Raw genomic sequence first — 72,089 nt, 5'->3', positions numbered from 1 at the left:
AGCAATCAGCAATCAAGAAATGTTAATCTATAACTGTAAATACTGAACATGATGAAAAAAATAAAGTATAGCCTAACGAAAATAATCTATCTATCAATCAATCAATCAATCTATCTATCTATCTATCTATCTATCTATCTATCTATCTATCTATCTATCTATCTATCTATCTATCTATCTATCTATCTATCTATCTATCTATCTATCTATCTATCTATCTATGCCCACCACCACCCCCTTCACTATAGGAAGGACTCTATCTATCTATCTATCTATCTATCTATCTATCTATCTATCTATCTATCTATCTATCTATCTATCTATCTATCTATCTATCTATCTATCTATCTATCTATCTATCTATCTATCTATCTATCTATCTATCTATCTATCTATCTATCTATCTACGTATGCCCACCACCATTCCCTTCACTAGGAAGGACTCTATCTATCTATCCATCTATCTATCTATCTACAACTGTAAACATGATGACAAACAATTAAGTATAACAAAAATAATCTTTCCATCTATCTATAAATATATTATAACATAATCTGCCATTGTTAATGCTAAACAAATAACAGAAAAACATAATAATCAGCAATCAATCAATCTGACAATATAAGAAATGATAATATGCAACAGTTATACTAAACATATAAATAAAGTAGAACATAAATAAGCTTTCTGTCTGTTTAACAATATATCTATCTATTTGTAAATATATTATAACAAATAACAACCTGCAAATGTGAATGCTAATTAAAATGACAAAATTCAAAAAGCAAAGCAATCAGCAATCAAGAAATGTTAATCTATACTAAACATGATGACAAAAAATAAAGTATAGCCTAACGAAAAAAAATCTATCTATCTATCTATCTATCTATCTATCTATCTATCTATCTATCTATCTATCTATCTATCTATCTATCTATCTATCTATCTATCTATCTATCTATCTATCTATCTATCTATCTATCTATCTATCTATCTATCTATGCCCACCACCACCCCCTTCACTAGGAAGGACTCTATCTATCTATCTACAACTGTAAACATGATGACAAACAATTAAGTATAACAAAAATAATCTTTCTATCTATCTATAAATATATTATAACATAATCTGCCATTGTGAATGCTAAACAAATAACAGAAAAACATAATAATCAGCAATCAATCAATCTGACAATATAAGAAATGATAATATGCAACAGTTATACTAAACATATAAATAAATTAGAACATAAATATGCTGTCTGTCTGTTTATCAATATATCTATCTATTTGTAAATATATTATAACAAATAACAACCTGCAACTGTGAATGCTAATTAAAATGACAAAATTCAAAAAAGCATAGCAATCAGCAATCAAGAAATGTTAATCTATAACTGTAAATACTGAACATGATGACAAAAAATAAAGTATAGCCTAACGAAAATAATCTCTTTCTATCTATCTATCTATCTATCTATCTATCTATCTATCTATCTATCTATCTATCTATCTATCTATCTATCTATCTATCTATCTATCTATCTATCTATCTATCTATCTATCTACCTACCTACCTACCTACCTACCTACCTACCTACCTACCTACCTACCTACCTACAACTGTAAATACTAAACATGATGACAAACAATTAAGTATAACAAAAATAATCTGTCTATCTATCTATAAATATATTATAACATAATCTGCCATTGTTAATGCTAAACAAATAACAGAAAAACATAATAATCAGCAATCAATCAATCTGACAATATAAGAAATGATAATCTGCAACAGTTATACTAAACATATAAATAAAGTAGAACATAAATAAGCTGTCTGTCTGTTTAACAATATATCTATCTATTTGTAAATATATTATAACAAATAACAACCTGCAACTGTGAATGCTAATTAAAATGACAAAATTCAAAAAAGCATAGCAATCAGCAATCAAGAAATGATAATCTATAACTGTAAATACTGAACATGATGACAAAAAATAAAGAATAGCCTAACGAAAATAACCTATCTATCTATCTATCTATCTATCTATCTATCTATCTATCTATCTATCTATCTATCTATCTATCTATCTATCTATCTATCTATCTATCTATCTATCTATCTATCTATCTATCTATCTATCTATGCCCACCACCACCCCCTTCACTAGGAAGGACTCTATCTATCTATCTATCTATCTATCTATCTATCTATCTATCTATCTATCTATCTATCTATCTATCTATCTATCTATCTATCTATCTATCTATCTATCTATCTATCTATCTATCTATCTATCTAGGCTATCTATCTATCTATCTATCTATCTATCTATCTATCTATCTATCTATCTATCTATCTATCTATCTATGCCCACCACCACCCCTTCACTAGGATGGACTCTATCTATCTATCTATCTACAACTGTAAATACTAAACATGATGACAAACAATTAAGTATAACAAAAATAATCTGTCTATCTATCTATAAATATATTATAACATAATCTGCCATTGTTAATGCTAAACAAATAACAGAAAAACATAATAATCAGCAATCAATCAATCTGACAATATAAGAAATGATAATCTGCAACAGTTATACTAAACATATAAATAAAGTAGAACATAAATAAGCTGTCTGTCTGTTTAACAATATATCTATCTATTTGTAAATATATTATAACAAATAACAACCTGCAACTGTGAATGCTAATTAAAATGACAAAATTCAAAAAGCATAGCAATCAGCAATCAAGAAATGTTAATCTATAACTGTAAATACTGAACATGATGAAAAAAATAAAGTATAGCCTAACGAAAATAATCTATCTATCAATCTATCTATCTATCTATAAATCTATCTATCTATCTATCTATCTATCTATCTATCTATCTATCTATCTATCTATCTATCTATCTATCTATCTATCTATCTATCTATCTATCTATCTATCTATCTATCTATCTATGCCCACCACCACCCCCTTCACTATAGGAAGGACTCTATCTATCTATCTATCTATCTATCTATCTATCTATCTATCTATCTATCTATCTATCTATCTATCTATCTATCTATCTATCTATCTATCTATCTATCTATCTATCTATCTATCTATCTATCTATCTATCTATCTATCTATCTATCTATCTATCTATCTATCTATCTATCTACGTATGCCCACCACCATTCCCTTCACTAGGAAGGACTCTATCTATCTATCCATCTATCTATCTATCTACAACTGTAAACATGATGACAAACAATTAAGTATAACAAAAATAATCTTTCTATCTATCTATAAATATATTATAACATAATCTGCCATTGTTAACGCTAAACAAATAACAGAAAAACATAATAATCAGCAATCAATCAATCTGACAATATAAGAAATGATAATATGCAACAGTTATACTAAACATATAAATAAAGTAGAACATAAATAAGCTTTCTGTCTGTTTAACAATATATCTATCTATTTGTAAATATATTATAACAAATAACAACCTGCAAATGTGAATGCTAATTAAAATGACAAAATTCAAAAAAGCATAGCAATCAGCAATCAAGAAATGTTAATCTATACTAAACATGATGACAAAAAATAAAGTATAGCCTAACGAAAAAAAATCTATCTATCTATCTATCTATCTATCTATCTATCTATCTATCTATCTATCTATCTATCTATCTATCTATCTATCTATCTATCTATCTATCTATCTATCTATCTATCTATCTATCTATCTATCTATCTATCTATCTATCTATCTATCTATCTATCTATCTATCTATCTATCTATCTATGCCCACCACCACCCCCTTCACTAGGAAGGACTCTATCTATCTATCTACAACTGTAAACATGATGACAAACAATTAAGTATAACAAAAATAATCTTTCTATCTATCTATAAATATATTATAACATAATCTGCCATTGTGAATGCTAAACAAATAACAGAAAAACATAATAATCAGCAATCAATCAATCTGACAATATAAGAAATGATAATATGCAACAGTTATACTAAACATATAAATAAAGTAGAACATAAATATGCTGTCTGTCTGTTTATCAATATATCTATCTATTTGTAAATATATTATAACAAATAACAACCTGCAACTGTGAATGCTAATTAAAATGACAAAATTCAAAAAAGCATAGCAATCAGCAATCAAGAAATGTTAATCTATAACTGTAAATACTGAACATGATGACAAAAAATAAAGTATAGCCTAACGAAAATAATCTATCTCTCTATCTCTCTATCTATCTATCTATCTATCTATCTATCTATCTATCTATCTATCTATCTATCTATCTATCTATCTATCTATCTATCTATCTATCTATCTATCTATCTATCTATCTATCTATCTATCTATCTATCTATCTATCTATCTATGCCCACCACCACCCCCTTCACTAGGAAGGACTCTATCTATCTATCTACAACTGTAAACATGATGACAAACAATTAAGTATAACAAAAATAATCTTTCTATCTATCTATAAATATATTATAACATAATCTGCCATTGTGAATGCTAAACAAATAACAGAAAAACATAATAATCAGCAATCAATCAATCTGACAATATAAGAAATGATAATCTGTAACAGTTATACTAAACATATAAATAAAGTAGAACATAAATAAGCTTTCTGTCTGTTTATCAATATATCTATCTATTTGTAAATATATTATAACAAATAACAACCTGCAACTGTGAATGCTAATTAAAATGACAAAATTCAAAAAAGCATAGCAATCAGCAATCAAGAAATGTTAATCTATAACTGTTACTGAACATGATGACAAAAAATAAAGTATAGCCTAACGAAAATAATCTATCTATCTATCTATCTATCTATCTATCTATCTATCTATCTATCTATCTATCTATCTATCTATCTATCTATCTATCTATCTATCTATCTATCTATCTATCTATCTATACCCACCACCACCCCCTTCACTATAGGAAGGACTCTATCTATCTATCTATCTATCTATCTATCTATCTATCTATCTATCTATCTATCTATCTATCTATCTATCTATCTATCTATTTATCTATCTATCTATCTATCTATCTATCTATCTATCTATCTATCTATCTATCTATATATCTATCTATCTATCTATCTATCTATCTATCTATCTATCTATCTATCTATCTATCTATCTATCTATCTATCTATCTATCTATCTACGTATGCCCACCACCACCCCTTCACTAGGAAGGACTCTATCTATCTATCCATCTATCTATCTACAACTGTAAACATGATGACAAACAATTAAGTATAACAAAAATAATCTTTCTATCTATCTATAAATATATTATAACATAATCTGCCATTGTGAATTCTAAACAAATAACAGAAAAACATAATAATCAGCAATCAATCAATCTGACAATATAAGAAATGATAATCTGTAACAGTTATACTAAACATATAAATAAAGTAGAACATAAATATGCTGTCTGTCTGTTTATCAATATATCTATCTATTTGTAAATATATTATAACAAATAACAACCTGCAACTGTGAATGCTAATTAAAATGACAAAATTCAAAAAAGCATAGCAATCAGCAATCAAGAAATGTTAATCTATAACTGTAAATACTGAACATGATGACAAAAAATAAAGTATAGCCTAACGAAAATAATCTATCTATCTATCTATCTATCTATCTATCTATCTATCTATCTATCTATCTATCTATCTATCTATCTATCTATCTATCTATCTATCTATCTATCTATCTATCTATCTATCCATCCATCCATCCATCCATCCATCCATCCATCCATCCATCCATCCATCCATCCATCCATCCATCCATCCATCCATCCATCCATCCATCCATCCATCCATCCATCCATCCATCCATCCATCCATCCATCCATCCATCCATCTATCTATCTATCTATCTATCTATCTATCTATCTATCTATCTATCTATCTATGCCCACCACCACCCCTTCACTAGGATGGACTCTATCTATCTATCTATCTACAACTGTAAATACTAAACATGATGACAAACAATTAAGTATAACAAAAATAATCTGTCTATCTATCTATAAATATATTATAACATAATCTGCCATTGTGAATGCTAAACAAATAACAGAAAAACATAATAATCAGCAATCAATCAATCTGACAATATAAGAAATGATAATCTGCAACAGTTATACTAAACATATAAATAAAGTAGAACATAAATAAGCTGTCTGTCTGTTTAACAATATATCTATCTATTTGTAAATATATTATAACAAATAACAACCTGCAACTGTGAATGCTAATTAAAATGACAAAATTCAAAAAGCATAGCAATCAGCAATCAAGAAATGTTAATCTATAACTGTAAATACTGAACATGATGAAAAAAATAAAGTATAGCCTAACGAAAATAATCTATCTATCAATCAATCAATCAATCTATCTATCTATCTATCTATCTATCTATCTATCTATCTATCTATCTATCTATCTATCTATCTATCTATCTATCTATCTATCTATCTATCTATCTATCTATCTATCTATCTATCTATCTATCTATCTATCTATCTATCTATCTATGCCCACCACCACCCCCTTCACTATAGGAAGGACTCTATCTATCTATCTATCTATCTATCTATCTATCTATCTATCTATCTATCTATCTATCTATCTATCTATCTATCTATCTATCTATCTATCTATCTATCTATCTATCTATCTATCTATCTATCTATCTATCTATCTATCTATCTATCTATCTATCTATCTATCTACGTATGCCCACCACCATTCCCTTCACTAGGAAGGACTCTATCTATCTATCCATCTATCTATCTATCTACAACTGTAAACATGATGACAAACAATTAAGTATAACAAAAATAATCTTTCCATCTATCTATAAATATATTATAACATAATCTGCCATTGTTAATGCTAAACAAATAACAGAAAAACATAATAATCAGCAATCAATCAATCTGACAATATAAGAAATGATAATATGCAACAGTTATACTAAACATATAAATAAAGTAGAACATAAATAAGCTTTCTGTCTGTTTAACAATATATCTATCTATTTGTAAATATATTATAACAAATAACAACCTGCAAATGTGAATGCTAATTAAAATGACAAAATTCAAAAAGCAAAGCAATCAGCAATCAAGAAATGTTAATCTATACTAAACATGATGACAAAAAATAAAGTATAGCCTAACGAAAAAAATCTATCTATCTATCTATCTATCTATCTATCTATCTATCTATCTATCTATCTATCTATCTATCTATCTATCTATCTATCTATCTATCTATCTATCTATCTATCTATCTATCTATCTATCTATCTATGCCCACCACCACCCCCTTCACTAGGAAGGACTCTATCTATCTATCTACAACTGTAAACATGATGACAAACAATTAAGTATAACAAAAATAATCTTTCTATCTATCTATAAATATATTATAACATAATCTGCCATTGTGAATGCTAAACAAATAACAGAAAAACATAATAATCAGCAATCAATCAATCTGACAATATAAGAAATGATAATATGCAACAGTTATACTAAACATATAAATAAATTAGAACATAAATATGCTGTCTGTCTGTTTATCAATATATCTATCCATTTGTAAATATATTATAACAAATAACAACCTGCAACTGTGAATGCTAATTAAAATGACAAAATTCAAAAAAGCATAGCAATCAGCAATCAAGAAATGTTAATCTATAACTGTAAATACTGAACATGATGACAAAAAATAAAGTATAGCCTAACGAAAATAATCTCTTTCTATCTATCTATCTATCTATCTATCTATCTATCTATCTATCTATCTATCTATCTATCTATCTATCTATCTATCTATCTATCTATCTATCTATCTATCTATCTATCTATCTATCTATCTATCTATCTATCTATCTATCTACGTATGCCCACCACCATTCCCTTCACTAGGAAGGACTCTATCTATCTATCCATCTATCTATCTATCTACAACTGTAAACATGATGACAAACAATTAAGTATAACAAAAATAATCTTTCTATCTATCTATAAATATATTATAACATAATCTGCCATTGTTAACGCTAAACAAATAACAGAAAAACATAATAATCAGCAATCAATCAATCTGACAATATAAGAAATGATAATATGCAACAGTTATACTAAACATATAAATAAAGTAGAACATAAATAAGCTTTCTGTCTGTTTAACAATATATCTATCTATTTGTAAATATATTATAACAAATAACAACCTGCAAATGTGAATGCTAATTAAAATGACAAAATTCAAAAAAGCATAGCAATCAGCAATCAAGAAATGTTAATCTATACTAAACATGATGACAAAAAATAAAGTATAGCCTAACGAAAAAAAATCTATCTATCTATCTATCTATCTATCTATCTATCTATCTATCTATCTATCTATCTATCTATCTATCTATCTATCTATCTATCTATCTATCTATCTATCTATCTATCTATCTATCTATCTATCTATCTATCTATCTATCTATCTATGCCCACCACCACCCCCTTCACTAGGAAGGACTCTATCTATCTATCTACAACTGTAAACATGATGACAAACAATTAAGTATAACAAAAATAATCTTTCTATCTATCTATAAATATATTATAACATAATCTGCCATTGTGAATGCTAAACAAATAACAGAAAAACATAATAATCAGCAATCAATCAATCTGACAATATAAGAAATGATAATATGCAACAGTTATACTAAACATATAAATAAAGTAGAACATAAATATGCTGTCTGTCTGTTTATCAATATATCTATCTATTTGTAAATATATTATAACAAATAACAACCTGCAACTGTGAATGCTAATTAAAATGACAAAATTCAAAAAAGCATAGCAATCAGCAATCAAGAAATGTTAATCTATAACTGTAAATACTGAACATGATGACAAAAAATAAAGTATAGCCTAACGAAAATAATCTCTTTCTATCTATCTATCTATCTATCTATCTATCTATCTATCTATCTATCTATCTATCTATCTATCTATCTATCTATCTATCTATCTATCTATCTATCTATCTATCTATCTATCTATCTATCTATCTATCTATGCCCACCACCACCCCCTTCACTAGGAAGGACTCTATCTATCTATCTATCTATCTATCTATCTATCTATCTATCTATCTATCTATCTATCTATCTATCTATGTATCTATCTATCTATCTATCTATCTATCTATCTATCTATCTATCTATCTATCTATCTATCTATCTATCTATCTATCTATCTATCTATCTACAACTGTAAATAGTAAACATGATGACAAACAATTAAGTATAACAAAATTAATCTATCTATCTATAAATATATTATAACATAATCTGCCATTGTGAATGCTAAACAAATAACAGAAAAACATAATAATCAGCAATCAATCAATTTGACAATATAAGAAATGATAATCTGTAACAGTTATACTAAACATATAAATAAAGTAGAACATAAATATGCTGTCTGTCTGTTTAACAATATATCTATCTATTTGTAAATATATTATAACAACCTGCAACTGTGAATGCTAATTAAAATGACAAAATTCAAAAAAGCTTAGCAATCAGCAATCAAGAAATGTTAATCTATAACTGTAAATACTGAACATGATGACAAAAAATAAAGTATAGCCTAACGAAAATAATCTATCTCTCTATCTATCTATCTATCTATCTATCTATCTATCTATCTATCTATCTATCTATCTATCTATCTATCTATCTATCTATCTATCTACAACTGTAAATAGTAAACATGATGACAAACAATTAAGTATAACAAAAATAATCTATCTATCTATAAATATATTATAACACAATCTGCCATTGTGAATGCTAAACAAATAACAGAAAAACATAATAATCAGCAATCAATCAATCTGACAATATAAGAAATGATAATCTGCAACAGTTATACTAAACATATAAATAAAGTAGAACATAAATATGCTGTCTGTCTGTTTAACAATATATCTATCTATTTGTAAATATATTATAACAAATAACAACCTGCAACTGTGAATGCTAATTAAAATGACAAAATTCAAAAAAGCTTAGCAATCAGCAATCAAGAAATGTTAATCTATAACTGTAAATACTGAACATGATGACAAAAAATAAAGAATAGCCAAACGAAAATAATCTATCTATCTATCTATCTATCTATCTATCTATCTATCTATCTATCTATCTATCTATCTATCTATCTATCTGTCTGTCTGTCTGTCTGTCTGTCTGTCTGTCTGTCTGTCTGTCTATCTATCTATCTATCTATCTATCTATCTATCTATCTATCTATCTATCTATCTATCTATACCCACCACCACCCCCTTCACTATAGGAAGGACTCTATCTATCTATCTATCTATCTATCTATCTATCTATCTATCTATCTATCTATCTATCTATCTATCTATCTATCTATCTATCTATCTATCTACAACTGTAAACATGATGACAAACAATTAAGTATAACAAAAATAATCTATCTATCTATAAATATATTATAACATAATCTGCCATTGTGAATGCTAAACAAATAACAGAAAAACATAATAATCAGCAATCAATCAATCTGACAATATAAGAAATGATAATCTGTAACAGTTATACTAAACATATAAATAAAGTAGAACATAAATATGCTGTCTGTCTGTTTAACAATATATCTATCTATTTGTAAATATATTATAACAACCTGCAACTGTGAATGCTAATTAAAATGACAAAATTCAAAAAAGCATAGCAATCAGCAATCAAGAAATGTTAATCTATAACTGTAAATACTGAACATGATGACAAAAAATAAAGTATAGCCTAACGAAAATAATCTATCTCTCTATCTCTCTATCTCTCTATCTATCTATCTATCTATCTATCTATCTATCTATCTATCTATCTATCTATCTATCTATCTATCTATCTATCTATCTATGCCCACCACCACCCCCTTCACTAGGAAGGACTCTATCTATCTATCTACAACTGTAAACATGATGACAAACAATTAAGTATAACAAAAATAATCTTTCTATCTATCTATAAATATATTATAACATAATCTGCCATTGTGAATGCTAAACAAATAACAGAAAAACATAATAATCAGCAATCAATCAATCTGACAATATAAGAAATGATAATCTGTAACAGTTATACTAAACATATAAATAAAGTAGAACATAAATAAGCTTTCTGTCTGTTTATCAATATATCTATCTATTTGTAAATATATTATAACAAATAACAACCTGCAACTGTGAATGCTAATTAAAATGACAAAATTCAAAAAAGCATAGCAATCAGCAATCAAGAAATGTTAATCTATAACTGTTACTGAACATGATGACAAAAAATAAAGTATAGCCTAACGAAAATAATCTATCTATCTATCTATCTATCTATCTATCTATCTATCTATCTATCTATCTATCTATCTATCTATCTATCTATCTATCTATCTATCTATCTATCTATCTATCTATCTATCTATCTATCTATCTATCTATCTATCTATACCCACCACCACCCCCTTCACTATAGGAAGGACTCTATCTATCTATCTATCTATCTATCTATCTATCTATCTATCTATCTATCTATCTATCTATCTATCTATCTATCTATCTATCTATCTATCTATCTATCTATCTATCTATCTATCTATTTATCTATCTATCTATCTATCTATCTATCTATCTATCTATCTATCTATCTATCTATCTATATATCTATCTATCTATCTATCTATCTATCTATCTATCTATCTATCTATCTATCTATCTATCTATCTATCTATCTATCTATCTATCTATCTATCTATCTATCTATCTATCTATCTATCTATCTACGTATGCCCACCACCACCCCTTCACTAGGAAGGACTCTATCTATCTATCCATCTATCTATCTACAACTGTAAACATGATGACAAACAATTAAGTATAACAAAAATAATCTTTCTATCTATCTATAAATATATTATAACATAATCTGCCATTGTGAATTCTAAACAAATAACAGAAAAACATAATAATCAGCAATCAATCAATCTGACAATATAAGAAATGATAATCTGTAACAGTTATACTAAACATATAAATAAAGTAGAACATAAATATGCTGTCTGTCTGTTTATCAATATATCTATCTATTTGTAAATATATTATAACAAATAACAACCTGCAACTGTGAATGCTAATTAAAATGACAAAATTCAAAAAAGCATAGCAATCAGCAATCAAGAAATGATAATCTATAACTGTAAATACTGAACATGATGACAAAAAATAATGTATAGCCTAACGAAAATAATCTATCTATCTATCTATCTATCTATCTATCTATCTATCTATCTATCTATCTATCTATCTATCTATCCATCCATCCATCCATCCATCCATCCATCCATCCATCCATCCATCCATCCATCCATCCATCCATCCATCCATCCATCCATCCATCCATCCATCCATCCATCCATCCATCCATCCATCCATCCATCCATCCATCCATCCATCCATCCATCCATCCATCCATCCATCCATCCATCCATCTATCTATCTATCTATCTATCTATCTATCTATCTATCTATCTATCTATCTATCTATGCCCACCACCACCCCTTCACTAGGATGGACTCTATCTATCTATCTATCTACAACTGTAAATACTAAACATGATGACAAACAATTAAGTATAACAAAAATAATCTGTCTATCTATCTATAAATATATTATAACATAATCTGCCATTGTGAATGCTAAACAAATAACAGAAAAACATAATAATCAGCAATCAATCAATCTGACAATATAAGAAATGATAATCTGCAACAGTTATACTAAACATATAAATAAAGTAGAACATAAATAAGCTGTCTGTCTGTTTAACAATATATCTATTTGTAAATATATTATAACAAATAACAACCTGCAACTGTGAATGCTAATTAAAATGACAAAATTCAAAAAGCATAGCAATCAGCAATCAAGAAATGTTAATCTATAACTGTAAATACTGAACATGATGAAAAAAATAAAGTATAGCCTAACGAAAATAATCTATCTATCAATCAATCAATCAATCTATCTATCTATCTATCTATCTATCTATCTATCTATCTATCTATCTATCTATCTATCTATCTATCTATCTATCTATCTATCTATCTATCTATCTATCTATCTATCTATCTATCTATCTATCTATCTATCTATGCCCACCACCACCCCCTTCACTATAGGAAGGACTCTATCTATCTATCTATCTATCTATCTATCTATCTATCTATCTATCTATCTATCTATCTATCTATCTATCTATCTATCTATCTATCTATCTATCTATCTATCTATCTATCTATCTATCTATCTATCTATCTATCTATCTATCTATCTATCTATCTACGTATGCCCACCACCATTCCCTTCACTAGGAAGGACTCTATCTATCTATCCATCTATCTATCTATCTACAACTGTAAACATGATGACAAACAATTAAGTATAACAAAAATAATCTTTCCATCTATCTATAAATATATTATAACATAATCTGCCATTGTTAATGCTAAACAAATAACAGAAAAACATAATAATCAGCAATCAATCAATCTGACAATATAAGAAATGATAATATGCAACAGTTATACTAAACATATAAATAAAGTAGAACATAAATAAGCTTTCTGTCTGTTTAACAATATATCTATCTATTTGTAAATATATTATAACAAATAACAACCTGCAAATGTGAATGCTAATTAAAATGACAAAATTCAAAAAGCAAAGCAATCAGCAATCAAGAAATGTTAATCTATACTAAACATGATGACAAAAAATAAAGTATAGCCTAACGAAAAAAAATCTATCTATCTATCTATCTATCTATCTATCTATCTATCTATCTATCTATCTATCTATCTATCTATCTATCTATCTATCTATCTATCTATCTATCTATCTATCTATCTATCTATCTATCTATCTATCTATCTATCTATGCCCACCACCACCCCCTTCACTAGGAAGGACTCTATCTATCTATCTACAACTGTAAACATGATGACAAACAATTAAGTATAACAAAAATAATCTTTCTATCTATCTATAAATATATTATAACATAATCTGCCATTGTGAATGCTAAACAAATAACAGAAAAACATAATAATCAGCAATCAATCAATCTGACAATATAAGAAATGATAATATGCAACAGTTATACTAAACATATAAATAAAGTAGAACATAAATATGCTGTCTGTCTGTTTATCAATATATCTATCTATTTGTAAATATATTATAACAAATAACAACCTGCAACTGTGAATGCTAATTAAAATGACAAAATTCAAAAAAGCATAGCAATCAGCAATCAAGAAATGTTAATCTATACTAAACATGATGACAAAAAATAAAGTATAGCCTAACGAAAATAATCTCTTTCTATCTATCTATCTATCTATCTATCTATCTATCTATCTATCTATCTATCTATCTATCTATCTATCTATCTATCTATCTATCTATCTATCTATCTATCTATCTATCTATCTATCTACCTACCTACCTACCTACCTACCTACCTACCTACCTACCTACCTACCTACCTACCTACCTACAACTGTAAATACTAAACATGATGACAAACAATTAAGTATAACAAAAATAATCTATCTATCTATCTATCTATCTATCTATCTATCTATCTATCTATCTATCTATCTATCTATCTATCTATCTATCTATCTATCTATCTATCTATCTATCTATCTATCTATGCCCACCACCACCCCCTTCACTAGGAAGGACTCTATCTATCTATCTACAACTGTAAACATGATGACAAACAATTAAGTATAACAAAAATAATCTGTCTATCTATCTATAAATATATTATAACATAATCTGCCATTGTTAATGCTAAACAAATAACAGAAAAACATAATAATCAGCAATCAATCAATCTGACAATATAAGAAATGATAATCTGCAACAGTTATACTAAACATATAAATAAAGTAGAACATAAATAAGCTGTCTGTCTGTTTAACAATATATCTATCTATTTGTAAATATATTATAACAAATAACAACCTGCAACTGTGAATGCTAATTAAAATGACAAAATTCAAAAAAGCATAGCAATCAGCAATCAAGAAATGTTAATCTATAACTGTAAATACTGAACATGATGACAAAAAATAAAGAATAGCCTAACGAAAATAACCTATCTATCTATCTATCTATCTATCTATCTATCTATCTATCTATCTATCTATCTATCTATCTATCTATCTATCTATCTATCTATCTATCTATCTATCTATCTATCTATCTATCTAGGCTATCTATCTATCTATCTATCTATCTATCTATCTATCTATCTATCTATCTATCTATCTATCTATCTATCTATCTATCTATCTATCTATCTATCTATCTATCTATCTATCTATCTATCTATGCCCACCACCACCCCCTTCACTAGGAAGGACTCTATCTATCTATCTATCTATCTATCTATCTATCTATCTATCTATCTATCTATCTATCTATCTATCTATCTATCTATCTATCTATCTATGTATCTATCTATCTATCTATCTATCTATCTATCTATCTATCTACAACTGTAAATAGTAAACATGATGACAAACAATTAAGTATAACAAAAATAATCTATCTATCTATAAATATATTATAACATAATCTGCCATTGTGAATGCTAAACAAATAACAGAAAAACATAATAATCAGCAATCAATCAATTTGACAATATAAGAAATGATAATCTGTAACAGTTATACTAAACATATAAATAAAGTAGAACATAAATATGCTGTCTGTCTGTTTAACAATATATCTATCTATTTGTAAATATATTATAACAACCTGCAACTGTGAATGCTAATTAAAATGACAAAATTCAAAAAAGCTTAGCAATCAGCAATCAAGAAATGTTAATCTATAACTGTAAATACTGAACATGATGACAAAAAATAAAGTATAGCCTAACGAAAATAATCTATCTCTCTATCTATCTATCTATCTATCTATCTATCTATCTATCTATCTATCTATCTATCTATCTATCTATCTATCTATCTATCTATCTATCTATCTATCTATCTATCTATCTACAACTGTAAATAGTAAACATGATGACAAACAATTAAGTATAACAAAAATAATCTATCTATCTATAAATATTCTATAACACAATCTGCCATTGTGAATGCTAAACAAATAACAGAAAAACATAATAATCAGCAATCAATCAATCTGACAATATAAGAAATGATAATCTGTAACAGTTATACTAAACATATAAATAAAGTAGAACATAAATATGCTGTCTGTCTGTTTAACAATATATCTATCTATTTGTAAATATATTATAACAAATAACAACCTGCAACTGTGAATGCTAATTAAAATGACAAAATTCAAAAAAGCATAGCAATCAGCAATCAAGAAATGTTAATCTATAACTGTAAATACTGAACATGATGACAAAAAATAAAGTATAGCCTAACGAAAATAATCTATCTCTCTATCTCTCTATCTCTCTATCTATCTATCTATCTATCTATCTATCTATCTATCTATCTATCTATCTATCTATCTATCTATCTATCTATCTATGCCCACCACCACCCCCTTCACTAGGAAGGACTCTATCTATCTATCTACAACTGTAAACATGATGACAAACAATTAAGTATAACAAAAATAATCTTTCTATCTATCTATAAATATATTATAACATAATCTGCCATTGTGAATGCTAAACAAATAACAGAAAAACATAATAATCAGCAATCAATCAATCTGACAATATAAGAAATGATAATCTGTAACAGTTATACTAAACATATAAATAAAGTAGAACATAAATAAGCTTTCTGTCTGTTTATCAATATATCTATCTATTTGTAAATATATTATAACAAATAACAACCTGCAACTGTGAATGCTAATTAAAATGACAAAATTCAAAAAAGCATAGCAATCAGCAATCAAGAAATGTTAATCTATAACTGTAAATACTGAACATGATGAAAAAAATAAAGTATAGCCTAACGAAAATAATCTATCTATCTATCTATCTATCTATCTATCTATCTATCTATCTATCTATCTATCTATCTATCTATCTATCTATCTATCTATCTATCTATCTATCTATCTATACCCACCACCACCCCCTTCACTATAGGAAGGACTCTATCTATCTATCTATCTATCTATCTATCTATCTATCTATCTATCTATCTATCTATCTATCTATCTATCTATCTATCTATCTATCTATTTATCTATCTATCTATCTATCTATCTATCTATCTATCTATCTATCTATCTATCTATCTATCTATCTATCTATCTATCTATCTATATATCTATCTATCTATCTATCTATCTATCTATCTATCTATCTATCTATCTATCTATCTATCTATCTATCTACGTATGCCCACCACCACCCCTTCACTAGGAAGGACTCTATCTATCTATCCATCTATCTATCTACAACTGTAAACATGATGACAAACAATTAAGTATAACAAAAATAATCTTTCTATCTATCTATAAATATATTATAACATAATCTGCCATTGTGAATTCTAAACAAATAACAGAAAAACATAATAATCAGCAATCAATCAATCTGACAATATAAGAAATGATAATCTGTAACAGTTATACTAAACATATAAATAAAGTAGAACATAAATATGCTGTCTGTCTGTTTATCAATATATCTATCTATTTGTAAATATATTATAACAAATAACAACCTGCAACTGTGAATGCTAATTAAAATGACAAAATTCAAAAAAGCATAGCAATCAGCAATCAAGAAATGATAATCTATAACTGTAAATACTGAACATGATGACAAAAAATAAAGTATAGCCTAACGAAAATAATCTATCTATCTATCTATCTATCTATCTATCTATCTATCTATCTATCTATCTATCTATCTATCTATCTATCTATCTATCTATCTATCCATCCATCCATCCATCCATCCATCCATCCATCCATCCATCCATCCATCCATCCATCCATCCATCCATCCATCCATCCATCCATCCATCCATCCATCCATCCATCCATCCATCCATCCATCCATCCATCCATCCATCCATCCATCCATCCATCCATCCATCCATCTATCTATCTATCTATCTATCTATCTATCTATCTATCTATCTATGCCCACCACCACCCCTTCACTAGGATGGACTCTATCTATCTATCTATCTACAACTGTAAATACTAAACATGATGACAAACAATTAAGTATAACAAAAATAATCTGTCTATCTATCTATAAATATATTATAACATAATCTGCCATTGTGAATGCTAAACAAATAACAGAAAAACATAATAATCAGCAATCAATCAATCTGACAATATAAGAAATGATAATCTGCAACAGTTATACTAAACATATAAATAAAGTAGAACATAAATAAGCTGTCTGTCTGTTTAACAATATATCTATCTATTTGTAAATATATTATAACAAATAACAACCTGCAACTGTGAATGCTAATTAAAATGACAAAATTCAAAAAGCATAGCAATCAGCAATCAAGAAATGTTAATCTATAACTGTAAATACTGAACATGATGAAAAAAATAAAGTATAGCCTAACGAAAATAATCTATCTATCAATCAATCAATCTATCTATCTATCTATCTATCTATCTATCTATCTATCTATCTATCTATCTATCTATCTATCTATCTATCTATCTATCTATCTATCTATCTATCTATCTATCTATCTATGCCCACCACCACCCCCTTCACTATAGGAAGGACTCTATCTATCTATCTATCTATCTATCTATCTATCTATCTATCTATCTATCTATCTATCTATCTATCTATCTATCTATCTATCTATCTATCTATCTATCTATCTATCTATCTATCTATCTATCTATCTATCTATCTACGTATGCCCACCACCATTCCCTTCACTAGGAAGGACTCTATCTATCTATCCATCTATCTATCTATCTACAACTGTAAACATGATGACAAACAATTAAGTATAACAAAAATAATCTTTCCATCTATCTATAAATATATTATAACATAATCTGCCATTGTTAATGCTAAACAAATAACAGAAAAACATAATAATCAGCAATCAATCAATCTGACAATATAAGAAATGATAATATGCAACAGTTATACTAAACATATAAATAAAGTAGAACATAAATAAGCTTTCTGTCTGTTTAACAATATATCTATCTATTTGTAAATATATTATAACAAATAACAACCTGCAAATGTGAATGCTAATTAAAATGACAAAATTCAAAAAGCAAAGCAATCAGCAATCAAGAAATGTTAATCTATAACTGTAAATACTGAACATGATGACAAAAAATAAAGTATAGCCTAACGAAAAAAAATCTATCTATCTATCTATCTATCTATCTATCTATCTATCTATCTATCTATCTATCTATCTATCTATCTATCTATCTATCTATCTATCTATCTATGCCCACCACCACCCCCTTCACTAGGAAGGACTCTATCTATCTATCTACAACTGTAAACATGATGACAAACAATTAAGTATAACAAAAATAATCTTTCTATCTATCTATAAATATATTATAACATAATCTGCCATTGTGAATGCTAAACAAATAACAGAAAAACATAATAATCAGCAATCAATCAATCTGACAATATAAGAAATGATAATATGCAACAGTTATACTAAACATATAAATAAAGTAGAACATAAATATGCTGTCTGTCTGTTTATCAATATATCTATCTATTTGTAAATATATTATAACAAATAACAACCTGCAACTGTGAATGCTAATTAAAATGACAAAATTCAAAAAAGCATAGCAATCAGCAATCAAGAAATGTTAATCTATAACTGTAAATACTGAACATGATGACAAAAAATAAAGTATAGCCTAACGAAAATAATCTCTTTCTATCTATCTATCTATCTATCTATCTATCTATCTATCTATCTATCTATCTATCTATCTATCTATCTATCTATCTATCTATCTATCTATCTATCTATCTATCTATCTATCTATCTATCTACCTACCTACCTACCTACCTACCTACCTACCTACCTACCTACCTACCTACCTACCTACCTACCTACAACTGTAAATACTAAACATGATGACAAACAATTAAGTATAACAAAAATAATCTGTCTATCTATCTATAAATATATTATAACATAATCTGCCATTGTTAATGCTAAACAAATAACAGAAAAACATAATAATCAGCAATCAATCAATCTGACAATATAAGAAATGATAATCTGCAACAGTTATACTAAACATATAAATAAAGTAGAACATAAATAAGCTGTCTGTCTGTTTAACAATATATCTATCTATTTGTAAATATATTATAACAAATAACAACCTGCAACTGTGAATGCTAATTAAAATGACAAAATTCAAAAAAGCATAGCAATCAGCAATCAAGAAATGTTAATCTATAACTGTAAATACTGAACATGATGACAAAAAATAAAGAATAGCCTAACGAAAATAACCTATCTATCTATCTATCTATCTATCTATCTATCTATCTATCTATCTATCTATCTATCTATCTATCTATCTATCTATCTATCTATCTATCTATCTATCTATCTATCTATCTATCTATCTATGCCCACCACCACCCCCTTCACTAGGAAGGACTCTATCTATCTATCTATCTATCTATCTATCTATCTATCTATCTATCTATCTATCTATCTATCTATCTATCTATCTATCTATCTATCTATCTATCTATCTATCTATCTATCTATCTAGGCTATCTATCTATCTATCTATCTATCTATCTATCTATCTATCTATCTATCTATCTATCTATCTATCTATCTATCTATCTATCTATCTATCTATCTATCTATCTATCTATGCCCACCACCACCCCCTTCACTAGGAAGGACTCTATCTATCTATCTATCTATCTATCTATCTATCTATCTATCTATCTATCTATCTATCTATCTATCTATCTATCTATCTATCTATCTATCTATGTATCTATCTATCTATCTATCTATCTATCTATCTATCTACAACTGTAAATAGTAAACATGATGACAAACAATTAAGTATAACAAAAATAATCTATCTATCTATAAATATATTATAACATAATCTGCCATTGTGAATGCTAAACAAATAACAGAAAAACATAATAATCAGCAATCAATCAATTTGACAATATAAGAAATGATAATCTGTAACAGTTATACTAAACATATAAATAAAGTAGAACATAAATATGCTGTCTGTCTGTTTAACAATATATCTATCTATTTGTAAATATATTATAACAACCTGCAACTGTGAATGCTAATTAAAATGACAAAATTCAAAAAAGCTTAGCAATCAGCAATCAAGAAATGTTAATCTATAACTGTAAATACTGAACATGATGACAAAAAATAAAGTATAGCCTAACGAAAATAATCTATCTCTCTATCTATCTATCTATCTATCTATCTATCTATCTATCTATCTATCTATCTATCTATCTATCTATCTATCTATCTATCTATCTACAACTGTAAATAGTAAACATGATGACAAACAATTAAGTATAACAAAAATAATCTATCTATCTATAAATATATTATAACACAATCTGCCATTGTGAATGCTAAACAAATAACAGAAAAACATAATAATCAGCAATCAATCAATCTGACAATATAAGAAATGATAATCTGTAACAGTTATACTAAACATATAAATAAAGTAGAACATAAATATGCTGTCTGTCTGTTTAACAATATATCTATCTATTTGTAAATATATTATAACAAATAACAACCTGCAACTGTGAATGCTAATTAAAATGACAAAATTCAAAAAAGCATAGCAATCAGCAATCAAGAAATGTTAATCTATAACTGTAAATACTGAACATGATGACAAAAAATAAAGTATAGCCTAACGAAAATAATCTATCTATCTATCTATCTATCTATCTATCTATCTATCTATCTATCTATCTATCTATCTATCTATCTATCTATCTATCTATCTATCTATCTATCTATCTATCTATCTATCTATCTATCTATCTATCTATCTATGCCCACCACCACCCCTTCACTAGGATGGACTCTATCTATCTATCTATCTACAACTGTAAATACTAAACATGATGACAAACAATTAAGTATAACAAAAATAATCTGTCTATCTATCTATAAATATATTATAACATAATCTGCCATTGTGAATGCTAAACAAATAACAGAAAAACATAATAATCAGCAATCAATCAATCTGACAATATAAGAAATGATAATCTGCAACAGTTATACTAAACATATAAATAAAGTAGAACATAAATAAGCTGTCTGTCTGTTTAACAATATATCTATCTATTTGTAAATATATTATAACAAATAACAACCTGCAACTGTGAATGCTAATTAAAATGACAAAATTCAAAAAGCATAGCAATCAGCAATCAAGAAATGTTAATCTATAACTGTAAATACTGAACATGATGAAAAAAATAAAGTATAGCCTAACGAAAATAATCTATCTATCAATCAATCAATCTATCTATCTATCTATCTATCTATCTATCTATCTATCTATCTATCTATCTATCTATCTATCTATCTATCTATCTATCTATCTATCTATCTATCTATCTATCTATCTATCTATCTATCTATCTATCTATCTATGCCCACCACCACCCCCTTCACTATAGGAAGGACTCTATCTATCTATCTATCTATCTATCTATCTATCTATCTATCTATCTATCTATCTATCTATCTATCTATCTATCTATCTATCTATCTATCTATCTATCTATCTATCTATCTATCTATCTATCTATCTACGTATGCCCACCACCATTCCCTTCACTAGGAAGGACTCTATCTATCTATCCATCTATCTATCTATCTACAACTGTAAACATGATGACAAACAATTAAGTATAACAAAAATAATCTTTCTATCTATCTATAAATATATTATAACATAATCTGCCATTGTTAATGCTAAACAAATAACAGAAAAACATAATAATCAGCAATCAATCAATCTGACAATATAAGAAATGATAATATGCAACAGTTATACTAAACATATAAATAAAGTAGAACATAAATAAGCTTTCTGTCTGTTTAACAATATATCTATCTATTTGTAAATATATTATAACAAATAACAACCTGCAAATGTGAATGCTAATTAAAATGACAAAATTCAAAAAGCAAAGCAATCAGCAATCAAGAAATGTTAATCTATACTAAACATGATGACAAAAAATAAAGTATAGCCTAACGAAAAAAAATCTATCTATCTATCTATCTATCTATCTATCTATCTATCTATCTATCTATCTATCTATCTATCTATCTATCTATCTATCTATCTATCTACAACTGTAAATAGTAAACATGATGACAAACAATTAAGTATAACAAAAATAATCTATCTATCTATAAATATATTATAACATAATCTGCCATTGTGAATGCTAAACAAATAACAGAAAAACATAATAATCAGCAATCAATCAATTTGACAATATAAGAAATGATAATCTGTAACAGTTATACTAAACATATAAATAAAGTAGAACATAAATATGCTGTCTGTCTGTTTAACAATATATCTATCTATTTGTAAATATATTATAACAACCTGCAACTGTGAATGCTAATTAAAATGACAAAATTCAAAAAAGCTTAGCAATCAGCAATCAAGAAATGTTAATCTATAACTGTAAATACTGAACATGATGACAAAAAATAAAGTATAGCCTAACGAAAATAATCTATCTCTCTATCTATCTATCTATCTATCTATCTATCTATCTATCTATCTATCTATCTATCTATCTATCTATCTATCTATCTATCTATCTATCTATCTATCTATCTATCTATCTATCTATCTATCTATCTATCTATCTATCTATCTATCTATCTATCTATCTATCTATCTATGCCCACCACCACCCCTTCACTAGGATGGACTCTATCTATCTATCTATCTACAACTGTAAATACTAAACATGATGACAAACAATTAAGTATAACAAAAATAATCTGTCTATCTATCTATAAATATATTATAACATAATCTGCCATTGTGAATGCTAAACAAATAACAGAAAAACATAATAATCAGCAATCAATCAATCTGACAATATAAGAAATGATAATCTGCAACAGTTATACTAAACATATAAATAAAGTAGAACATAAATAAGCTGTCTGTCTGTTTAACAATATATCTATCTATTTGTAAATATATTATAACAAATAACAACCTGCAACTGTGAATGCTAATTAAAATGACAAAATTCAAAAAGCATAGCAATCAGCAATCAAGAAATGTTAATCTATAACTGTAAATACTGAACATGATGAAAAAAATAAAGTATAGCCTAACGAAAATAATCTATCTATCAATCAATCAATCTATCTATCTATCTATCTATCTATCTATCTATCTATCTATCTATCTATCTATCTATCTATCTATCTATCTATCTATCTATCTATCTATCTATCTATCTATCTATCTATCTATGCCCACCACCACCCCCTTCACTATAGGAAGGACTCTATCTATCTATCTATCTATCTATCTATCTATCTATCTATCTATCTATCTATCTATCTATCTATCTATCTATCTATCTATCTATCTACGTATGCCCACCACCATTCCCTTCACTAGGAAGGACTCTATCTATCTATCCATCTATCTATCTATCTACAACTGTAAACATGATGACAAACAATTAAGTATAACAAAAATAATCTTTCTATCTATCTATAAATATATTATAACATAATCTGCCATTGTTAATGCTAAACAAATAACAGAAAAACATAATAATCAGCAATCAATCAATCTGACAATATAAGAAATGATAATATGCAACAGTTATACTAAACATATAAATAAAGTAGAACATAAATAAGCTTTCTGTCTGTTTAACAATATATCTATCTATTTGTAAATATATTATAACAAATAACAACCTGCAAATGTGAATGCTAATTAAAATGACAAAATTCAAAAAGCAAAGCAATCAGCAATCAAGAAATGTTAATCTATACTAAACATGATGACAAAAAATAAAGTATAGCCTAACGAAAAAAAATCTATCTATCTATCTATCTATCTATCTATCTATCTATCTATCTATCTATCTATCTATCTATCTATCTATCTATCTATCTATCTATCTATCTATCTATCTATCTATCTATCTATCTATCTATCTATCTATCTATGCCCACCACCACCCCCTTCACTAGGAAGGACTCTATCTATCTATCTACAACTGTAAACATGATGACAAACAATTAAGTATAACAAAAATAATCTTTCTATCTATCTATAAATATATTATAACATAATCTGCCATTGTGAATGCTAAACAAATAACAGAAAAACATAATAATCAGCAATCAATCAATCTGACAATATAAGAAATGATAATATGCAACAGTTATACTAAACATATAAATAAAGTAGAACATAAATATGCTGTCTGTCTGTTTATCAATATATCTATCTATTTGTAAATATATTATAACAAATAACAACCTGCAACTGTGAATGCTAATTAAAATGACAAAATTCAAAAAAGCATAGCAATCAGCAATCAAGAAATGTTAATCTATAACTGTAAATACTGAACATGATGACAAAAAATAAAGTATAGCCTAACGAAAATAATCTCTTTCTATCTATCTATCTATCTATCTATCTATCTATCTATCTATCTATCTATCTATCTATCTATCTATCTATCTATCTATCTATCTATCTATCTATCTATCTATCTACCTACCTACCTACCTACCTACCTACCTACCTACCTACCTACCTACCTACCTACAACTGTAAATACTAAACATGATGACAAACAATTAAGTATAACAAAAATAATCTGTCTATCTATCTATAAATATATTATAACATAATCTGCCATTGTTAATGCTAAACAAATAACAGAAAAACATAATAATCAGCAATCAATCAATCTGACAATATAAGAAATGATAATCTGCAACAGTTATACTAAACATATAAATAAAGTAGATTATAAATAAGCTGTCTGTCTGTTTAACAATATATCTATCTATTTGTAAATATATTATAACAAATAACAACCTGCAACTGTGAATGCTAATTAAAATGACAAAATTCAAAAAAGCATAGCAATCAGCAATCAAGAAATGTTAATCTATAACTGTAAATACTGAACATGATGACAAAAAATAAAGAATAGCCTAACGAAAATAACCTATCTATCTATCTATCTATCTATCTATCTATCTATCTATCTATCTATCTATCTATCTATCTATCTATCTATCTATCTATCTATCTATCTATCTACAACTGTAAATAGTAAACATGATGACAAACAATTAAGTATAACAAAAATAATCTATCTATCTATAAATATATTATAACATAATCTGCCATTGTGAATGCTAAACAAATAACAGAAAAACATAATAATCAGCAATCAATCAATTTGACAATATAAGAAATGATAATCTGTAACAGTTATACTAAACATATAAATAAAGTAGAACATAAATATGCTGTCTGTCTGTTTAACAATATATCTATATTTGTAAATATATTATAACAACCTGCAACTGTGAATGCTAATTAAAATGACAAAATTCAAAAAAGCTTAGCAATCAGCAATCAAGAAATGTTAATCTATAACTGTAAATACTGAACATGATGACAAAAAATAAAGTATAGCCTAACGAAAATAATCTATCTCTCTATCTATCTATCTATCTATCTATCTATCTATCTATCTATCTATCTATCTATCTATCTATCTATCTATCTATCTATCTATCTATCTATCTATCTATCTATCTATCTATCTATCTATCTATCTATCTATCTATCTACAACTGTAAATAGTAAACATGATGACAAACAATTAAGTATAACAAAAATAATCTATCTATCTATAAATATATTATAACATAATCTGCCATTGTGAATGCTAAACAAATAACAGAAAAACATAATAATCAGCAATCAATCAATCTGACAATATAAGAAATGATAATCTGCAACAGTTATACTAAACATATAAATAAAGTAGAACATAAATAAGCTGTCTGTCTGTTTAACAATTATCTATCTATTTGTAAATATATTATAAGAAATAACAACCTGCAACTGTGAATGTTAATTAAAATGACAAAATTCAAAAAAGCTTAGCAATCAGCAATCAAGAAATGTTAATCTATAACTGTAAATACTGAACATGATGACAAAAAATAAAGAATAGCCTAACGAAAATAACCTATCTATCTATCTATCTATCTATCTATCTATCTATCTATCTATCTATCTATCTATCTATCTATCTATCTATCTATCTATCTATCTATCTATCTATCTATCTATTATCTATCTATCTATCTATCTATCTATCTATCTATCTATCTATCTATCTATCTATCTATCTATCTATCTATCTATCTATCTATCTATCTATGCCCACCACCACCCCCTTCACTAGGAAGGACTCTATCTATCTATCCATCTATCTATCTACAACTGTAAACATGATGACAAACAATTAAGTATAACAAAAATAATCTGTCTATCTATCTATAAATATATTATAACATAATCTGCCATTGTGAATGCTAAACAAATAACAGAAAAACATAATAATCAGCAATCAATCAATCTGACAATATAAGAAATGATAATCTGCAACAGTTATACTAAACATATAAATAAAGTAGAACATAAATAAGCTTTCTGTCTGTTTATCAATATATCTATCTATTTGTAAATATATTATAACAAATAACAACCTGCAACTGTGAATGCTAATTAAAATGACAAAATTGAAAAAAGCATAGCAATCAGCAATCAAGAAATGTTAATCTATAACTGTAAATACTAAACATGATGAAAAAAATAAAGTATAGCCTAACGAAAATAATCTATCTATCTATCTATCTATCTATCTATCTATCTATCTATCTATCTATCTATCTATCTATCTATCTATCTATCTATCTATCTATCTATCTATCTATCTATCTATCTATCTATCTATCTACGTATGCCCACCACCACCCCCTTCACTAGGAAGGACTCTATCTATCTATCCATCTATCTATCTATCTACAACTGTAAACATGATGACAAACAATTAAGTATAACAAAAATAATCTATCTATAAATATATTATAACATAATCTGCCATTGTGAATGCTAAACAAATAGTGTACAACCGATGGTCACTAACCTAAGCCCTATACCATCATGCGCTGATCGTAAAAATAAGTTATAATCATGTGTGTTGTAGCGCATTATAACAAAAACGGCCAGAAATCTTTGAGTGGAGATTTCGGAAACAGAATGTGTTTTTAGTGTCAAATAAAAACCATCTCATCCGGGGAAATGCACTCTTGGACATGGATTATCGCGATAATAACTACCTAAATAACTACCAGTTAGTGTTACTTTTATGAAAGGTGTGGAACTTATGACCTGTAGTCATAATCGCCAGCCACGAGGGGGCTCACTTTGACTGATTTGTCACGTTCGCTTGCAAAAAGGCCAGCAGAGCTGCTTTCTGCTCGGCTAAAATGTCAAATGTCAATTATTATTTTAGGTAGTTATTATCGCGATAATCCATATCCAAGAGTCCATTTCCACAGATGAGATGGATTTTATTCGTTATTTGACACTATAAAAACTGACCTCCTCGAGCTTTTATTTTGGCACTTCCGATTACCATCATTTTCAATTTGCATATTAGCTAAATATTTAGTTTAACCCGAAACATTTAGATTCAACATTTAGATTTAGATTTAACATTTATATTTAACATTTAGATTTAGATTTAACATTTATATTTAACATTTAGATTTAGCATTTACATTTAACATTTAGGCTATATTTAACATTTAGATTTAGATTTAACATTTAGATTTAACATTTACATTTAATATTTAGATTTAGATTTAACATTTACATTTATATTTAACATTTATATTTGGATTTAATATTTAGATTTAGATTTAACATTTAGATTTAGATTTAACATTTAAATGTAACATTTAATATTTAGATTTAACTATTTAAAATATCTCTAAGTTGACAAATATAGATGTAAATGTGCTAAAAAGTGACGTCAAAAATTCATACCAGTTTTTTAAACATAGTTTGGAGCTAAATGTGACAAAATGTTGCTGTTATTTTCAGAGTGAGCCGCTTTACAAACGGCGCCCCATACGCATAGTGTGCGTAGTGTCAGTTAGATTTCGATAAGTGAGGAGAGGAGATAACCGCTCTGCCGACTCTTTGTATTCTTTCTTTTATTTTATTTTTCTATTGTGACCAGATGTTTGTTTGTGGTTTTTTTCTCTCGCTCGATCCCCATGTATGAGGACGAGTGTAACGTTTGAGTGGTTTTATTAAACGCGGGGAAATACGACAACTCTCGTCTCTCGTGCATCTGTTCATCCGACAACTAGTGCTATGTTTTAGTGGGCAACATCTCAACTTTGCGTTACATATGTCCTGTTTCCACGTCCTGTCCAGGCTGTTTTTAAGTGATGAAAATGTCCTGGTTTTCAAAAAAACTGCTAGGAAAGATCAGTTCTACAGCAAAATATACTGTAGATGGGCAAACAAGGTGGATGAGGGAGAAAAACAGGATAAAGAGGATGAAAACTAAAGATATAAATAGATTTTGTTAGTTTGTTTTTGTAAGTTTGTGAGAGCTATTTTTTGTTACATTTGGAGGCATTTCTTTTAGTTATTTATTATTTATATATTTATTTTTCTAATACAGAAGACATTATTTCTATCATTATTTCATTCGTTTTTTTTAATCTGTCATAATAAAACATTGAGACATGAATATGATCACCCTAGTATTGAGAATGAGGAGTTGACGTCATTTTACAGTGCCCCTCCCCTTTCCGCCATGTTGGTAGGTTTCCCACGACAAAACAGTATTACGTGTGTTTTTAGCTCGGTAGTAGAGGAGTTTCTCGCAATACCGCACTGTTTTACCATGCCTGAAAGTAGGGATGGGGCCGATCCGATCCAGTATCGGTATCGGGACCGATACCAGCGTAATTCACGTATTGGATTTTTCCGATCCAACCTGCGGAGAAATCCGATATTTATGATCCATGTCTGCGCTTTAACGTTGGCTGCTGAAATGACTCCAAAAGGGATTCCCCGGGGTTGCTAGTCTGCTAGCTGGCTGCAAACTGTGGAATGGATATCCTGAACGGAGGTGCAGCTCAATCATAGACTGTAAAAAATAGGGCTCAATGAGACACACAGATGCCCGCTCAAGAAATCCATTCCGCAGTTTGCAGCCAGCTAGCAGGATAGCATGTTCGCTGTGTGGAAATCCTATGGTGGAAATACTTCACACTGGAAACACCGCAGCAGAGCAAGACAGCAAAATGCAATGTTTGCAAAGCCGTATAAATTAAACTATTTGTCTGTGATGCATGTTTGCAATTCGCAGTCCAGAAGAGAAAGAGAGAGGTCTCTCACGCGGTGCCACAGCACGCACAACACGACAGCCCTGCTTAATGAGTGACGACAGAGAAAACATAGCCTGGTTACACTTTAGATCTGTGATATTAGTCTGATTTCCAAAGATTAAAGAATATATTGAGGTAAAAAAAAAAAACATTAATCAATAGCCGCATTCTGTGTAGCCAACTTCCTTCCCATCGCGGCGGTGCACTGTCATTTCTCCGTAAAACTCAAACTTTAAGACAGAATCAGCACGATCGGTAATTGTTGTAAAATGCCGTCTCTGCTGTTGCTAAATTGCGGGACGCTTTTAATAATAAAAAGAGCTATTAAAAGCACAAAATTTGCGCAAGAGGGCGGCGCGCGCTCCGAAACAGACAAGCAAATTATACTTTGGGCTTCATATGCGCGTCTAAACGATCAAATGTAGCCTGCACAAAAATGTCAAAACGACCGGCTTGGAGATTATCACTTAACTACGTTCATTTTAGACATAAACGGTTTATGGAAATAGTTGGGAGAAAATATGGTGCATCAGTAGACTATGAAATCCGCACTAGTTCTTAAAGGGGCAGCAGTATAAATGTGACGATTGCGACATTACTGAGAATAAAACAACCAAAGGCAAAGAGAAAATCACTCACAGCTCTTGAATGAATAACTTCAGCTTTAATAAGCATAAATCTATCTATGATAAACTTTGCAGTGCTATTTTACTTTTGATTACTTTATTATAATTCTTTTTAGACGATATACCTGAATAATGTTAGTAGACCTTCGTCACCTTCCTGAAATTAAAGCACTGTGTAGGCCTGTATAATGCGTATATCTTTGTTTAATTGTCTATCTATTGTTTAATATATCTATTATATATATATATATATATACAGTATATATATTGACATAGGCTACATACGTACGTATCATGCTTGTAGAGAGGTGTTTATTTCAGCATCATATAAAATCAACAATAATGATAAATAATGTTAAAGCAAACACAGGTCTGGTATCGGAAAAGTATCGCTATCGGCCGATATCCAAAGTCAGGTATCGGGATCGGATCGGAAGTGAAAAAATGTGGATCGGTGCATCCCTACCTGAAAGTAACCGCTGCGTTAAAAACCGATAAAAACCCTGGTAACCGATAGCGTCACCTACCATCATGGCCGAATGGCTCAGACCCCGCCCAAATAGGCACGTGACTCCTCATTCTCAATAGTATTATTATTTCTGTTTTACATTAAGCGCCATCTAATGTCAGGGAATGAATTAGCATGTTCACTCAGCTCATCGTCAGCGAAAAACGCTTGGGTGTGAACACAAAAAACGCGTGTGTACGGGCCTTTAAGCACTGACCAGCACTAATTTGAGTCCAAGCTCAAACACTATGAAACGCTCCATTAACGTACGGAGCTCTGAAACACTTCCAGCGGGACATTAAACAGGAAGTGTCTGTCCGAGCTGCCAACAGGTTTTGCGTGGGAACGCAAATATTTTTGCGAGGGAACGCAAAGTTTCTCGGGGGAACGCAACAGTTTTGCGAGGGAACGCAAAACTTTTGAAAAAAAAAATTCTCCCATCCTAAATTTTTTTCCACCACCACGTCCCTTTAGGGTCTCCTTAGTATAACCCCTGGTTTGGGATAGTTATGATGGTGCTCGGCGGCGTATTTATGCGGGTGTGTGAACGATGTTATTTTTGAAAACAGAGAGGGGGAAAATATTCGTTTGCTAAATACCCGGCTTTGTGTAAACGTGGCCTCACTATGTGTCCTGAAAATGTCCTGTAATGAAAGCATGGGAACGGGTTTTGAAAGAATGACTAGCCTAAATGTGTTACAAGTGTGATCATATTACACTTTTGAGCAAAGAGTTTTTGAGCAAAGAGTTTTGACAATTAAAATAGTACCAAAGCCAATAATAATAATAAAAAAACTATTAAAACGAGAGAAATGATCAAGACTAAAATATATTAAAAAAAACATACTGCAATTATATAAAACTTATATATAATTATGCAAAACAACATAATTTACCAATAAAGCTATTATCTACAGTATACTTATCTTAGTTGAAACGATAAGTTACAGTCATTCTGATAGGTGGGGTTTTTTCACGATAAAACCATAGACTGTAAAAGCCAGGATAATACACGGCAATGACTACACAGCACCCCTAGCAACCACTCTTAGCAACGCAAACATAGATTCTCATTAATATTGTTCATTTAATTGGGGGGGGGGGGGGGGGGGATTAGCTCTGACACGCTAGTCATTTGCGTATTGCTTCTCCGTGCTCAAAAAAGTCTTCACTACTGACAGACTGTCTCATAAAGACAGTCTTTGCCGCCATCTAATGGCGAAATAATGTAAATATAGTTTTGCCTACCTTTGATGCGGCGCGACGCAGAAGTCACTCACTCCTCTTCTCTTCTCTTTAAAAAAAAAACAAGAAACTTACCACTCTGTCGTGTGAAATCCCTGCTTGAAAAGTCTGTAGTTGCTTGAAATCCGTTCAGCACAGTCTTGTTCGTTAACATTAGCCGTTTCCACCGTCGGGCCGAACGGAGCTGGAACGCTACGGTTTCCGTGTGTCTGTCAGACTCCCGGGCGGCAGATCTTTGGAATGTATACAAACACGCCAGTCGTTCCCTTGGTAACGTGACGTAAATAGTGACGCGTTATGGAGTCAGCTATCAATCAATCAATCAATCAAAACTTTATTACAGACTCAAAGTCCAGTTTTAAAAAAGAAAGAGAAAAACAAATAAACAAGAATGACTAGCCTAAATGTGTTACAAGTGTGATCATATTACACTTTTGAGCAAAGAGTTTTTGAGCAAAGAGTTTTGACAATTAAAATAGTACCAAAGCCAATAATAATAATAAAAAAACTATTAAAACGAGAGAAATGATCAAGACTAAAATATATTAAAAAAAAACATACTGCAATTATATAAATGCAAAACAACATAATTTACCAATAAAGCTATTATCTACAGTATACTTATCTTAGTTGAAACGATAAGTTACAGTCATTCTGATAGGTGGGGTTTTTCACGATAAAACCATAGACTGTAAAAGCCAGGATAATACACGGCAATGACTACACAGCACCCCTAGCAACCACTCTTAGCAACGCAAACATAGATTCTCATTAATATTGTTCATTTAATAGGGATTAGCTCTGACACGCTAGTCATTTGCGTATTGCTTCTCCGTGCTCAAAAAAGTCTTCACTACTGACAGACTGTCTCATAAAGACAGTCTTTGCCGCCATCTAATGGCGAAATAATGTAAATATAGTTTTGCCTACCTTTGATGCGGCGCGACGCAGAAGTCACTCACTCCTCTTCTCTTCTCTTAAAAAAAAAACAAGAAACTTACCACTCTGTCGTGTGAAATCCCTGCTTGAAAAGTCTGTAGTTGCTTGAAATCCGTTCAGCACAGTCTTGTTCGTTAACATTAGCCGTTTCCACCGTCGGGCCGAACGGAGCTGGAACGCTACGGTTTCCGTGTGTCTGTCAGACTCGCGGGCGGCAGATCTTTGGAATGTATACAAACACGCCAGTCGTTCCCTTGGTAACGTGACGTAAATAGTGACGCGTTATGGAGTCAGCTATCAATCAATCAATCAAAACTTTATTACAGACTCAAAGTCCAGTTTTAAAAAAGAAAGAGAAAAACAAATAAACAAGAATGACTAGCCTAAATGTGTTACAAGTGTGATCATATTACACTTTTGAGCAAAGAGTTTTTGAGCAAAGAGTTTTGACAATTAAAATAGTACCAAAGCCAATAATAATAATAAAAAAACTATTAAAACGAGAGAAATGATCAAGACTAAAATATATTAAAAAAAACATACTGCAATTATATAAATGCAAAACAACATAATTTACCAATAAAGCTATTATCTACAGTATACTTATCTTAGTTGAAACGATAAGTTACAGTCATTCTGATAGGTGGGGGTTTTTCACGATAAAACCATAGACTGTAAAAGCCAGGATAATACACGGCAATGACTACACAGCACCCCTAGCAACCACTCTTAGCAACGCAAACATAGATTCTCATTAATATTGTTCATTTAATTGGGGGGGGGGGGGGGGGGGGGAATTAGCTCTGACACGCTAGTCATTTGCGTATTGCTTCTCCGTGCTCAAAAAAGTCTTCACTACTGACAGACTGTCTCATAAAGACAGTCTTTGCCGCCATCTAATGGCGAAATAATGTAAATATAGTTTTGCCTACCTTTGATGCGGCGCGACGCAGAAGTCACTCACTCCTCTTCTCTTCTCTTTAAAAAAAAACAAGAAACTTACCACTCTGTCGTGTGAAATCCCTGCTTGAAAAGTCTGTAGTTGCTTGAAATCCGTTCAGCACAGTCTTGTTCGTTAACATTAGCCGTTTCCACCGTCGGGCCGAACGGAGCTGGAACGCTACGGTTTCCGTGTGTCTGTCAGACTCGCGGGCGGCAGATCTTTGGAATGTATACAAACACGCCAGTCGTTCCCTTGGTAACGTGACGTAAATAGTGACGCGTTATGGAGTCAGCTATTATCGCTTTTAATTTTATTACTAATTTGTTTGTTTACTTCGCTACAGTTACACTGGTAGACAGACAGGCAACAGACAAGTGACATTTGAGTAGAGATCGCGGTTATGAAGGAGCGTAACATTTCCCGAACACGCGCTAAGCGCTGCCAATCAACGCACACTGGGCCAACTGGGCCAATCACAGCACTTTTCCTATTTCGAAAGGAGGGGCTTCATCGGAAACGACGCATTCACACCCCCCCCCCCCCCCCCCCCTAACAAAACTAAAAACAAACTAACAAACTTAATAAAAACAAACCACTTTTTATTATGAACAGTATTTTATTTTCATTATAATATCAAAATATTTCAAAGTTTATCAATATTTCTAGAAACACTGTAACATGGACATGAATGTTCTATGTGAATGCCGGTTTGTAACTGTTCTTAGCTTATGGATCCCTGGTAGCACAACGCATATACACACCTGCAACTCAACACAGATTTTAATATACAGTGGCCAAGCCCACACTGAAGATAAATACAGTTGTCACTCCAGTTGTTTTAATAGTGCACCCCAAAATGTTTGTTTGTCTTTCAAGCTGTTAAATGACTTCAGAATACAGCATACATTGCATACTTTGTTGCTTTTGGTACTTTTTAGATTTTATAATGTATAAATAGGCTAACCATTAACTTTCATTATATTAATCAACAGAACTTCTTATTTTGTGTTCCAGGGATGAAAGAAAATATTGGTTGGAGGAGCGACATCAGGGTGAGTAAATGATGACATCATTCTCTTTCTGGGTGAACTAATCTTTTAATCCTATTCTGTATACACAGAGTGTGGTTATTAGTGACAACTAATGATGTATTAAAAATTACCAGATGCTAATATTATTTTGTGGAAAATAGAAAAGACCAAACAGGCTAAAATATTTCTTGGTTACAGCTGTGAGACATAAACTATTGCTTTATTTTTGTGTAGTAGGGTTAACACCTGCATTCTGTACACAAATGCAATGATTCATTCCCGAAAAAAAAAACTTGGCAGTTTGCACATGGCTGGTGTGCATTCATTGAATGATATAAAAGTGATGATTGGGTCTAAATCCCTGAAAACCTCTTCACAGTGAATATAGCATGCTTTACATTAGCTTTAGCTGTGCTAGAATAGTGCTTAAATGGGATTTATGTAAAACACTACAGTGTATTTGCAATGTACAATGTAATTGGCTTTGCAAGTCTTATGAATCCATTACAACATCACATTTCTTTATCATGTCATGAGCATGCTAACCGCCAAGCTACGTGCTAAATTGTCATATGGATGAGACACTACAGATATTTCCACCAAAGACAAAAAGACAATTCCACAAACAAGTTGGCTCATTTTGAAGCTGAAGTATCATGTTAAGAAGTTTACATTTAGTTATTATTCTGGTTAAGTACATGTTAACAACACCATAAAATGAAAGTTCCACTTGCTGAGTAACAAATCGGTATGGACTGCAAAGCCCTTTGGCCCATATTCCTAATCCTCTCTCTCTTCTCACCAGTTCAGGTTGAAGATTTGGATGAGATTTGATGTGTGTGTGTGTGTGTGTGTGTCTGTACAAGTGTGGTATACGTGAAAGAGAGAATGGCAAGTCACAGTATAAGACAATGTTTAAGAGTCATCAAGCCATGTCAAATGGCTCTAGAATAATAGCAGAATATCCCGACAGCAGAAGCCGGATTGGTTGCACTAGGTCCACCAATAATGAGTTCATGATTCTGTGCAAAAAGGGGCTCCATTTGTCAATAAACCAAAGTAGAACATCTTGTTAGCAACCAAGTGAACCTTCGCCAAGCTATCAACAATTGATCTACATCCAGAGCTACCAAAGATGCTCTTTCAGTCATCAATGAGAGTCAAAGATGAGTTGTTGATGGCAGGGGTTGCCTGGCACTGAAAGTGATCGGATGCAAGGTGCTTAAGAGGTGGAGTGTTTCTCCACTTCGGCTTGTCACACTCATACAGGAGTGTGATGTTTGAGATCACTGGCTGAAGGTGGGATATGTTGACTGAGGTTTGTGAAGGTGGTGGAATGGCTAGGTCTGGTTGACGTCTCCCCTGGAGTCTCTGAGCCTCTATACTTCAGAGGAAGAGTCTGGCATCGGCCCTTAACTTTCGAGCCTGGATCATGAGGGGGAAGCACTTTCATTGAGCTTCCCGATAGCTCAGGTTTGGAGGGAGGCAGTGGTAGTCCTGTTGACTGGCTGCACACGAGCTCTGGTTTCGAAGGAGGACGTGGTAAGAGTATTGAAAGGCCGCTAGCAAGCTCTGGTCTGGATGGAGGGCGAGGAAGTGCTATCGATGGGCTGGATGTGAGCTCTAAATCCTGTGAATCAGAGACAGATGTTTGGCTTCCAGGGGGCTTGGTTGTAGACAGTGCTCTAGGGACATTCCAGGAGAGTTCTTTAGGAGATGGAGGAACTTTCTGGTCGAGGTGTGTGAATGTGGAGGAGTGGCTAGGTCTGGTTGACCACTTTTCAGCTTCAGGACCTCCAGGACTTGGTGGAAGTGTTTGGCAACGGGACTTAGCCTTGCAACTTGGGTCTCGAGGTGGAGGCCCATTCGAATCAAACTCCCAGTACCGTGATAGTGAGCTGGTTTTGATTGATTGAACGGACTGGTTTAAAGATGCTGATGGTGTGGTGGCCGATTCATTATGACAGGCGATCTTAGACAGGGACTCTGAAGTTGAATTGAGTCTTTCACAGGTTGAATGTTGAAGTTTATCAAGAGGTAGATCACTGGTGGATGCTATGGGTTCCTCATCTGATTTTTCCTCAAGCTCTTCCTCCTTTTCGTTGGTCACCCGAAATTCTTTCAGCTCTTCATCTGACTGGCTTAGCATTACCCCACTGCAGACAGGCAGCTCCTCCTGTGATCCTTCCTCTAAACTTTTAATGACCACATCAATGTTGGTAGTCGTCTGTGGGTGTGACTGAGTGCATTGCTTGTCTGTCTCCTCGGAGAGCATAATATCCAACAGGAGTGTTTTCTCTCTCTTCAGCTGCTCCTTCAGAGAACGAGGCACGTCTGGGACCAACCATGCCACCAGCATACTGAGGAACATGGCTAAGTTCTACAACACAACAACAAACAGAATCAAACATCCACTCCTCTGTTATAGGAATATTTTTTGTTAAATACAATTCAAGCTTTTAATAAGTCATTTTTGATTTGTTTCTCAGTTTGCAAGAACCTAGACTTTACAAGTCCAACAAACCTCCACTCTAAGCCTTAAAGTCAATCATAAAATCAAAATTGACAAGTCTTATTTTTATGTAATATTGCAGTGTTTATTACAAATGATTTATCTGTCTAGGTGTGTGAGGATGGGACAACCTGTCACTCACACAAAATCACAGCATTAGAGAAGAGTCGTTTTCCTCGTATATATGTCACAATAGGAAAGAAAATACCATTGCAACTCAGTTTCATGCCAACTTCAATCTTTAGTTTTTCTTTTTGTCAAAATAATAAAGATCAAACAAAAAAGATTCACAATGACTGAATTTAAATTTAATCCCTTTCGTTCGGGAACTCCAACGTCTCGGAGGAGTTTATGACGAATCGGGATCACGTTAGGGAGACTAATTGCCTTTGAGTGAACTAAAATGAGCTAATGAACATTGGCATGCAGGACTTGAATTCCGCACCCCACCTGCCAGAGCACATATGCTTTTTACTTCGGAGCCAATCGGTTGTGTCCTTTGAGTGCATGAGCTTTAAGATTGAGATTATCTTCACGCTTAACGAGTCTGATGTTTCCTCGAGACCTCTCTATGTTGGTGTGATGGCGCTTCAGCGACCTCCGGGTGAAGATCGCATCCTTTTCAGGATCAGGATGACGTTTCACCCATGTGTTTCTTGATGCGGTCAACTTCTGCCATCCAGTTGAGGGTCATGATCGCTGCCTCTCGTGCTTGGGCCTCGTGCACACCAAGGCAGTGTTCGTGAACAAGTCATGTTCTCACTGTGGGAACATCACTGTCGCAGTGCTGAGGCTTAGACTGCCAACCCTCAAACGAGGGAGAGTCCCTTTGGAGATTCCCCGATTTAGTTATTCTTCTGGTTCACTCCATAAAAAGGATACTTCGGCTAAAAGGATACTTCACCCTAATTCCTTTAAGGGTGCCAGGAAACGGAATGTCTTGGAGACGTCTCGTCCCGTCGCCATGCTTGTTGAACCTTTGCGGAGGACTGCACACCGTCCGGCTCCTCAGCGAAAAGCATATGTGTGTGCGCTCGCTTCCGCTTTTTACCCGCACTGGCAGGCAAATTAACACAGCCTATATAGGGTATGTTGGGTTTTAAAAATAAATATGCAGAGCTCAGCTTAAGCATTATTTTTATAAATACTATTTACTATTTGCAGCCTGAGCCCCTTCATTCTAAACAGAAAGCTAAATCTGTTTACCTTCATCATGCAAAGATTATATGGACATATGAACAAAAGCTTTAGGGATATTACATCACGGCACTTTCTGCTATTGTTGCATGAATATCATGTAAAAGATATTGAGATGACATGGCCATGACATTCGTTGAAAAATGTTGCACAGACTAAAATTTTTTTTTAGGCACAGAGAGATTATGTTGTATTTAACCCACAATGTTCCTTGAACAACAAGAAAAGCAGTAACAAAAACTGACCTGGAAAAAAATAACAAAAGCCAGGCGTGCAGCAAGCACAGACCAGTACTGCTTAGAAAGCTGGTAAGACTCGGGAGACCAGGGTGGATCTCGATAGTCTTTGTACCTATGAAGATGAGGATTTGTTATAGGAGAGAGAGAATGATATCAGGCATGCAGGTGAGTACAGTTCACATGAGTATGTGTATGCATGTGTGTTGTGTGTACCTGCAAATACGGAGTTGTCTGTCAAAATCAGTGTCATGTGGAGCAGTACCAGTTTTAAAGTTGCTTGTGTTGAAATAAGCCAGTGTGTGGTTGGTAAAACCATGCATTGTGCCTGTCTCACTGTACAAATACTGATACACCATTCGAGGAATGAACTCCGATGTAAAGGAGATCACAAATGCCTTGAGGGAATAAAGAAAAAAAGTTAAAATATCTGCATGCAATGAGATATATCATTCTAACAAACATATATAGTTGCTGTAAGTCACAATCTCTGTCTTAGCTATATGTGTCTTATATAAGTCACAATCTCTGTCTTAACACTCACATTAGTAATGACAGCAAACTTGCTGATTCCACTCAAGATGTTGTACCATATGCCTGTGAAAAGAAAAATAAATATGCAACAGTGTGAACTAGAATGAATAACAGTCATGTTAAGTGAAACCATGAGTAAGTCTGTCCATATTTGCTGCTATATTTCATACCAATCTCTTTAGCACTGACTGCATCCGGTCGGCGTATTTCAGTGACAAATTTTGCCGCATCTAGTCGGATTTCAATGACGTTATTAAGCAGAGCGAAGACTGGTGCCAGCGGGAAGGAGGCCACAAAGAGTGTGACAAATCCATACTGAATAACTGCAGACAAACAAACACATACATCAGGGATCCATGTCCTTAATCAAACCGGATTCATTACAGACATCTTTAAACAACATCACTAAATCTCTTTTAATAAACTGATATTATGTATTACGATATTGAGTATAGAGCAGGTGTTGGCATACATTTTGATATTTTTTTGTATTTATTGTTAATCACTGCCAGTATGGCTTCCCATAAAGCTGTGACTACAGTGAATAATTATTGCAAGTATTACTAACTTAATTTGCCTTGCAGGTGGGTAGGATTTCAAAATACACAACTAAATAAAATAACACATGTAATATTTGCTCTCTCTCTCTGCTACAAAAGGTTACTGACCACTGTCAGATTCTCTGTTACAGCCTGGAGTCATTTATTTCTTGATGCATTTATATTTGAATGTTTTTTCTTTTCTTTTTTTACCAAAGTGACTTAGACGTTTTGACAGAAACAAGTAAAGCAAAGGAATTGTATTGTTGCCAGATATACCGGCACTACAAAGGTATTGCGATACTCTGCTAAACAGTACGATTTCATTTTACTAGTACCAGTACTTAAGACTGTGTTTTAGTAAGAGCTGCATTTCCTGAGTTGTGTCGACAGCAGGGCTATGCTTCCTCTCCCTGCAGGCATTCTGACTATGCCAAACTTTTTTGCTTGATGTTAAAGAGAGGTATTAGGTGCAATAAGCCAAAAAAATAAATAAATAAATACTCATGCGTATTCATGCGCTACCACACCCCTGTAGAGTGAAATCATAATTTTTGTATTGTGACAACACTAATCAAGTGGCAGTCTTCACTGCCTACAATGCTTTTAGAGTGATCAAAGAAAGTGTAATACATTCTGTATAATACTAGCTATTTCATATGCAAAGGTGTTAGCCAATCACTGCAGTGGGCGTTTACACTGAAGTCTTACAGCAGACACGCCCCTTCAAACGGAGCATTCAAACCAAATCGGGGTTGGAAAAATGCCTTTTATTCCTAAATTATGACAATTAAAAATCATACTAACATTATGAGTCCAGCCAGGAAATATTATGTGAAGTTTACAACATAATTTCGGGAGGAGTGAACCCATCTAATCTTTTAATTATCTGCCGGAGCATATAAGCAGCCGCTCACCTTGCTCTGGCATAAGCTATTTTGGCATCCCTCCACCTTCCCAACTCCACCAGCATAATTTAGGCATCTTGCTACCATACTCATCATCCAAGCATTAGTCCCACTGGGGGGTATAGCTGCAACTTTGAGCCCCCCTCCACTGCGGACAGCAAGCCAAATAAGCTTAACTCTAAACTCTATCTGAGGACAAATTCAACCCCCTCTGCTGCACTGTCATCATCCACTCTGACCACCTGCCTGGAGGAAATAAAGGCATGGAAGAAGCTAAATTTCCTGCAGTTAAAGGGATTCTTCAGGATTTAACATTAAGCTTTGTATAAGTAGAAAACCTGAAGTATTTTCGAATTACCATGCTTTCCACCCTCATATTCCCCTGAGACGAGATTTATGTCTTTTTGTCTGGAAAAAATCCTCCGATGATGGTCATTTTGTGTCATGGGAGAATTTTTTTGACTACAGCCAGTAGTAGGGGCTATCTCGTATGTTTTCAACCCGCCCATAGAGAGTGGGATCTCACTCACAGAATGAACACATAGTGTCAGCCATCTTTTTTTGGAAGCCAAGCTAGCAGGCTCTTGTTCTGTGGAGAAAGCTGAGTAGTAGGGGTTACCATCCTCTTCTTCAGCTTTTGCTTTCTGCAGTTGCCATTCATTGTTTGTCACTGAATTCATTCTGATTGGTGAATCTGAATGTAGTGTTTACATGAACGCTAAGCAAGTGATCGGTTGATGTGCGTTTTATCATTGCTAAGAAAAATTCCCGCTTCTCCGTGAGAGATACGAGACCGCCACAGTAAACATAATGAATGGCGACAGTAGAACGCAAAAGCCGAATCCTGGACAATTTGGGAGGTCTCGAAACTCATTTTCGGACAGACTCATCACAGAGACTCACTAGTAGCCTAGACTTGTTGTTTAACTACTGCGCTTTGTTACCGGTAGGCGTGGCCTTCTAGGGCAGCGAAGCAAGTGCATTCTGGGAGTTGTTGTCTTTCATCCACATAAGCCAAAAATACATTTTCTGTCTTTTCTCAGTCTAGAAAGCTCCAAATTCAAAAAATAATTTCACATTTCTTCTACATAAATGACCCATTTTAAATACACATTCATCTTTCCAGAGGTGAAGTATCCCTTTAAACAGTTCAAAGACAGAAACTATTCAAGGAGTACCCCTCATCAGATCCGGACATCAGACATCACTAGCATAATTTTCTCTTGCCAGGATATTCCACTTTCAACATCAGTCAACAACCTGCATGTTAAAATGGATTCTCTTATGAACTTTGATGCTCACATCAAACGTCTGTGTAAGACCTCCTTCTTCCACCACCTTAAGAATATTGCCAAACTCCATCCTATGCTTAATCTTCCTAATGCGGAAAAGCTTGTCCACACCTTTGTTTCTCATCTTTGTTATTTCCTCTCACATCTCTTCCTCCAGACTGGACTACTGCAATGCGCTCTTCATCAGGACCCCTGACAAAAGCACTTAACACCTCTCACCATGAGCGAAACACCCATGCAATGAGCAGTTTGAACACTAACCTAAGAGGAAACAGACTTTGACAGAACACCTGTTCCGGATTCTTCCTCTGCAATTCACTGTCGCTTATGCCGGTTACATCGCACAATTTTAGCCCTGATTTTCACTCACCAACAATTATGCAATTGCAATTTCTGCAAATCAGCACACAGACAACTTGAATCACAAGTTTTTTGTGGGATATCATTTTAACTAGGGCTGCCTAATGATTAATTGCATTTGCGATATCACAATATGATAAAACAAGATTTTTGTTAACTACAAAGGCTGCGATGACACTCTAGTCACGTGACACGCGAGAGCTTTGGTGAAAATCATCAACTTAACAGGCTATGCATATAGGCCTGGCCTACAGGAATGAACAATTTATTTTTAATCTATTTAATATTGTGTTGGAATATACTATACTATCCACAAGTTTCCGAGGGGCGCTCCTGTAAAACTTGTGGGTGAAACTTCCGGTGAGGCGGCGGAAGTAGAATTCCAATGGTATTTTGTGTGTTAGTTAGCGAAGAGGCTAGCTGTTTTTCGGATAATTATTTTACAATTTAAAGACGCAAATCTTTATGAGAGATGTCGTTACGGAGTTCAGGGACAACATGTGCTGTTCGCGGTTGTATGTATAACCGGACTAAACTAATTCAGTGGCTTAAACGTGATTGTTTTGAACAGAAGCCGAAAACGAAATCAGAGTGATCCTGCCAGAGCCCGTCTCTGATCCTGCCAACGACTGTAGTTTCCATCACCTCCCAAAAGATGACGAATCTTCCTGTGTACATTTGTTTAAATTCTTAATATTCTATAAACTCTATCAGCATGTGTTTGGCTGTTCGCTACTGATGAAGTTCAGGTTCTCATGATTTATTTTTATGAAATTTTTTTTTTCAAAACATCCCCCCCTCTGTTTTTTTCACAAATCTCACCCTGCATATACCTGCACATGTCTATTGTGAACAAGTCTTTAGTTTAAACTTGTCTATTTTTAAACAAATTAAAATGTAATTAAATAAGAGCCATGATTACTTTAGCAAGATCTTGCTTTTAAAATGTAGACTAAGCTTCTTAGTTGTTCTGGCTACTAAAAGCTGTGTGACAATTCAGAGTGCAAACCCTGATGTTAATTCTGGTTGGACAGTAGCACCCAGAGTTGAGGTCTATCATAATGATATGACTAACAATTATACTTGGTTATTTTACCTCAAAACTAAAACTGTCAGAGCCAACTAAATGACATTCACATTTTACTTGAATAATGTGATAGAGTGTGTCATTATATTTTGAAGAACTATTGGAAATAAAGTTCACTGGTGATGAATCATTCACAGGAATGAGTAATAAAAAAAACTATAATTTTAATAAACTTTAAAGGGTTAGTTCACCCCAAAATTTAAATTAAGTCATTAATTACTCACCCCCATGCTACCAACCACATAAGACCTTCGTTCGTCTTCGGAACACAAATGATGATATTTTTGATTAAATTTGAGAGGTGGATCACTGCTACATAGGCTGCCTAAGGGATCGAAACTTGACGGCCCAGAAAGTCAATGAAGAAAATGTTTAAATATTCCATGTGACTACAGTGGCTCAACTATAAGTTTATCAAGCAACGAGAATAATTTTTGTGCGAAAAAACAAACAAAAATAACTACTTTATTCGACTATTCCTTTTCTTCCTTGTAGGCCTGAGATGAAAGTTCAAGAGATGCACGACACATGCGCGAGAATTGCGATCTCCTTCAACTACTTCTTATTCAGTTCTCACGCATGTGTCGTGGAAATCTCTTGAACTTTCATCTCAGGCCTACAAGGAAGGCCTGAGATGACACCAAACAATGCACCAAACGTAGCAGTCATTTGAGCAAATATTTCAGTTCGAGCATGTGATACTCACCCATCTCCATGTACTCTGGGCTTAAACCCTCATATGGCTCCAGATCATAGTCCAAATCCCAGCGCTGTGGTTCTCGTTTGGAGTCTTTGTCCTCCTCATCGGCCGATCCATTTTTCTCCTCCTTATATGTGCGATACATCTTCTTCAGCTTCCTGTAATGTCAAGCCGAACGTTAGCGCAGCTGTGTCGTTTTAAAACCAATACTTCCTCCATTACTCACTGTGCACTGCTTTGGTAATGTTAAACAGTGCTGAGAATCAAATTTTAATGAACAAAAGAGTTAGGGGCTTCCTTTAATAGACTGGGGGTACTTTAAGGAATCAAAGAAAATTAGCAGAGAGACCACAGGGAAGACTTTGCGTGTGAATACAGTATGTGTGTAAAACACTTACGGAATGGCAATTTCAAACACATTATTCTGAATAAGCTGCTTCCCCAGCATAATGATTCCCAGCTGAATACACACTTCAATAAGACAGCCACCTGGAGAACACTAGACATAAAACACATGTACATGCAAATAGTTAGTTGCATTGTGCTAGAACACTGAAGACAAATATGTTTTTGTTTTAATAATTACCTCTTCCATGCGGAAATCCTTAAAGACATAAACATAGTCACCAGGACGACCGGCAAACCTAAATTAGCACACCAGAGTTATGAGAGATATTTTTAATTATTCTCCGGATTAAATTAAGCTAACCCAGAAATGTAGCATTTTGGTGTTAGACACTGATGCCACACATACTACACAGTGAGAAACTACACGAAAACTATATAGACATACATCACTACACGTAACACACAGACAGCAAAAAGAAGTTGTTATAGAATTGTAGTACGCCGCTGGAAATTTATTGACAAAATATGATAATATTTTACAAAAATAATTTATAGAAAAAAGCTTTCATTGAAATGCACGACACATGACTCAATTACATAAAAGAGCACGGAAAATATAGTCAAAATCAAACTAGAAAATAGAAGAAGAAGGAAATAGAAAATTATTTTAACTTTTTTTTCTCAAAATGTTTGTGATTTTTGGTAAAAAAATTTTTGAATGCTCACTGCAAAGTGATATATACAATATAAACAACAAATAACTTTCTCAATGCAGTACACAGGACAGACATACAACACTACAGTATAAAACAACACATAACACTACAGTGAGACAAACACTACATTATAAAATAAACACAGTACTACAGTAAGCACACAACTACACTGCAACACACTGAACAGTGGACATGACAAATGGTAACAAAGTACATTATAATAATCCAATTATCATAGCTCTCAACAAAGACAGAACGTCACAATGGTTTGGGTGGGTATGCTAATGGGATTCCATTTTACCTGCCCTTAAAGAAGGCCACATAGAAGACAGGTGCAAATGCATTCATGCTCTTCAGCAAAAAAGCTTTCAAGATCACATGTTCCTCAAATGTCGATTCAGTCTTTGGAATCTCTGCAAGTTAACATCATTAACATCATATTCATAACAATAACCATTGTTAATCTTTTTAAAGCAATTTAAGTGTTTTATTTTTCTTCAAATTTCATCTTTTTGACATGTAAGCACACACCAAGCTCTGTAATCCAGGCTGCTATAGCTCCGTAGATCTCATCCAGCACCAGAACCACCAGCAAGTTGATGATGACAGCAGTGGTTGTCACGGTAACACGCACATTAGCCTTGGCCTCGTGATCAGGGTTCATTGACATAACAGCAAACACAATGATGCGGTAGAGAATCACTCCGGACACGGCAGAGAACGTGACCCCAACCTGAGAAAACAGGTCAATACGAATTTTGACAATATAAAAACACTAATGCGACACATACTCTTTTTAGGAAAGGTACCCACCATAAGGAGGATAGAGGATATGTTGATGCAATATCCTGGCAGCCGGTCAGTCCATGACAAAGACTCTGAGGCAAGCTACAAGAACAACAGCATGTTACTCCATATGCTCACCATATTAGACACATGAATATATTATCTACTGGGAGAAAACAATACATTAATGAAATTTTTGCCTGATACTGATAAGGAATAATAATGTAGCGAATATGATGGCCCATACTATAAATGTATACTATTTTGCCCTTTTTAAACAGAACATCAACAATGTACACACTAAATCTCTTTTCTACATTTTTTCATCTTTCTGGCAAAAATGCGCAGAAAATCTGGCATCAAAACTTTGTAGTGTACTGTCAAAATAATTTTGTTAACTGTTTTTGTAAAATCAATAAATACAAAAATAATGTGTGTGTGTGTGTGTATATATATATATATATATTTATATATATATACACACACACACACACACATTTAATAATATATATATATATATTTATATATATATATATATATATACGCATAGTATATATACAGAAAAATGCATAATATATATATATATATGCATAGTATATATATATATAATAATTATGTTAAATAAACTAATTGTTAACTGTTTTTTGCAAAATCAATAAATAAAAAATAAAATAATGTGTGTGTGTGTGTATATATATATATATATATATATATATATATACGCATAGTATATATACACAGACATATGCATAATATATATATATATATATATATATATATACACACACATATATATATATATATATATATATATATATATATATTATGTAAACAAAAACTTTTATGTTAATGCGATTAATCACAATTAAATCGATTTGACAGCACAAAAAAAAAAAGCATAATTGGAAAAAGTAAAAAAATAAAATAAATAAAAAAACGGTTTGCACCAAGAATGGTAGCAATAACGATAACTATTTAAGCATCCACACCAATGGTCTGAGCTGCTCTTTACAGCAAAATGGATTCTGAATGGCTGTCAATGTTTTTTTTTTTCTGAAAGTGATTCCAATGGCATTGTTCCTCTGTGGTGTTACTGTTGTACTGTTTCAATTGTGATGTGGACTTCCCTACTCTCATAGAATTAGAACGATTATTATATGGATTTTGCAAATAAAACGCTATCATTTTCAAAACACATTATCAAAAACTTGCACTATGAAACCTATTTTAAAGTCTGCATAAAAAGTTTTCTGTTTTCAGTTGAAAACAGTGTTGTGTAAACAGCCCCTAATTAATAACTAATGGTTTTTACAACGAAAATGAATTAATGCTGAACTAATGGTTCCCTTAGGAACATTTTCCTGGTTGTATTCGCATAATTCCGCACCACCAGTAGAAACTCTGAAGTGACGTACAACGCGCTTGTTGTAACTTATTTTGAAGATGCGGTGGACATTTATTTCGATGCTGGGAGCGCCAGAGCACATCATGGTCACATTCTCAACGTTCATTAGTTTATGATCTGTCTAACAGTCCTGTGACTGTCTAATACATTATTAATATTCCTATAGACCCTGTGCTAAAGTAGAAGCTAAGCTAGTTCTTCCAAAAGGAGTTCCTTGAACTAAAATCATTCCTAGTTCCTGCTGTGCGAACGCGCCAAAAAATAGGTACTTCCGCCAATAGTCCTAAGAACTATAAAAAAGGTTCCTCTGGTGCGAAAGCTCGTAAAAGTTTTTTTTTTAACATTCTGTATTGTAAAAAAAATCACTGTATAAATAAAGGTGACTTGACTTTAATTTAGCATCTTAATCATAAAAATATGCTAATACTGACCATTACCAATTTGGCTTCCGATTTACAGTATGGTGTAGCTGGCTATATTTACAAATTAGTTTACAAAATCTACAGCTGTATAGCGGTTTTATGTAACAGAATAGGAAATAGTTTTGGACTTGGAACAAACTCATCATTTAATGCAGGTAAGGGTGATTTAATTGAAGTGCATGCTGAAGTTAATGAGCACGGATCCCAGACACACACACCGATGAAATCTGAATTAAAACTCTACACTCTCTCAGGTACACGCACATAAACAGTGAACATGTGTCTTTGATTAGAGGAAGGACACCACTCTAACTTGTGTATTTTAATCCAGCTCTGACTCTAATCCAGTATAATCTAGTGTGGAATACCCAGAGAGGTAATCTGCTTTGAGTGCCGTGTGTAGTAAGCGTGTACACCAGAGATAGTGTTTGAGTGCACATGTGTGATGTGTGTATGCGGCGCGGGCCTGACACCACACACAAGGGCACAATGAAAGTAACAAAAATCCGCAAAATCACATCAAGTGAAATTGCGACCACACTGCTCATTTCAAATGGGAAATACAAGGCGCCAACGGTCTCTCTGTTGGAGTGTGTCATTCATTATCGATCTAATTAAATGGTCTGAAAGAAGAAAAAGATAAGAGATCGCTAATGCTAATGATAGGAGCCGGGTGGCCAGGTGGGGTCCGAAAGAGGTCAGCACAGTGACCGCTTGATGACTGACAGCTGAGAACTAACTGCATTATCCCTGAAGCCCCGCCTCTTCTGGTTAAGTTGATTAGCTTGCTCTCTCCTAGGCAAACACACAGTAAACTCTGAAATTATCTCTACCCTCCTCACCGGTGACTGCCCTCCTTTAGCATACAGTAGCTTCTCTCTTCCTTTGTCATCTGTTCCTGCGCCCGGCTAGAACACAGAGCAGAGATTAAAAGCACTGTGCACACACACACACTCAGTCTCTCATATCTACCTGGAAATATTTGCGTGGTATTCCAAGTATTTCAGCTCAGTGCATTTTTAAGCAATAATTAATTTCAAACAAAAATTCAAGACTTCACCTGTGAATTAGATCCACACATATTAAATGAAATGTGTAGAGTATATCTTTAGAAATTTGTATCATAATTTCCTAAATTATGAGGAATTTAGGAAATTACAGGGAATCAAATGAGATGATTAATTTAAATTAAACTTGGTAAACGTGATTTCACAAAGTACAACATGTTCCTGGATCAAGATCTTTGTTGATCCTGGAACAACATTCCAATCAACAAATCAAATTAGGCTTACAACAAGTTTTCGATTAGTGTCTAGGGTTTTAGGGATAAATTATGGTTCCCTTTCGTAAGGGAACTCCAGCTGCATCGATACTCAACGCTTTGGGGAATGCCTTTGGCATGATGCATCTGAAGTCTGTAGTGGAACTACTCAAATCTTGATTAGTGCTACAGTATGTAAGCATGCACTCTTAGAAGAAATGGTTCTATTTAGAACCAGAAATGGTTCCATCCCCCGCTTCATATATGGAACTCCAAAATGGTTCTATATAGAACCATTTTTTGGTAAAAGGTTCTATTGGCCATGTATGGAACTCCAGTGCTCTATATAGAACCTAGAGGAAACCTTATTTTAAGAGTGCATAGAACCTTTTAGGGGTTCCAAATACGTAGCGCTGATTGAACCTTTTAAAGATGAACTGAACTGAAAAATATCGACGTTGAAAACGTGTTGTTTATGACAATTAAAAGTAAATTACACTAAACATTTTTTAAAAATATATATTAATATAGCTTTTTTAAGCAACGCAAAATTGCGCTTGTTAGCGCTGGCAGTTCCGATGACGTCACTGGCATGGTAGGACCCGCGGAGCGCCATAGACAACAGCTGTAGGTCCTGTATACACAGACGAAAATGAGCGCTTTTAACGGCATGGATTACGCATTTGAGCCCGTGAGGGACAGGCCGGTAGTGTCTAACTACCACCACATGGAGGACGATCAGTTTCAGGCTTCACTTGCAGTACAGGATCGTTTGGGGGAAAGTGACTGTGGGCGCGAGCGCTGTGGAGCATAGACACTGCACGGAGACGATCTGTTGCAGAGAGGTCAACATGGACATTTATTGATCGGCGAAAAATGCATCACCATGCACCGTTCATTTCGGATGCTGTTCGGTGAGAGAAACGTGTTGAAGGAGGCTATGCTGTCTCTAATGGATGTCCGAGCTGAGACGCTGGAGCGCCCCATAAGTAGCAGGGTATTTTACGAATAGGCGACGGCTGGGCTAACTTGTTACACTTTTCTCAGATTGTTTAGATTAACAGCGTACTGGCAGTTCACTCTATGGGCGAGGGTGCATTTAGGAAGGAGAAAATCCCATCCTTTACAGTGAACTATACATCAGGGATCTTTTCCCCCTCACCCGAATATCAAGGATTCGAGTAACGTTAACGTGATGCATTGAACTTGTAACTTGTGTAAATAAAACATTTCGTGCATTGTCAGACGTTTCATGTACTCATTGACGAAAGTACACATCTCTAAATAGTGTGTCGCTAAAAAATCTGTTTCCTCAGCCATGTCAGCTAGCCTCAGACTGTTTACAAGCTACGGCTGTTCTGCTGGTGCGGGTAGGCAACGGAGTGGCTTACCATGCCAGTGACGTAGTCGAACGTTGAAATCCAACATGGCGGCGCCCGTGTAACAAAAACAACACTTTCAATGTACCATTTTATCCCTTTTAACAAATTCTGCCATTTTAAAAATTGTACCAATGAGAATAAATAAAATACATCTGTTATATCACCTTTTCTCAAATTTCAGTTCAGTTCATCTTTAAGGTTCTATATAGAACCTTTTCTTCTAAGAGTGTGGGATTCACACGTGGGGCTGGCATATAATACTGAGATGATTGTGACCGTTTTCCGGTGTCTATTAACCAGCTCCACTGGTCTCGCGCACGGTTTGCTGCGGCTTTCTCCGATCGTGTTAAAGACCTCGGGCCCTATTTTAACGATTTGAAACGCAAGTATCAAGCGCGAAACGCAAGTAACTTTGTGGCTGGGTCTTGGGCGCTGTTGCTATTTTACCGGCGGGATAAATGACTCTTGCGCCCAATGCAAGTTTAAAAGGGGTTGGACAGGTAATCTTTCTCTCAAAATTGTTCAATACTGTTTATGCATAAGTCAAGCCAGTGTCTAAAATATCAACTTCACATAATTTCTTTTAGTAGGATGAAAATAATCTTATTTAAATTGTGATCAAGTTATACAGAAAGCGATCAAAAAACAATCTTTCCACACAGCGCAAGTTTATCTGGGCAACTCGTTATGAAATCAATGATGCACATTACGCTGCACAACGAAGCTCTTACTGTATGTACATCATCGTGTTTGCAATGGTGAAAGCATTAGAGAGAGTGCAGAAACTGCGTTGCGGACTGTCATCTGCTTGCTCAACGCTCATCATGGCAACATATTATGTGATGGTAATAGATCTAAAAACTTAATCTCGATAGCTGTAATAGTAAAAACGTAAAATAGCTGTAGTAAAAGTATTCAAGAGAGTTTCACATGTAATACGTAGCTATTTCATATGCAAGCATGCCAGACAATCACAGCAGTGGGCGGTTACACTGAATCCCACAGCAGACACGCCACTTCAAACTTTGAACAAGAGTGTTCAAATCAGAGGCTAAAATCAGGTTAGGAAAATGCCTCTTATTTTTAAATTATGACTATTTTTAATCTAAAAAAAAATACTAACTTTATAAGCATAACCCAGGAAACATTATAAAATAATCCCATCTAAGAGCAGATGACCATGTTGCATGGCGAATTGTTATTATTATGGCGAATTTACCAAATTCTGTAGAGAGCATATTTCAGTTAGTTCCTGGGGTGCCTTCTTGCTCATTATGTGGAAGAAACCATGGTTCCTGTTTCAAGGCCCGGCTTTGGGAGCACCATGTCGGCGAAAAACCTTGACTATGGATGCGTCCCTTACGGGCTGGAGTGCGGTTATGGAGGGCCGTTGCACCCAAGGTATTTGGAAGGACCATCATCTCTCATGGCATATGAATCGCGTGGAGATGTTGGCTGTATTCTTCGCCCTGAGGCACCTCCTTGTAGACCTCAGAGGCCATCTTGTTCTCATTAGGACAGACAATAGAGTATCGATGCAGCCGGAGTTCCCTTATGAAAGGCAACGTCTCGGGTTAATATTGTAACCCTCGCTCTCTGAGTAGCGAACGAGACACTACATCCCTCGGCCACACTTTTCGCACTCCTGAGAATGACTTACTTCGACCCTTTAAAAGTTGATGTGGCTATGTTACGATATCCTTTTATAGCTTTCGGATCACCGTCACATGCAACGTCACGAGTGACGAAAGACAAAGCACCAATTAAAATTGGAGGAGTTCCACTACAGACTTCAGGCGCATCATGGCGAAGGCATTCCCCAAAGCGCTGAATATCGAAGCAATGTCTTTTTCCCTACTCAGGGAACGAGGGTTACAATAGTAACCCGAGATGCTAGGTTTAGTGGTATAAGGTTAGGACAATGTTTCTGGACAGGAATGCTGTTCCAGCATTATCAAAATGTTAATCCAGGTACTCGCTTGGTAAAATTACGACAACCTACAATTATTTTATTTTATTTTAAAAATGTCCTAATTATTATAAAAACTCCAATAGGAATCCTGTATATTTTCTTCAGGATTTTGTCAAGAATCCTATTATTTGTTAAAAAAAAACGTTTTCAGTCATTTTTTATACACTAAATATTCGCATGATATAGGGAAATGTAATTTCCAAGCGTGAAAAAGTCTATTATTAAAATCTTAAAGACATGGAGAAATCATGAAAATTTGTTTTATCGTGAATATACATTTTTCTAGTTATACTTTTTGTTGGTACAATCTTTATAAAATTATTTATAAAAACACTTATTCATTTATCATCACAAACAACTTATGGGAAAATCATGGATCAATTAATCGGTCAAAATGTGTAAGAACCGTAATAGTGCAGTTTACCTCCTGCTTCTTCTTCTTTTTTGCCGCTTTCTCTTGTTTCTTAAGAAGAAAGTCTTCATATGCTGGTCGTATCTCATTCTGGGATTTAAACACACAAACATGTGTCAAGCTTTGTGATGGACTCCAATGTCAAAAAGCACCAAATCCTACATCAGTTCCTCAGACACGCATAAGCAAAACAGTCTCCATAGAAACAGGATTCACAAACACATGCACAAATAGAAATAATTATCTTGGTTCCGCATTAAATTACTTTCTTGTCTTGAGGCTTAAGACGCTGATATGGTGCAAAAAATGCAAGTTCATTAAAAAGCACATAACCCACAGGGCTTTTCTGGGTAATATGCAAACACACTGCTGTAGACTCAATCTGGTATATAGTTGTGTGTTCAAAACACAATGCTTAAGCTGATACTGTCACGGTGCGGGTTCAGGCAGAAGGACGGGCTGAGTCCAAAATCACGAATAACATTGATTTATTAAATAAATACAGACAGGAAGACGGGAATCACTCAGTAACATTAAACATTGACCGACAAACACCAACTGAAGGGGGGAGAACTAAATACACAGGGGAATCAGGACTAAATGAGGTGAACACAGGTGAAAATGATCATGACAGGACGAGGAACAGGTGGCTGATTGGGGAGTGAGTCCGGGAGAGGAACAAAAGGATCCGGGGAAGTGTGGTGCAGATGACGGGACAAAACAGGTGAGGACGACAGACTGTGACAGATACAGTATATTTATAATATAAAATGTGTTTAAGGTGACAGGTAGCATTTTCAACGCCACAAATAATTGTGACGTCGTGATTATCTGGCAAGTAAATTGTGGTCAGGATTATGGCATTGAGGTTAATGGTTTAAAATCACGGTAAAGGATTCGTTGGCGCACAGGTTACTACAAAGTTAATCCATTGTAAATCTCTCCTTCTCCAATAAAATCAAGGTTGCTTCATCAAACAGCTTCACCACAGACTCAGATGCAAAATTGATCCTCCCGCTGCACAGAAAATTGCAAATCGGAGATGGAGTGATGATGAGGATGGGGGAAGTGTGAGAGACGTGGTGATAAATATGGTGTGCAATTGAGCGTGTCGGGAACAATATAGAAACAGAGACAGAAAGAAAGAGAGCAAAAGACAGGTTTACCTCAGCCCTTTCCTATAGGTGAGCATCAAAGCAAAGAAGACATGGAGTCAGACACACATATTTACAGCAGTTAATATGCAGTGTAATTGAACTTCATTATCATTCACATTAGCATGATGCTCATGATCTTCATGGTGTCCTGTTGAGAGTACAGTCCTTCATCCACTCAGCTCAATGATTTAAGCAGAACACAATCTCATTAGTCACACATCAGTGGCGGCTAGTCTTTCAAAGAGGGGAAGCTCTTTTTTTTTAAATCGACTGTCAGGTGTGGGGATGGTAAAAAGAGCGAGGACTCAGGTGCAGAGTTGATGGGCTTTATTTTACTAATGAAATTAAAAATACAAAAAAAAACTACAAACCAGCACATGACGGAGAATAAATAGGGAGCAAAAATGGCAGGAAACGAGGGAGGACAGGTTGGGCAAAATAACTTATAATCAAAAAACAACACGCATGAACAGAGCTTACACAAAACCACACACAAACACGACAAGACAGAACGTTATGCACAAGAATTAGCCCATTAGCTCATACTGTGCGTTCACAACAGAAAACAAACACGCAGAGCATGCATGAATCCGCGATGAGACCGAGCTCGAAATCTCAAATAGCTTCCACGTCAGGGACTTTTTATTGAGCGAAATCGCTGTCAATCAAAAGGAGATGCAGTCCTCCAATCATCACGCAGACGCCTGGACTCCAGGCCAGCCCACTTCCCTATTCACCCCAGAGACGCTGAGTGTCCGTGGGCAGGACATAATCGCAGCATTTATCCAATGACCATAGTTTCGAAGCACTGAAAAAACTGTTCAATGCCGCGCTCATTGAAGTCAATAGACGCCAAGCTTTAACAGGGAAATGCCATAGGGAAATGCACTGTGATGGCTACGGGAATGTATGAGAAGGAGGTCGAGTCAGTCGACCTGCTTTATGTAGCTGATTCTAAACAAACTCGTCTTTAAGATGAACATATTCTAACGCATTTTTAGTCAATCCAATGTTAACACAATAGTACACGTTTGACCATTAATTTTTTGACTTTATAAGGGAAGCCTTGCAGGCTTAAAGAAATCGCCACTGTCACACATGTCCTATCACATACATAAACACACACCCTCTCCCAGTACACACGCACGATTCAAACTGAATCCGCTACCAGGTGAACAGTTCAGACCATCAAGAACAATGAAAGCTTGAATTTTCCTAAAGCTAAATGAAGCCCTGGACGGAATTGGCTATTATCTAGCATTATGTTTAACAAGGATTTATAGTTGCAGTTTATCGCAGTGAATAATTGTGCCAAAATATGATTTTATAACACAGTTAAGAGGTGATGCTTAGGGTTGGGTATCGAGAATCGAGTATCGATTGGAACCGGGACTAACTTTTCGTTTTTCCCGGAATCGTTCAAAAGTTAAAATTTCAATTCCTAGTTTCGATATTCACAGTCCGCCGAGCGGAAGAAGAAACCGCTGGACAACACCAACGAAGAGGCGTCTACCGGAAGTGTTTGCATAACCGCGCGAGTCGAACATGAGTAGCTTACGTCGGCGGTCCAAAGTGTTGCTTCACTTTTCTAAAAATTAACGAAATCTCGGCAAATTGCAAAATTTGTGACAAGTATTTGTGACAGAAGGAGTATTTCCTTCAGAAAGACCGTTGGTTAGCAAGGTTAGCTAAACTTTTTTGACCCTGCCTCTTAAAAGAATCAAAATCGAGAATCGTTAGGAACCGGAATCGAAACAAGGAATCGGAATCGGAATCAGAATCGTTCAAATTCAAACGATACCCAACCCTAGTGATGCTAGACATGGAATGAACCATGTTGCCTCAAGTGGCTAACTGGTTTTATAAAAATGCACTAGTTTTCAATAAATATTTTAAGACCCAATAGAATTCAATGTGCTTTTAGCACATGTGTGTTATCTTTGAGGATGATGTAATCTGTATGTTTATGATCCTCAATTCACGTTTAGCCAACTATAGAACCATTCAAAAGTTTGGGCTCAGTAAGATTTAATTTAAAAAATAAAAAAAAAGAATACTTTTATTCAGCAAGGTTGGATTAAATTGCTCAGAAATGACAGCAAAGACTTACAATGTTACAAAAAATAAAAACTGTTCTTTTGAACTTTCTATTGATCAAAGATGTATCATTTCCACTAAAACATTAAGCAACTGTTTACAAATACAATAATCAGAATAATCAGAAATGTTTCATGAGCATTAAATCCGCATATTAGAATGATTTCTGAAGGATCGTGTGACACTGAAGACGGATGCTGAAAATTCAGCTTTGTGTCACAGGAATAAATACAAAAATTAAGTGTATTCACAACAGTCATTGTAAATTGTAACATTATTACAAAATATTACCGTTTTTACTTTATTTTTCATCAAATAAATGCGGCCTTGGTGAGCATTAGAGACTTCGGTCAAAACATTTTTTAAAAATCAGCCCCAAACTTTTGAATGTGAGTGTCTTTCTCTTCTAGGAAATACTGACACATTGTGCACAAAACATTTTTGTACAGTCAAATAATCTCTAGAATGAGAATTCCCTCAATCCAAAAGTTTGATCATGGCTGTGACAAAGCCTATTGACAGCCAATTCTGTGGCTTTGATCATGTTTCTAGAATTCTAAAATGCTTTGGATTTTACTCACCTCATCATCTTCCATGCCGGTAAGATCCCAGCTGTGCTGTAGACATCGCTGTCTCCTTTTCCAGTGTTCTAGAAACACTGCCGCTAAACACACATACACAATTATCAATTCCTTTTTAAACCACCATTTTTCTTCTCAACATATTATAAATGTACACTACAGTAAACACAGTTTATCGTCAAATGTAAGCATTCATACAGCTCATACCCCAGAGTGACATAAAGATGGCAAAGCCCACGGTGGCGTGGTTATCAAACAGATAGCTGGCACGTGCAGTACTGCAGATACTGCTCAGCTGCCAGTAATCACACACACGATCACATAGAGGACACATGGTAAAATTGAGATGATCATCACACATCTCTTGACTGAAAGAGAGAGAGAGAAATGATTGATTATATAATAAAATTCACTAAAATACATGAACATCGATTTTCTAAGAAAGTGGTTCTCTTTTTAAAAAAAGAGAATTTCACGAATTTCAGAAAATGAAACATCCCCACAAGAAAAAAGGGTTCATAAAGCAAATAAATTATTCTAATTTAAATGTAAATATTTCAAAACACATATTTTAGAGTTAAGCTTGTTTATATTTCAATAGTAAGCCTCCACAAAGAAAAGGGCTTAATAGACACTCTAAATAAAATTTTGTCCGTTAAAAATGACAAAAGTCTATAAAAAGACATGATAGAGAAGCAAATATGTGTTTACCTGGGCACATTGGTGTCTACGGTCAGGCATCCGTAAAGGAATACTGCGACTCCTAAAGCTGATGCAGGAATCAGCAGCTGTGTGTACACTCCTAACCAGGCAAAATACAGGCCAATCTTCTCTCCAAAGTACTTCCTGTTTAATACATGTAAATGGGTTACAAAAAAGATAAACAACCACTGAACAGCAACACATAGAAACTGTTTTCAAAAAACGACTGGATGGAATGTGAACCTACAGAAAGTTTTACACATCCTCCGAAAACACTAATTTCTCAGTGTTTAATGTCTTGAATGGCATATTAATGGTAGTCAAAAAAAAAGAAAAGAAAGTATTTTAACATTAAAACAATCTTTTAAGTAGGCATTTTGGGATAGGCAATGGGATTTAATTTCAGGAGTTATATCACCTTAAAATCTTAAAGGACAAGTTTGGTATTTTACACTTAAAGCCCTGTTTTAAGATAGTTGAAATAGAATGGTTAAGATTGAAATTTGGACACATGGTGCTGTCCCCCCTCCCCCTCCACAATGATGTCTATTTCATCAGAAACAATCTTAAAAAGGGCTTTGATTGTAAAATACCGAACTTGTCCTTTAAAATACACTGAAAAGTGACACATCTCTCCTTAACAAGCCATATGCTTTGAGGTAGAACTATTTATAGCAGTCTGCAAATATACAAACATAAGCCAGTTCTCGTAAAAGAAAACCAGTCAATAACCATCTGTGATCTGAATAAAATCTTTCACAGAACCAGATGTTAGTCAAGTATATAATTTCTGATACCTGATAAGGTCCATTGGCTGATATTTGTAGAAAGCCCCATAATTGGCCCATTCCTCATGCAACATCTGCAATACACACAAATATCACACTGTTGTTTTAACTGTTCAGCTTTTGTATTACAAAACCAAATATCCTTTGCATTTTCTTAGACAGACACACATACACACATCTTACGAGAATAAGCAGATTGATAAAACTATCATCCAAAACAAAGCTTATAAATGCGACACACAGCCATCCATTTAGAGTAGGCTGCAGGTCTCACCTGTCTGTCGTTGCGATGCTCTCTATCTTCTGAACTGTCAAAGTCTCCCTGCAGCAATGACAACACACACAGAGCTCTACCCAAACCTCATCACGCATATACACTGAAATAACAGACAATTACATATCAGCTTCACCCAAACTAGGTAAAATGCAACACTTACATCATGTAGAGGGAAGGCAGAATCATAAACCCCTTTGGCTAGCAAAGACGTAATGCCTAAGACAGAATGAGAGAGAATTTGACTATCTGTAGTAAAACATATTTAATGAAACATGAAACTAAATGTCAGCACTTGGGTCTCCAGGAACATACCCATTGTTTGACAGGTCTGTGAGCAGGCTGTGCGCCTCAGAATTTCATAAACCTGCGAGAGAGAGAATGGACAACACAAAATACACCATCGTTCAAAATTCAGGTCTGTAAGAAGTTTTAATATTCTTTTAAAAAGGTCTCTTCTTCTCATCAAGGCTGCACTTATTTGATCAAAATACAGTAAAAACAGTAATATTGTGAAATATTGGCATAATAGTGGTAGGAACCTTGGGCACATATACATTTACATCCAGTCATTTAGCAGACGCTTTTATCCAAAGCGACTTACAACTGAGGTCTACACCAAGGGAGCCATCGTGAAGAGGCCAAAACAACGCAAGAAGTGCTCAAATTACAAAGTTCAGACATTGCTCGGAGTAGCATAAGCCAGATAAGTGAGGATTTAAAGGAAAAGGAAAGGTTTTTTTATGTTACAGTAAGTGCTCATGGATTCTCTGCTTAGAGCTCCTACTTCTGCCAAAGACTCGGTCAGGCCAGGAGACTCAAGCGGAGCGCTGGAAGGGCCAGCAGCCATGGCGTTTTGGTAGATATCCCCATTCGTCAGAATCACTTCAGTCTCACATTGTAGTGATCTGACAAAGGGGAACGTCTCGATTATGTATGGTAACCCTCGTTTCCTCGAAGTAGATAGGCTCTTGCAAGTGATCTTCATTCGTCAGAAACACTTTTGACTCACGTCTCAGTTCCCTCCTCGGGGGAACAAGGGTTAACATACGTAACCAAGACGTTTTCTATTTTAATATAAATGTAATTTATTCCTCTGATGACATGATTCTTCAGATCATTCTAATATTCTGCTCAAGAAACAGATATTTAAAATGGTTGTGCTTAATATATTTTTCAAATCTTTGACACATTTGTTTTCAGGATTCTTTGAATATAAAGTTCAAAAGAGCAGCATTTATTGAAACTGGAAAACTTTTGTAATATTATAAATGTCTTCACTGTCATTTTTGATCAATATAATGCATCCTTGTTGAACAGAAGTATATATATTTTTTACGTGACACCAAACTTTTGAACGAAAGTGCTCATTAAAATCTTACAAAGAATTGTAAACATACATTAATGCAATAGTTAACCCAGAAAATTAAAGTCCAATTTTGACCTATCATGGCTACTCTATTAATATAAAGAATGTGAATATAAAGCACGAATCTCTCTGCTCGCACGCAAATCTCTGCAGAGAGATTCACGTGCGAGCAGAGAGATTTGTGGTCGCGCATCACATTAATGTACTTTCGCACTACAATAATGCGCTCTCGACATTTGACAGGAAAATAACGCCATAAATATTCTGTTAATTTCTTAAGTCTTAACTGGTTAATTCACATTCTTTATATTAATAGAGTAGCCATGATGCGCTCTCGACATTTGACAGGAAAATAACGCCATAAATAATATTCGGATTCGTTCTCTCATGTGAGTCCATGAGAAAATGTCTAATTCATGAACAAATTCAGTAAATCAGCTCACAAAACTGGTCTGAATGATTAATTGAGTTTACTGATTTTCACAAAGTTTTGTCTACTATATGATAAAAAAGACAATTTCTATAGTTTTATGATACTTTTATGGTTCTTTTTTGTCATTTTTGAAGCTTAAAAGCTCCATTCCCCAATTCTTGCAACTGTACTGGAGAAAAATTGATTAATTCAAAATGTCTCCCTTTGTGTGTTTGGAATGGCACGATGGTGAGCATTTTTGCATTTGATACTCACAATTCGACCTCGGACTGCATTGCTGAACAAACTGTTTTTTGACTTTATTTCAAATCTGCAAAATAAAAGGAAAACAATTAGGCCAATGTGTGGGGTTGCTATTGTAAATGCGCTTTTATGATAGTCTGGCTGTCTGCAAGTGCTGGCACTCACAGATGTAGCTTGTCTCTGCTGAACGGCTGGGATAGGACACGTGTGCGCGGGTCCTGGGGCTCTGGTACACCCGGCTGGAACGGCTGATTGATCTTCGCCCAAAATGAGCTTATTACGCCCATGAGCCCCGTCTTCTCTTTCAGCTGATACGTCTGGAAAAACAAGTATAAGAGAACTGAAATGGAAGAGAAATTAATCCATTTATATCTAGAGCTAAAGACAGACGAGACACACTGAGAGTTGAGACCAGGGTCAGATGACAAGACACCACAAGTGTAGAGTGGGAATATCTGCTTTTGAAGCCAAACAGAAGCACATGCAAGATATGGGTCCATATGTTTCAACAGCTAATCCACCATTATCAGATTATATCATTCAATACAACTCACAACCTCAAAGGACAAATCAGTCTTTCAGGATGAAAGCCAAATCTAAATGTATGGGGAAACAACTCTAACAATCGCCTTAGTATGCGACCTATATGACAAATGTCCCTTGCAGGAATTTGAAAACATTTTACAAGTAATCGGCTTGTTGACCATATAATCAGATCTAATATTTTTTTTCTCTGCAGTGTTCAGACCTTAAGAATTGACTTTTGGCATTAGACCGGGCTAACCCGGAGCACCTTCAAAGATGATCACAGAGCCAAAGCTCTTAACCTGAAAAAACATGACACTCTTGGGCTGTGCCAGTGTTTATAGTTGAGGTGACTGTAGAGTTAAGTCAAGTCATCCTCATTTATATAGCGCTTTTAACAATGTAATGTATTGATTGTTTCAAAGCAGCTTTACAGAGATAAACTTCATATAATATGAGGTATCAGAGATTGGTTTGGTTTTACAGCGGTTCTTGAATAATGTTATTTTCAGCTAAAGTTAGTTTTGATTGATTCACTTCCGTTGAAATGATCATTTGTTATTAAACTGGGGCCACTAAGTTGACACCGTTCTCTCTAAACAGACTTTAAAAGCGAACCTGTGATAAACGCTGATGTGGGAATATCTGAACACATGTGCATTAAGAATTGACACACAGGTTTGACATGCTCACTGGGTGTACTCACTTTTGTTGCCAGCTATTTTGACAACAATAATGGCTGTATGTTGAGTTATTTTCAGAAGACAGTAAATATATACTGTTATTCAAGCAGCACATTGACTACCCTAAAATATATCCAAGTTTCATTTCTATAGTATTGTCCCTTGAGAAGATACTAAAATGTTTGCTGAAATGTGAGGGGTGTACTCACTTTTGTGAGATACTGAATGTATAAGGTTTTGGTTCAGATTTGGTTTACGTTCTGTTTGGTGTACGTTGTTTATGTTCACAAATGCAATGTGAAACATTCTGACACTGGAAGTGACCAAGCACTGCAGCATGACAGCTTGAATCTGTCAGAACAACAGGCAGATCAGCAGTTAGCTAGTAGTGAGATTGCAGCAACAGTATAATGGTAAAATTTCAATATTTTTTTCAATATATTGGTTCAAATGAACACTGCATATACATTAAAATAGCACAATAATTTTACATTCATAATTAGAAACAAAAGATGATTGAAATTTGCCAGTGGAGGCATCATGAACTGACAAAATCTCAGAAGTTAATTAGCTCACCAAGGTTGCATTTATTTGATCAAAATTACAGTAAAAACACCAATATTGTGAAACATTACGATTGTAAAAAAAACTGCATTCAAAATTATATATAAAACATTTTTAATTCCTTAGGTGGCAAAGCTGAATTTTCAGCATCATTACTGACATTCTAGTATGCTAATTTGTTGCTAAACACACATTATCAGTTTTGAAATGGTTGTGCTGATTAATATTTTTGTGCAAATTATGACAGCTTTTTTTCAAGATTCTTTGAGGAATGGAAAGTTTAAAAGAACAGAATTTAAAGGGGCTATATGTGACTTTTCTTCTAAAATGAATCTTTTTTTATTGCCTATGTGTGAAGGGGTTGTAATCACACATTAAAATGATCCACTTGTTGGGTTTTGCTATTACCTCTGAATGCCACTATTCCTATTTCTATGTGAAGTGTCCGGGTCGGATTTTCTGCGAAAGCCATTGGATGTGACGAGCATGCGCGCTTCCGAACCTCTCTCCTTTTTATATACAGTCTATGCGATGGCACTCTAGCGAACGACATGAGTCTGATAACACAAAAAAAAACTCCAACACAAACTCAACATAAATATAAAAAACAAAAGTATCTGCTGAACTTCGTCAGGCCAAACGTGAATCGGATCGACTTAGGAGGAAAACACGGATCAACATCGGCAGAGCGTTTGAATTATGGAGGCCTCTGCTATTTTTATTGTGATAAATTACAAGTTTTCAGATATGCTGAAATAAATAATGGTAAACTGTAATGAAATAGCAAGGTAAACTACAACATATATGAGACATGAAATGAATAAAAAGACCAAAAGACTGTCCCAGGGTAACAAAAAGTAGGTGCTTTAGGATGTAAATTTTGTTTTATGTACTAACTTAGATGTACTGTCTAAAGCCACTCATCCCACTACTATCATATTGAAATTGTTCAGTCTTGTTCACTAACAGTTTTCATTATCATATTATACATTCACCTATGTTGACATTGCTGAATGTGAAAGATACACGAATAGTAAGTGAAATGCTTTATGCTAGATAGCACCACAAATGTACCGTTATCATGGTAGGAGCATGGAGCATTAGTTCAACGTCAAGCTAATAATAATAGTAATAATAATAGTCTATTATTGTAACGTTGCAGTGGGAGTTCACATGAGTTTCCAGCATGTTGTGTGATACTTTCTCAGGTGTGTTGAAAGTCTCAGTGTGGCCGGCGTGTACCATGAGTGCTCGCTCTTGTGTTCGAGCACGCGAAAGAGCGCTCTTGTAAAAATTGGTTGCAATCTGAAACATCACCGATAGAGGTCACCAAAAAATACATATAGCACCTTTAACAAATATTATACATTTTTCTCAATTTAATTCTTCTTGCTGAATAAAGGTTTTTAAAAAAACGTACTGATCCCAAACTTTGAAACACTCATGTAATTTGTCTACAATTGATTGGGAAAATAAAGAGCCTAGAATAGCTTTGCAGTGTGACAAAAATAGGATCTGTCCTGTCAACTGATGGGCCGGTGACTACCAGTGTAGACAGATTTGTATAAGTTGAATATAAAGATCAATAAACTAGTAAAGGTTGTGGTTTTAATTTACCAGAGAACACATATAAGTTACATTGGATAAAAGGTTCTGTCAAATGCATGCATGTAAATTGTGTATCGATACATGTTTTCTGTGGTCCTGTTTGAGAGACAGATCAGACTCAAACTTAGGTCCCTGAAGGTGTCATAAAAATTATAATTGTCACAAATTTTACATTACCCATGGCATCACAACTTTATACTTTATTCTCAAATACAGCTTTTTCATGTGTTTTTTTTTTCACTTTAGAATGTTTTATAGAGACTCACCTTTTTAGTGGGCACTCTGATCTTAAGAAGTTCTGCCTCACGACTAAGTACAGACCAGGGAACATGAAGACGAGTAAATCGGACCGTCCTCATCTTGAAAGAAAACGAAAACAGAAATGGCATATGTTTAAAGAGTAAAGCACCATTGACTATACAATTCATGTCATTTTGGTTTGCAAGATGCAACTGAAAATTTAGTTCAAGATAAGGTGATTTGGCAGTCTTAATTAACACAAGCAGGGGTGCAAACACACAGTCACACACACTATAAGAAGCAGCTGTTGTTAAAATGGTCTTATTCAGCGTGGATGAGTGACACAGACACACGCACACACAGACAGACACATCAAACACAAACACCTCTGGCAATGAGGATCAACCATAATCTGCCTTTGGGATGGAGACAGCGGCACTCAAATTTAATCCACATACACACAACACAACTGATCTACCACATCACACCACCAACAATCAAACATACACCCACGTCACAGCTTTCACTCAGGATTTCGCTCTCATCAATCAATCGTTATGCTAAAATGAACCCTGGTGAAAATATTAGTTCTTTACAGACATGAAACACAGAATATGCCTTTGCAGCTTAAAATATATAATAGTTATTTAAGCAATAAGCAACATACAAAAATCATCTGCAACTATATGCACTTGTATGGAATTATTTGTTGTTTTGAATTTAATTTAGGCAAATGATTTTCATTGTATTATTTATTATTATCATGGAAATAAGAACAAAAATAATAATGGTCCTAGAATGGGCTTTATTTTCTTTATGCAATATATATATACTGACATTTCTTCCTAAAAATTCACCCATAAAGCATGTAGTGTGTTTTTAAGGTGTACTCAAACCTGCATAATAATAAAAAGATTTGGATTCAGGAGGGCATTTCCTTAGTATAAGCTAGTTTTGTGGGAAAAAAAGCTGCATGAGTCAACCAATCTACTCCTATTTAGAAATACTAAGCTCTCCCTGCTTCAACTCGGGAAAATCCATGACGCAGGGGGAACCAATCATCACTTTTGACAACCACATTTGTGTCTTTTGCAAATATCTTGCCTGGGGGCTACTGCTGCATTGCTTCAGGAAAGCAAAAAAAAAAAAAAGCGTTTTTGGCAGCTGTTAACTAGTATTAGAATATGCTGCCTTGCTTGAAAATGACTACTAGATCCCCCTCAAAACAAGATAGACTTTTCTAAGTGTGGGAGGGTTTGGGGTTTTCTAAACTGGGTCTCCACTTCTTAAGTTCCAAGGTCACCTTGGGAATCTTTTGATTGTGCTCATTCTGTTAGTATTGCATTCAAAGCTGAGCTCACCCCTAATTATTCATGGCTCAACACATGAGATGATATATTAATATGTTTGCCAAGAAACTGATATAGATAAATGCATGGCCAGACAAGAATATACATAGGCTATAAATGGATTTCTAAATGATAATTAGATCCCACTAGCGAAATTACATAAACTACCGTTCAAAAGTTTAGGATCAGCATTTTTTTTTTCAATTAGAAATTAATGAAATTAAGAAAAAAAGGACACATTTAATTGATCCAAAGTGACAGTAACGACATTCAAAATGTTAAGACATTCATAATTCATCATTTCTATTACAAAGAAATGCTGTTCTTTTGAAATCCAATGGGCTCTATGCACAGCGGTATTTCCGGTGAAGGTCTAAGGATGCTCGATAACTTCCGATAAATTTATATTGAATTGTATACTCTATGGTTATACTAAAGAAACGTTAGTCACAAAAACAGACAAAACAGACACCTCTCGTTGTGTTTATGCTTCTTTTTAAAATTATATTAAATAAACATAACTGTATATAAAATTACATCTAAACATATGAACGTTTCGTTTCAAAGACAGGAGGACAGTAAATATTGGAGACTCTGCCATAATCCCGTTTTCCTCGGTTTTCCTACGCTTTAATCTCCCTAGCCGGAAACTGAAGAGCATCCTTGCGTCAAATGCGGAACTTATGCGTGCATATAGCCTATTAGCATTTTAAAACTATTTCTGACTGTTCATGTGACTGAATAAATTATCACAGGAATAAATTGCATTCTTAAATATATGGTTGTTTAAATTTAATTTTATTTGTAACAATATTTCACAATATTACTGTTTGCTGTATTTGATCTATGCTCCATATGTATCTAGTGAGATCATATGTCAAAAATGTAGCATATACTACAGTATAGTTTTAAATGTTGCATTACGCATAAATATAGTAGACATGATGCTGGTATTTCTTTCTTAACATAACCATACAGACAAACCTCTTTGTCATGTTCAATCTCCAAGCCTTCCTCCTGAAGTCCTCTTTCAAATTCCTCCCTGATTTTATCATTTAGTCCATCGGCGGGTTCTGTCCCAAGCCCCTCCTCCAGCACCACCTCCGAAATATCACCCTTCGTACTCTTGCGCGAAGGGGTGGGGCTTTGAGACGGCATGTTACCGTTAGAAACAACAGAGAGGCGGTGTTGGAGCTGACGTCTCTTGCAGTGATATACAAGAACGTAGTCCACTCTCCTGTGACCATCTGCAAAACACAGCCCTCCACCTGGACCAGGGCCTGGCTCCACCTGAAAACACACAACAGCATCTCAGTGACATCTAGACACATCTGCCTAGCTCTACAGAGCATAAACGGATTCTTGGAGAACTCTTAAAGCTGCATAGTGTATAGTTGGCAGTTTCAGCTAAAAACTGAGGATCTGGGTCATCCACTGATTGGCTGGCAGTTCAAAGCAGTTGGATGTTTCGTGTCATCCTCACGTTTGATTAAAATTCTGCTTTTGAGGAAGAACTTAACTAGGATGGCCCCTGCATGAATAAGTGCGTCAGCTGAAATTGCCAATTGTGGTTTTCATAATGTTCTCCCCAGAAATTTTATGTTCAAAAATCAAAGATATTATATTTTCCCCAAAGTGAAAAGGAAAAACGTCTATTTTCAAAAGCTTTTGAGTTTTGTTTTTACATTGTGTGATTGACTTGCAACCCCCCCCCCCCCCCCCTCCCCATGCCAAAGTTTAGTGTATACATGTATAAATATTACATTTATGCAGACCAGATTTTTAAATTTTAATGATAAAAACAATATATATTATTAAATAGTCTTTATGCATATTTTAATTTAACAGTTTTCAGTTTAAGGTTGTAATATTTACCAGTGTTTGTGGGAGCAATTTTTATCCAAAAGAGCTTTATAATAATCAGAGTTTATTGGAATATGAATGTTGTGATAGAACTAATTTATAGGCTAACAGCTTGCCAAATCTGCTGGCAATATTAAACTGATTTCAATTAGCAGATGTTTTGTATTCAATGTGATACAATGAAAACACATTGCAAATGAAGCATGTTGAGATCTTGAGAAGTGCTTTCCCATTATTTACTCACTCTCAAGCCATCCTATGACTTTCTTCTTTCAGCCAAATACAATCGGTGAATGGTACCATTTATTTGAAGCCTAAAAAAGTGCATCCATCCATCCTAAAAGTAATCCATATGGCTCCAGGGGGTTAATAAAGGCCTTCTGAAGCAAAGCAATGCACTTTTGTATTAGAAATATCCATATTTACAACTATAAATTGTAATCACTGGCTTTCAGTAACGATGGAAGAGTGACCACTGACCCGAAGCATGACGTATTGACGAACGTGGAAGCGCAGAGGATACAGCAAAACAAAACACCGGACAAGAATTAGACGTCTAAAATGAGAATTTTTAAAAGGAAATGTCAGAGGATTTCTATATAAGAGAAGAAGAGCTTGAGTTTGTTGCCAAGTCCTTTTTGTTTGAACAGGTGTCTACTCTCATCTAAGCTAACTCTAGTCCTACATCCTATGTCATGTATTGAGTCAGAGGTCACTCTTTCGCTGGAACTTAACTCTCTCTTGAACGTGGATGTGGACGGCTTTAACCGGAAGCTAGTGATTGCAGTTTATGAAGTTATAATTATGGATATTTTTCTTTCACTTCAGAAGGCCTTTATTAACCCCTGGAGCCATATACTTTAGATCACTTTTATGATGGATGGATTCGCTTACTTGGCCTTCAAAAAAATGGTACCATTCACTTTCATTATAAAACTAAGAAGAGCCAGGATATTTTTAAATATACTCTGATTGTGTTTGGCTGAAAGAAGAAGGTCATATACACAAACGATAACTTGGAGGTGAGGAAATTAGGTTATAATTTTCATTGTTGGTTGAACTAACCCTCAATTGACCCCTGGGAGGCCGCGAAGGTACTACATGGGGTCTATTATGTATATGTAATGTGACTATTTTAATGAACATTGACTAATGATCTAACCAAAACCATAATAATAAAAGAGATTAATGCCTGTCCATGATAATAAACAACATTTCATGATAATTCCTACATTAGACAACAGAGTCCACGCACCGTGTCCTCAGCAACGTCATTGGTATCATGCCCGCTGCTTGCCATGCCCTGCTGGCCCAGTTCAGAGATATCTCGGGCAAGACAGCGGAGTTTCTCGCTCTGCATTGAAGAGGGCTCACTTCTCATGGCAGAAACACGCATGCGCTCGGGAGCCCCGTTCCAATTTTCTGTTAGAGAAATGCATTTTCACAAGTTAGGTTTTAATGTCTATTAATATTGCTAAATTGCTAAAATTGGTGTATATTGCGATTTTAAATCTTTTCTTTAGCTATTTGCTTTGACAATATTGCATGCAAAACAATCATGCCAATAAATAGCTTGAAAAAACTTGAGCTTGAGAGAGAGAGAGAGAGAGAGAGAGAGAGAGAGAGAGAGAGAGAGAGAGAGAGAGAGAGCATCTACTTAAAAGTAGATACGAAAACCATTTCAGCACCAAGGACAGCGAAATAATGGAAGGCTGTGCGTCAATGCTCAAAACCTGTACACATGACTCTAATGGCCCACATATACCTCTATTCTTTTCAACTTGACTAAAGCAGCACTTAAATATGCATAATGCCTCCAGGTAAACAAACACAGGGATTCATGACTCTTAAGAGAAAGCTTAAGCCTTAAGGACATTTACACTCTCTGAACAAACCATGCATCACATCACTGTTTATGTTGTGCCTTTACTTATCAAATAACAATTTCCATTCTGTCGTCAAAGTGGAAATAGAAAAAGAAAGAAAAACAAACAAATCAAAGTGCATTTGGTTTCTTAAACACATGGCGTCAGTGGCGCTTGAAATAGCTCCAGCTTATTGCCCCAGCTAATTATACAAACCCCTTTCGACACACTGAACCCTCTCTTTATTTTCTAAAGCAAAGGGATTAATTCTAACACTATTCGTGACATTAAAGAGTGGTAAAGTGTGACAGCCAGTCTGAAAGGGCAAATAATGGCGCGCGCCTTTCACTGCAATTAACATGAACGAGCAGTTTGGTGCCCCTCAAATGTTCAGTTTTCATCAGATCATACAAACTGACTACATGTTTTATTAAACGAAATAACAAGCATTCATCTGCCACAGTTAAATATAAAGCGATAATGAAACTAGCCAATTTGTCGAAGAGACAATTTCATAAATCTGCTGGAAAAACATTTTCGCTTTGACTCAGAGAAAACAATGCGCGCGCCCGGTGCGCACAAACAACATCAACCGGAGTGCCAGGGCTAGTACTCACCCGTGGCAGAGGGCGACCTGTTCAGTGCCATGTTCATGTTCCCGGTGAGATGGTGGACAATCCCCTCGCGGCCCCGCGCAGCTTAACGCGCTCGTGCTGCTGCCGTTAATACCGTGGAGCGCTCGAGACGCTCAAACTTCCAGCGAGAGTCGGACACAGTGCGCGTGCACCGGGAGAAATATTGGTGACAGCCGACACTCCCCCCTCCCCCTCATACACACACTCTGTAACTCTTAAACACAAACTCTAAAAGCATGAATGCAAATCCAATTATATGCAAAAAAAAAAAACAAAAAAAAAAACAAAAAAAAAAAAACACCGATATATGCCCCAACATGTAGCCTAAATATAGCTATATGAACAACAATTAAATAAGAAATAAAATAATATTTCACCGAATTACAGTTATGATACCTCATGTTCCAAAGCTTGTAACTTTCTCAAATTAAAAACAAATGGGATGCTCATACACTTAAACATAATGGGCTATGTGCACGGCGTTATTTAAGGATTAAGGATGCTCGATAACTTCCGCCGATCGTAGAGTCCAATGCAATACCGAGAATTTATATTGAATTTTATACTCCATGGTTATACTAATGAAACGTTAGTCACACAGACACCCCTCGTTGTGTTTATGCTTCTTTTTAAAATTATATTAAATAAACATAACTATATATAAAATTACATCTAAAAGTATGTACGTTTCGTTTCAAAGACGGGAGGACAAAAATATTGGAGACTCTGCCATAATCCCGTTTTCTCCGGTTTTCCTCCGCTTTAATCTACACAACCGGAAATGGACGAGCATCCTTACGTCAAATGCGGAACTTATGCGTGCATTGATAACGTTAGATCCGTTAAGATTTGTTCTGAGACAATATGAAAGCGACAAGTGAGGGAATCTTTCACAATTGATTTGACCAAGTTTCGAGTTCTTTACAATAGGCCTACTACTCCAGAATGAGCGTTTTTTTCCTCACAGTTCAGCAGAATCGTT

The 72,089-nt window shown here is 33.7% G+C and overlaps 1 protein-coding gene across 1 annotated transcript; it reads right to left on the bottom strand.

Moving 5' to 3' along the window:
• Positions 1 to 35,627: 35,627 nt before the first annotated feature.
• On the bottom strand, positions 35,628 to 71,303 carry ano2a (anoctamin 2a). The gene is made up of 26 exons (XM_039654485.2): positions 71,090 to 71,303; positions 69,863 to 70,029; positions 67,729 to 68,034; positions 65,422 to 65,514; positions 61,941 to 62,092; positions 61,788 to 61,842; positions 60,046 to 60,097; positions 59,894 to 59,949; positions 59,731 to 59,778; positions 59,466 to 59,530; positions 58,678 to 58,812; positions 58,174 to 58,334; positions 57,967 to 58,049; positions 54,144 to 54,221; positions 49,947 to 50,012; positions 47,305 to 47,379; positions 47,023 to 47,224; positions 46,793 to 46,904; positions 46,014 to 46,071; positions 45,826 to 45,926; positions 45,434 to 45,585; positions 40,712 to 40,864; positions 40,552 to 40,604; positions 40,224 to 40,405; positions 40,017 to 40,122; positions 35,628 to 38,442 (listed from the first exon to the last, which is right to left on the bottom strand). The coding sequence occupies exons 1-26, from the start codon at positions 71,124 to 71,126 to the stop codon at positions 37,324 to 37,326; spliced, it is 3,867 nt and encodes a 1,288-aa protein (XP_039510419.2). The 5' UTR covers positions 71,127 to 71,303; the 3' UTR covers positions 35,628 to 37,323.
• Positions 71,304 to 72,089: the final 786 nt, after the last annotated feature.

The sequence above is a fragment of the Pimephales promelas genome, chromosome 10 (assembly GCF_988280905.1).
Source record: "Pimephales promelas chromosome 10, fPimPro1.hap1.1, whole genome shotgun sequence".
Taxonomy (NCBI): domain Eukaryota; kingdom Metazoa; phylum Chordata; class Actinopteri; order Cypriniformes; family Leuciscidae; genus Pimephales; species Pimephales promelas.
This window is presented reverse-complemented; position numbering and strand designations above follow the sequence as displayed.

Excerpts from the sequence above, each read along its gene's own strand:
- ano2a (XM_039654485.2), bottom strand. The coding sequence starts at position 71,126 with ATGAACATGGCACTGAACAGGTCGCCCTCTGCCACGG. Across the intron at positions 70,030-71,089 it reads CAGGTCGCCCTCTGCCACGG|AAAATTGGAACGGGGCTCCC; the intron begins GTGAGTACTAGC and ends TTTCTCTAACAG. Across the intron at positions 45,586-45,825 it reads GTGTTTGAAATTGCCATTCC|GAAGCTGAAGAAGATGTATC; the intron begins GTAAGTGTTTTA and ends TTGACATTACAG.